Source organism: Miscanthus floridulus, chromosome 8, assembly GCF_019320115.1.
Source record: "Miscanthus floridulus cultivar M001 chromosome 8, ASM1932011v1, whole genome shotgun sequence".
In the NCBI taxonomy this organism is placed as follows: domain Eukaryota; kingdom Viridiplantae; phylum Streptophyta; class Magnoliopsida; order Poales; family Poaceae; genus Miscanthus; species Miscanthus floridulus.
In genome coordinates, this window is record NC_089587.1 from 115,967,581 (window position 1) to 116,031,517 (window position 63,937).

At 47.4% G+C, this 63,937-nt stretch overlaps 1 protein-coding gene, 1 long non-coding RNA gene and 1 pseudogene across 2 annotated transcripts; 2 read left to right on the forward strand and 1 right to left on the reverse strand.

Moving 5' to 3' along the window:
* The first annotated feature begins 10,027 nt into the window (after positions 1-10,027).
* On the forward strand, positions 10,028-20,440 carry LOC136473336 (disease resistance protein RGA2-like; annotated as a pseudogene).
* A 15,212-nt stretch (positions 20,441-35,652) lies between these two features.
* LOC136473338 (uncharacterized) lies at positions 35,653-38,154 on the forward strand. The gene is made up of 4 exons (XR_010762586.1): positions 35,653-36,683; positions 37,299-37,613; positions 37,836-37,994; positions 38,072-38,154. It is a non-coding gene; the product is annotated as an uncharacterized lncRNA (long non-coding RNA).
* An 809-nt stretch (positions 38,155-38,963) lies between these two features.
* LOC136473339 (uncharacterized) lies at positions 38,964-41,876 on the reverse strand. The gene is made up of 3 exons (XM_066470996.1): positions 41,420-41,876; positions 40,653-40,939; positions 38,964-39,250 (listed from the first exon to the last, which is right to left on the reverse strand). Exons 1-2 carry the CDS (start codon positions 41,765-41,767, stop codon positions 40,694-40,696), a joined length of 594 nt encoding a protein of 197 aa, XP_066327093.1. The 5' UTR covers positions 41,768-41,876; the 3' UTR covers positions 38,964-39,250; positions 40,653-40,693.
* Between the last annotated feature and the right edge of the window lie 22,061 nt (positions 41,877-63,937).

Consider the following 63,937-nt stretch of genomic DNA (forward strand, 5'->3'; position numbering starts at 1 on the left):
TAGGTTGTTCTCCCATAAAGATCAAATCATTTCGAATTGCCCAAATGCTCCAGTGGGGTAAAATGATGCAGCCTGTTCGTTTCGGCTGAAACGATCGTGGATTATAAGTCAGAAGTACTGCTGGTTGGTTTGGTGTGAGAGAAAAATATTGTTACAGCTTATAATCCACGATCGTATAAGCCGAAACGAACAGGCTAATGATCTCCATAACATTGAGGACATATCAAAGTGCAATGAGCAGACCGCCAGGTCCTTTTCATTTTTGGTGATTTTTCGTTTTCGAAACCATTCCAAAGTTATAAACTTATGCACACAATTTGTATATGTAGTTTTTTAATATTTTGTCCAATTTAGTCATCGACAAAACTTCAATTTTTAAAGCTACAATCTATTGCAGACAAAATTTTCACTGTTAACAAGTTTAGAAGATTTTATATTTTTAGATATTTGTACGCACACTTATATGCATACTTACACAGGATTTATTGGTGGTTCGTACCTCTGAGAAAACTCATATCATACGAAATAAGTTTATAGAACAACTCGTTTGGCTATGTATATGTGCAAATCTTCTTTTCAGACACAACTTAGTATTTGGAAAAAAAAAACAGATTCAGGACAACTTTCGAATAAGTATTCCAAAGAAAAAGAACTAGAAAAAAGAGTTAAACATATTTTGTTTATAGCACGTAGGATTAAATAGGTGGCCCAAGTGCGGAGAAGAAGAGAAAAGGGAAAGGTAAAATTAAATAAGTAAAAGAAAAGGTAAAAAAAAAGAGTAAAAGAAAAGGAAAATTTACCTAGGCGCATGGACATTACGGGCGTCACTCCAGCTTGAGAATGAACGAGCGATGGTCAAAGAGCATGCCGTTTCATAGTATATACGTGCAAATTATTTTACAACTTTGGACAGCTAATCTATGCACAAATTCGTTTAAAAAACTAATATATACACAAATTTATTTATTTTAGTTAAAAATTTATGTGCTATAAATGATTTTGCAAGACTGTACGCTTTAATTAACCGAGACGGGTGGGTTTGGCGGTGTCGCGGGGTTGAAAGCATTATTGTTCGAGGTGATGTTAGAATACATGTCTCCGGTGGCTTGGGTGAACTCAAGAACACAAGAATCACATGGGAGACGCAACGGTTTATCCTGGTTTGGGCCAATCGGTGTCATACGTCCAGCAGCTGATCACCCTTCTACTCAAGAACACCCAAAAATAGGGGTTACAACAAAGTGTATAGGAGAAAGAGAGAGATTTGGTAGGAGGATTGCTCGGTGTGGATCCTAAGGTCGCCTTGCCGCCGGTGGAGCCTTCCCCTCGTCGGAGAGGAGGAAGATGATGGGTGCGGTGGAGGAGCTCTTGGTGCCTCTCTCTCGATTGCTCTGCTCTTGGTGCCGAGCTCGAGCGGATCGATGAGGAGTGGAATGATCTGTCTCCAATCGTCCTCCCCCATCCTAGGATCCGACCTATCCCTTATATTCCGAGATAGGTCGAGGTACATCGCGGTTTGGAGGTTGAACCTATGGTCTACATGCGCCGGAGTCTAGGAGGGTCTTGCTGCGGCGCTCTGTGGACCGTGGCGGTGTCGTGGAGCCGAAGAAGCCCTGGGCGTCGTCCGGTTGCTCTATTCTGACACGCTGAGTGTCAGGCTGTGTCGGCTTGGACCGGCCTCCCCAGGTGCGCCTTCTGGGAGGCTTCTTGGTGGTGAAGGAGGTTGGCTCGAGGGGCTGACGCGTGGGTCCGGGAGCCCTCGAGCCTCTAGAGGCTGCGAAGGAACTTGTCTTCTTGTGTCACGCCCCGTGCGTGACCCTGTTGGGGGAGCGGTTGGTAGGGCTGTGCCCAAGGGATAGCGCCGGGGAGCCCCCGAACCTTAGTAGCTCGGGACTTGGCTTCTTGTGCTCGGGCCTTGGCTGGCGCCTAAGGCCGGGAGGAGGCCAAGGATTGGGTCTAAGCCTTTGTCGATCGAGAGCGTAGGGCTTGGGCGAGCCCCTGGGCCTCGAGCAGAGGTGGCGGGCTTGCTCGAGCTCGGCCTGATCCCTTGACCTGAGGGTGTGCGCGAGCGTACCCGATGGGTGTAAGCCCCTGGGCGGTCCTAGAGGGATCGGTTAGGAACCCTTGATCCCGAGGCTTAACATACCCATAGTTAGGATCTTGTCAGGCGGCCACCTCCGTTAATCGGTGGTAGGGCCGCCGGTCGAGCGCCCGCATCCGTTAAGGATTAACAGAGGCAGGTGGCATTAGGCGTTTGCCTTGGTTAATGCTCGGTTATCCGACGGTTAATATACTATTAATGGAGGCGGTTGGTTTAAGCCATCCACTTCAGTTAATAACCGAGACGGCTGGGATAAGACGATCGCCTCCATTAATAGAGCGTTAACGGAGGTGGGCACCTCTAAGTTGCCTGCCTCGGTTAATTAGAGGCTATAAATACAGCAAGCGGCTGCCCTCGTCTTCTTCCTCACAGCTTCTCCATTTTTGACAGGTTTTGAGCTACAAAACCCCAAAAATTAACCACTTTTTAGGGGAGAAGTTTTGCTCTTGGATTTCTTGAAGGAGGGCACCACAGGAGGTTGCTACGCACTCCCCCATCCTTATTCTCCTCTCTTTTCATCATTTGGGGCTCTAGATCTAGATCGAGATCTCATTTTTCATGGAGGAGAGAGAAAATAGATCTAGGTCTTGATCTGCTGCAATTTTTTGTAATACTGTTGTGCTTATGTCTTTTTCGCTGCATGTGCAAGGTTCGTTGGTATGGACCAGGAAGAATGGATGTACCGCACATCGAGACTGGAACTGGCCTACCTAGGTTAGGTGAAAAGTTTGTTGCCGCTGCTCGAAAGCATAGGCTGAGCCTGAAGCGGTAGGCTCAACGTCGAGATAACTGATCGCTCCGAGCAGGTGCTCTGCGTCCATGCCGATGCTATTCATCGATGCTAAGGGCACCGCCAGGTGGTCGCGCTCGTGTTGTTAGGGCCACGGGGGGGGGGGGGGCATAACACCAGTACATCCACATCATTGTCATTTCATCACCGGCACTATGGCAAGTACATCAATCGATTCTCATGCAACCACGCTGGAGCTCTATGCTATTTTCGCAACAACCTTAATCGCATGTGCAGCGGTGGACTGAAAGCCCACCGAGGCCGCTACGCCCTTATCCCCGCAATGTACTTATTTGAGTTCCTCCCCAACCAGCCCGCCTATGTACAGCTTCTTGCGCCATAAGAACATGCTCGTTCCATTGACAAGCTCACTGACTACCTACGCATTAATAGCTATGTTGCCTCTTCTCCCACTTCTCTACTAACGCACAAAAGATGTACCCCCACTTTTTTTCCAAAATGCATGATTCAAAATCCCCGACAAATATAACTAGCTGCAGCCGGTCCTGTCCTATCTCATCCTATCCAGACTCACCCTTTCTAAATTTTACAAACCCGCTTTTCCTCCTCGCTAGCGCCTATGCCTGCCTTGCCACCATTTCGCTGCAAGCCTTGTCATCATGCCCGCCACCTCATGCTTCCCTTAGGCTTCAATATGGCGGCTCGCGCCATCGGTCGGGCGTAAGCTCTCTCGCTCTGTTCCTCTCCCAATCCCTCCACCCTGGTCGTGGGTATAAAGTTACGCGTCTACTTCACAGACTCTGCCAAAAGCGACCAAATTGATGACGATCAACTCCTCCGGAGTTGCTCGTCATTGAGTTGGTCGATTCTAGTGGAGTCGCCAAGGTTTATGATGATTTGCAAAACAATGATTTTTGCTAGTTGTTCGTAGTCGAGTTGTTGGTCTCACGCGCTCTATTTCTCGTGTTTGAGTTAGTCACTCATAATTTTTGGTAATTGATTGTTCAGGAAACTACGATTTCCCTAGTCGATTGATACATTCTCCCAAAAACAACAATTCATCACCTCAATTGATAAGCAGCGGCGTGGGTCAGCTGCTTCCTCATGTTTAAGTTGTCGGGTTGTGGCGAAGTGGGGGAGTTTTGATTGTCGATTCTTCGGGCCTGTGGTCGATTGACATGCAGCGGTGCGGATGGTTCGTCGAGTTCGCGACAACCAACAAATTCGAGGACGAGCAATTTCTGCCCAGTCGCTCACCAGTTTTGTGAATTTCATTATTGTTCGTTTTATGGGGTTAATGTGTCAAATTCAGTGAGTTCAGTTTTGTCATAATTGAGAGTTTAGTTTCAATAGAGTTCAGTTTCTTTCGGAATCATCAATTTTCACTAGTCAACGGATATGTAGCGCTGTGGCTAGTTGCTCGTAGTCGAGTTGTTGGTCGCTTTTGGTGAACTCGCGGGGATTTTGTTGGTTGAGATTCTTCGAGAAACAATGATGCCTCTTGTGGATTGATGCTTCTATGCTCGTGCTCTCTGCTTCTCGTGTTTGAGTTGGCATTATTGATTCTCCTACAAACAACAGTTTCTCTCCTCAATTGATAAGCTAAGTAGCGGCGCGGGTCTGCTTCCTCGTGTTTGAGTTGGATGCATGGTATGGCAAGGAGGGGTGTCTCTATTTATAGCTCATGGGGGCTTATAGACAGATGACATGTGCCCCCTCCTAGAAGCTTCTAAGATAAATATCTACATTCTACATTGTTCTAATATTTTCATGGTGCTAACATCTAGTAGCTTCATACAAAACATCAAGCATCATGAGTTATGTGTAAGGTTCTAGAAGGTTTGCATTGTTATCTTCAACACCCATCATTCCCAGATGTGTGTCTATCGTCAAGACTGGAGCTCCAGACATATACACCACAATGATGCTGCAGATGTGAAGATGCTTACTCCTCTGCAACAATTCCTCTGCAACAAATCTAGAGAGTTTCTCTTACAGAATTGTCTGTCTGTCTGTTTTCATATGTGTCTATCTGTCTCAGTCATTGCATTGCCACTACAATTGAAACAGGCGCACTTGCTACTATATCATTCTTCAGCAGCACCCCCGTTACACACGTGGAGATAGTTTGTGCTCTTATGCCACTTCCCCTGTGCCTCAAAGATTTTTTTTCATCCATTCATTTGTTGATGTTTGAGCAATGGCCATATAAATACCTTGTGTAGCTAAACATGGTTGTGGGTTGAAGTAGCTGCGCCTACACCTGCATAATTGTGGATACGAAAAACTCTAGTTAAGTAGCTGTGGAGTTTGCGACTTGCATTGAACGCCCAAGCTAGTGTTGCTCTGTTCGTTTGGGCTTGTTTGGCTTATAAGCTGTACTTTTTCAGCCAATGAACAATATTTTTCTCTCACACCAAATCAGCCAACAGTACTTTCAGCCATGGCTTATCAGCCAAACAAGCCCAAACGAACAGGGCGACCGTTCCTAAGTCCACATACGGTGCTGCGGAAACCATTGTTGCCCAAGTTCGCTATATATATTTTGGCACGCCTGACCTGATCGATGTTGAGGGATACGCGGTGCAGGATATGAGATGTGATATGCTACAACACTCCATACTCAACCCAGCCCATTGCTTGCTGATATATACGACTAGGAGGGGTTGAGAGAAGATAGATGTGCAGCGTCTGCATTCAGCAAACCTTGCAACCATGCTTTGAGAACTGCAAGCACAAATCAAGTCTCAAAGCCGATAAAGGATGGTCTTAGCGCCATTTTGAGGAAGGTGATATGGTATATCTGAAACTACAACCTCATGTTCAGACTTCTATTGCCACTAAACCCTCATCAGGAACTTGCATTTCGGTTCTATGGTCCATTTCGTATTTTGAAGAAAGTGGGAACAGTGGCTTACAAACTGGAGTTGCCATCATTATCGCACATACTCCCTCCGTCCCAGAATATCTATCGTTTTCGCTTCCCGAGAAACAACTTTAACAAAATATATATTAAAAAATATTATTATTTATGATACATAATTAGCATCATTGGAAAGATCTTTGAATCTAGTTTTTTAACAAATTTATTTGGAGACACAAATGTTGCACATATTTTGTACAAATTGAGTCAAAGTCGTGGCACGGACACCGAAAACGATAGATAAATTGGGACAGAGGGAGTACATCCAGTGTCATGTGTCGCAATTGAAGCAGCATGTGCCTCCACAAACTCCTATATTTAGGGGGTGTTTGGTTCCATGGACTAAATTTTAGTCCATGTCACATCGGACATTCGGATGCTATTTAGGAGAACTAAATACGAGTTAATTATAAAACTAATTACATAGATGGAGACTAATTTACGAGACCAATTTATTAAGCCTAATTAATCCACCATTAGCACATATTTACTGTAGCACAACATTGTCAAATCATGGACTAATTAGGCTTAAAAAATTCGTCTCGCAAATTAGCCACAATATGTGCAATTAGTTATTTTTTTCGTCTATATTTAATACTTCATGCATGTGTCCAAACATCCGATGGGACAGGGACTAAAATTTTCCTGTAGAAACCAAACACCCCCTTACTGATTTGTCAACGGTCAGCTCTGACCCAGACATCATTATATGTCCAACACATGTGTTGATTCGTGTTTTCAGACCATGTGCAGGGCGACAGCGTTGAAACTGAAGGTGCTTTGGGCGATGTGCAGACTTCTTTGGTCACTCTCGAAGATGAGCCAGACCTGCAGTGTCGTTATCCACATGCACCAGCTTGGGGTCAAGCTGTGTTTCAAGAGGGGAGGTATGTCATGACTCCGCAGGATATTCGAAGACGACGACGAAAGCATGGAAGCGGAGGTGTTTGGGATCCGACAAGAGGGAGCAACACAATGGCGGACTAGTGGACCCTAAAGCCGGTGGGAATGATAGGTGGAACCAAACAGAGCCTGGAGTCAGCGTTGCGTCATCTTAAAGGGCTGAAAATGGCATGTAACCGACAATCGATTATGAACTGTGATCCAAACTCTAAAAACAGGGTTCCTTCTTGCGGTCGCCGCGCTGAAATTCCTCAGATTCCTACTCGTTACTTGTTAAATCCACCTTCAATTCTTCCTTAGCTATCCTAGTTTGTCACACTATGGATTATGAATGTTTTTATATGATAAAATTTAGAAACTTTTATACATACTCTATTATAGTAAACACATACTCTCTCTGTCCCATAACGAAAGATGTCGTAGCAAATGTAGTATTTACTAAGGTTACGAATAAAAGATCTGGCTAGAGTTGACATGCTCATTTAATGCTATGGTCCAGTTTAGTTCCGGAAAATTTTGCAAAATTTTTCAAGATTCCCCATCACATCGAATCTTTGGACACATGCATGAAGCATTAAATATAGATAAAAAATAAAACTAATTACACAGTTTAGACGAAATTCACGAGACGAATCTTTTAAGCCTAATTAGTCTATGATTAGACACTAATTATCGAATAACAATGAAAAGTGCTACGGTAGCATTTTGCAAAAATTTTCGCCATCTAAACACTACATATGCTTGCTCTCACGCCACACACAGCAAACCATCCACTGGACTACCACATCTCGCAATGCACCTCCCATGCATGTCTTCCACCAGAGGACAACGATTTGACAGATGAGTGATGGAGTAGGGTGTATGGCCTATGTGCAAAGCTATAACGTCAAATATTTTGAGACATCATTCGAATGCTAAAACATCCTGTATTGTAGGACCGAGGGAGTACTCTCTCTATCCCAAAATGCTAGACGATATATGATTCAAAATATGTCCAAAATAGATGATGTTGTAGCCCAACATCTTATATCTTGACCTTGTTTAGATTGCAAGTTTTTTCACTCTCTTCGTCACATCAAAACTTTGGACACATGCATGTAGTATTAAATGTAGATAAAAAAAATAACTAATTACACAGTTTGATTGTAAATTACGAGACGAATCTTTTGAGCCTAGTTAGACCATAATTGGACAATAATTATTAAATACAAACGAAAATGCTACAATACCAAATACTGATTCCTAACCCCAATCTAAACAAGTCTGATCCAACTATCACTTCGTTCTCGTCCACTAGCCTAAAGATAAATGAAGAAAGAAAAGTAAATCTACCGATGGTGTCCTCTAATATTGACATTGACAGTTGAATAAAAAATATTTCCTGGCCGGAGCGCTGCTCCCATGCTCCATCTGCCGGTACGGTGGAACGATTCCCTTCTAAGGGCATGTTTGGTAATTTCTATCACATCGAATGTTTAATACATGCATAGAGTATTAAATATAAACTAATTACAAAACTAATTGCACAACTTATGACTAATTTACGAGACGAATCTTTTAAGCCTAATTAGTCCATGATTTGACAACGTGGTGCTACAGCAAACATGTGCTAATAACGGATTAGTTAGGCTTAAAAAATTCGTCTCGCAAATTAGCCTTCATCTATGTAATTGGTTTTATAATTAATCTATATTTAATGCTCCTTATTAGTATCTAAACATTCGATGTGACATGAATTTTAGGAGCGACTAAAAAACCAAACACCCCCTAAAAGTCCGCACGGAAGCGTAGGCTAAACTTTGACCTGTCACGTCGGATCTTTGATAACAATTAGTAGTATTAAACATAGGCTAATTATAAAACTATTTACATATATAGAGGTTAATTTGCGAGACGAATCTATTAGGCCTAATTAGTCCAAAATTTGACAATGTGGTGCTATAGTAAACATGTGCTAATCATGGATTAATTATGCTTAATAGATTCATCACGCTAATTATTCCACTCCTGTGTAATTAGTTTTTAGGTTTTTTTATTGGTACCATTACAATTTTTGAAGTTTGGAGAAACACCGTTACTATTCATCTATTTTGAAGCATACCATCGCAATTCTTTCTTCCTCACAAAACTACCATAGAATACATATGAGGACGATATGGGCCCAGCTGCAGGCGTACACAACGAAGTGTATTCTCGTATGGACTCAAATGCCCTCGGCTCCAAGTAGACAGGGTCCATGGAAGTCCCTCTCTATCACTGACGTATGGACCCCACATGTCATCTTCTTCCTCCTCTTCCCATCTTCTCCAAGACGGCCACCATGGTGGCGGCAGGGGAAACCAAGAAGAAGTTGCTCGCCGGCGACTCCCTCGCCCACTGTCAGGCTCGCGCGCGTGTGCTGCCGCGGCTGCGCCATGGCCAGCGCGCGCGCGAGCAGGCCGCCACGCTGCTGCCGGGCAAGAGTGCGAGAGCTTCTGCGTTGGGCCAGCCGAGCTGTTGCCTGGCTCGCGCGCGGGGGGCTACTGTGGCGCCACCGGATGAGGAGGTGGCCACGCCATCGCCGGCGAGCGCGCAACGACGCGCTGTTAGGTGTCACATCCGGCCCAATTTAGATTTTGGCCTATAATGATATATTGTGGAGAGTTTAGTCCCACCTTGGTTATTAAAGGTAGGATAGACCAACATATAAGGCTTCTAGAGTCCATCCTCACCATCCTCGGGTTAATCCTTTTACGCGAAGCGAGGACGAAAGCGTAAGTGGAATGGTGGTAAGTGTGGTTAACTTAGCGTGTAGAGTGGATCTGAACCGTTTGCACTCTGGGACGTTACACCAGGCGGGCGAGCACGCCCTCGCTGCCCCGCCCTCGCTGCCAGATGACCGGAGACGAAGAAGAAAACACAGAGAGGGAGGAGTGGCGGGTGCGGGAGAGACGAGCAATATCGTCCAGACGACAATACCGGTATGTCCCGTACGCCTGCAGGTGGGTCAAGTCAATTATAATGGCATGCTTTAAAATAGATGAATAGTAATATTATTTTTTCTAAACTTCAAAAATCGTAACGCTACCGATCAAAAAACACTAGTTTTTAGGCGACTAAAACTTTAGCCCGGGGTCAACCCCCAAAATTTGACTTCGGGAATGTGGCGAGCAAGGCTGGCGATAAACAGCATGTTCGGCTGGGGATGAAACGATCGTATACGATCGTAGATTATTATTGCTGGCTGGTTTGATGTAAGAGAAAAATACTATTTTGGCTGGAAATTTAGGATCGCTTAACCCAGCGAACGGGGCGAAAAGCGTTGGGTCAAAGAAAAGGGCTCGCGTTGTCATTTGTCAAACAGAACACAAGCTCGCCCGTGCTCCAAGTCTCCAACTGTACACAGGCTTCACATCTTGGATCCCGTCGCCGGCGGCCGCCCATGGACGCGGTGGGCGCGGCATCCTGGATTGTCCAGGTGGTTCTGGAGAAGCTCGTCGGCGATGGCATCGCCGCCGCCTGGGCCGCCGCCGCGAGCGGCTCGGACGCCGACCCCAGCAGCGACGTGCGCCGCCTCCGTTCCCGCCTCCAGAGCCTGCACCTCGTCCTCTCCGCGGCACAAGAACGCGTGCCCAGGGCTCGCGGCGAGGCACTTCTCAGCTCCCTGCGGCGTCTACGCAGCCTCGCTGGCGATGCCGACAACCTGCTCGACGAAATGCTCTATTACCAGATCCACCGCCAGCTCCATCCGGACCAGGCTAGTGACTCTTGTTCTTCAATATCAGCTGTCCAATCAGCCATCTCCAAGATTCGGGGTGCCACTGCCAAGAGGGCACGCCTAGGAGATAACGATACTACTGGTAGAATAAAGGAAATTTTGGAGCAGATGTGTGAGGCTGGGAATGATGTCCGCGAAGCAATCAAGCTGGAAAAGTTGGATGCTTTTGTTGATTTGGGATGCCATGATGCTTATGTGCATCCACGGGGGCAGACAACATCTTTCATCACGGAGCTGAAGGTGTTTGGGAGGGACACCGTGAAGAAGCGCATTGTGGCGATGCTGACAAGCAAGGAGGCCTGTGATGTACATTTATCGGTTCTTCCAATCGTGGGGAATGGTGGCATTGGGAAAACTACGTTAGCACAGCTAGTGTATAATGATGCAGTAGTGCAGGATCACTTCAGCAAGCGGATATGGATATCAGTCTCCATCCATTTTGATGAAGTAAGACTCACTCGTGAGATGCTGGAATGTCTGTCGGATGGTGTGAGCAAGCATGATGAAATTATCAACCTGAATAAGCTTCAAGAGATTCTTGAGCAGAGTGTGAAGTCTAAGCGACTGCTACTTGTTTTGGATGATATGTGGGAAGACAATGATAAAAGCCGGTGGGAGAAGCTTTTAGCACCCCTGAGGTGTAGTTTTGTTATGACCGGCATGCATTATGGCCGGCGAAAAGGTATTAGTGGCTAAGTCTAGATAATTTCTATAGAATCAGGGGGTTATTTTCATATTTCAATAGACGAGATAAATACTTGTGATCAGGGACTAATTTGGTAAGCAGAAACATATTATTGTTTCCGGCTTCCTGAAGGGAGCCGGGAGAAACCCTAGCCGCCGAGTTCTCTTTCTCTCCCGTGAACAGTACTGCGATACTGTAGCGCCTTCGTCGCGTTCCTCGCTCTTCCTCGCGACCAGCTGCAAGGACGGCACCCTAGAGCCGTCGCCGAGCTCGTCCCCCGATCTCTCACCCTTACAACCTCCGACCAATCGCCGGTAGGATCCGAAATCCTATCAACCTGGTATCAGAGCTGTCAGGTCCCCAGCCCTCGGCCTCGCTTTACCCACCCGCGCCCTCTCCTCCGCTGTCCGCGCCGCCACGCCCATCATCGCCGCCGCCCTCCACCTCGCTCGTTGCCCCCATGACCTCTGGGGCGATCGTCGCCCACTCAGCGGGCGCGAGCGCTCCCGTCATTCTCCTGTCCCAGGAACAGACCTCGGTGGCCATTGCCGGGCTGAGCCAGAACATGGCGGCCATGCAGGCCTCCATGGAGGAGGTGCGGGGCGTCCTCCAGGAACTGCTCCACGCCCAGCGATCACCACCACAGCCGCCGCTTCCGCACCTTTTCCCCATGCCGCCGCCACCCCCGTCCCTGGCCGCGCCAACGCCCACCCTCGCAATCACGTACCCGTATGGCATGCCGCCGCCGTCGTCCCACCAACCCCCACCCCGCACGTCATCTGTTCCCATCCACCAAATCCAATTCCCTCACTCGCCGTCCCCGATCCCGACGTGGGCGATGGCCACGTCGGCCCCGATCTATACGTCCACGACGCCGCAGCCGTCCTTTCCATACTCGGCCAGCACAGCTGCGCCGGCGTTCCACGCCGCCCCGTCGGTCTCCGGCGTCCTCTACGGCGGCATGGACGGCACTCTCATCCTGGAGGCGTCCCTGGCAGCAACCGACGCTGGAGTGTCTGCCTCGGCCGACGCAGCAGCGGCAGCTGCGGCCGCTGCCGGTGCTGACGCCGTTTCCGACCGGCTACCGCCGAAGTTCTACAAGCTGGAGTTCGCCACATATGACGGCTCTGAGGACCCGCTGAACTGGCTCAATCAGTGTGAGCAGTTTTTTCGCGGGCAGCGCACCTTGGCGTCCGACCGGACGTGGCTCGCGTCCTACCATCTTAAGGGCGCAGCACAGACGTGGTATTACACCCTGGAACAAGATGAGGGCATGCCGCCGTGGGATCGCTTCAGGTCCTTGTGCAACCTCCAGTTCGGGCCGGCCGTGCGGAATACTTGTATCTCCGAGCTGGCGCGGCTGCCCTTCCTGTCGACGGTTCAGGAGTACTCGCAGCGCTTCAACGCGGTACTCTGCCACTCTCGGAACATCTCCGGACCTCAGAAGGCGGAGCTGTTCGTGGGTGGTCTCCCCGAGCACATCAAGGTGGATGTCGAGCTCCGCGATCCGCAGAATCTCCAGACGGCTATGTACCTCGCCCGGGCATTTGAACGTCGCGCCGCGGCGGTCGCTCCTCCGGTCCCTTCCCGGGGACCACGGCCGCAGCAGCGGCAGGTGCTGCTGCCACCGCCGCGCGCCCCTGGAGGAGGCCACGGGCAGGCCGGGGCTGCCGCGTAGGCCGCGCCCAACACCCAGCAGGCGCCCGCGGCTGGCGCTCGCCCTTTCCGTCGTCTCTCCCCGGCGGAGATGGCTGAACGTCGCTGGCAGGGCCTTTGCTTCAACTGTGACGAACCCTACGTCCGTGGCCATGTGTGCCCACGGCTCTTCTACTTGGAGGCTGCTGATTACATTGACGAGGACCTCCTGGCAGCCGACGCGGCGGCTGATGAGCCTCATCCGACGGAGGAGGAACAGGCCGTCGAACCTACAGCAGCTAATGCCTTGGTGGTGTCCCTCCATGCAGTGGCCGGCATCCGCACGGAAAACACTATGCTGCTGCCGGTCTCCATCAAGGGCGTGCGCTTGCTAGCGCTTCTTGACACAGGCTCCACCCACAACTACCTTCAGAGTGCCACCATGCGCCGCCTGGGTCTTTGTGCCTCGGGGGGTGCTCAGCTCCGCGTAACCGTCGCCAACGGAGATCGACTTCCGTGTGTGGGCATCGCGCGCAACGTACCCCTCGTCGTCGGGTCCGAGTCCTTCGCCATCACGTGCGTCGGCCTCGACTTGGGGTGCTTCGACTTCATCCTCGGCGTCGACTTCCTGAAGACCTTGGGTCCTCTCCTGTGGGACTTCGAGGCGATGACGCTATCGTTCTAGCGCCAGGGCAGGCACATCTTCTGGAGCGGTGAGGGTGGCGCCACCGACGCGGCGTCGCAGGCGCCCACTGCGGCAGCGGCGGCTGTCTCCGAGCAGCCCCTGCTAGACCGCCTCCTACAGCAGCACGCCGCCATCTTCGCCGAGCCTCAGGGCCTTCCGCCTCCCCGCTCATACGACCACCGCATCCTTCTCCTTCCGGGGATGACGCCTGTGGCAGTGCGCCCGTACCGGTACCCACAGCTCCAGAAGGATGAGCTGGAGCGCCAGTGTCGCGATATGCTGGCTCAGGGGATTATTCGGCCCAGCACGTCGCCATTTTCAGCCCTGGTGCTGTTGGTCCGCAAGGCGGACAATTCGTGGCGTTTCTGCATCGACTATCGCGCCCTCAACGCCAAGACGTCCAAGGACAAGTTTCCGATCCCGGTGGTGGACGAGCTGCTTGACGAGCTCCATGGGGCTCAATTCTTCACTAAGCTCGATCTGCGCTCGGGCTACCACCAGGTGCGCATGCACCCGGACGACATCGCCAAGACGGCGTTCCGCACCCACCACGGGCACTACGAGTTCCTGGTGATGCCCTTTGGCCTCTCCAATGCTCCGGCGACATTCCAGGCCCTGATGAATGACGTTCTCCGACCGCTCCTGCGAAGGTTTGTGCTCGTCTTCTTTGACGACATTCTGATCTATAGCTCATCATGGGCGGAGCATCTGCAGCACATCGCCATCGTCCTCAACGCGCTGCGTGCTCACCGCCTGCACCTTAAGCGCTCGAAGTGCTCCTTCGACGCGACGTTGGTGGCCTACCTTGGCCACGTCATCTCTGCTGCGGGCGTCGCTATGGACGCCGACAAGGTGGCTGCCGTCGCGGCGTGGCCCCCTCCGCGTGGCGCCCGGGCCCTCCGGGGGTTCCTGGGCCTCGCCGGCTACTACCGGAAATTCATCCGGGACTTCGGCCTCATCGCTGCCCCGCTTACGCGTCTCTTGCGGCGAGACGTGTTTGTGTGGGACACTGAGGCGGCGGAGGCGTTCCAGGCGCTCAAGCGCGCCCTCACTACCGGACCGGTCCTCCAAATGCCGGATTTCGACCAGTTGTTCATGGTGGACTGCGATGCTTCGGGCGTGGGGTTTGGTGCCGTCCTGCATCAGGGCGCCGGGCCCCTCGCTTTCTTCAGCCGTCCCTTCGCGGCTCGTCACTTGAAGCTGGCGGCGTATGAGCGCGAATTGATTGGTTTGGTGCAAGCGGTGCGCCGTTGGCGGCCGTACCTCTGGGGTCGTCATTTTCTCATCCGCACTGACCATTACAGTTTGAAGTTTTTGTTGGACCAGCGCCTGTCGATGGTACCCCAGCACCAATGGATCAGCAAGCTGTTTGGGTTCGACTTCACCGTCGAATACCGCCCTGGCCGGCTGAACACGGTGGCTGACGCCCTGTCCCGCCGCGACACCGAGTCAGTGGCCGACTCGGGCGGGGAAGGGGGCGCTAGTGCGTGCGCCATCTCGGGCCCCTCCTTCGCCTTCATCGATGACATCCGCCGCGCGACTGTGACGGCGGCTGATGCGCAGCTGCTGCAACAGCAGTTGGCGGCCGGCGAGCTGCAGGCGCCCTGGCGCTCGGACGCCGGGCTGCTTCTCCACGGGCGCCGCATCTTCGTGCCCGACCACGGTGATCTGCGCCACCAGGTGCTCTCGCTGGCCCACTCCGCTAGCCACGAGGGCGTCCAGAAGACTCTCCACCGCCTTCGCTCCGACTTCTTCGTTCCCGGCGATCGCACCCTGGTGCAAGACTGGGTGCGGTCCTGTGAGGTGTGCCAGCGCAACAAGACGGAGTCTCTACGGCCTGCTGGGCTGCTGCAGCCCTTGGAGGTGCCGTCCCAAGTGTGGGCGGACGTCTCCATGGATTTCATCGAGGGCCTCCCCAAGGTGGGCGGCAAGTCGGTCATCTTGACGGTGGTGGATCGCTTCTCGAAGTATGCGCATTTCATTGCGCTGGGCCACCCATATACGGCCACCTCCGTCGCTCGGGCATTCTTCGACGGCATCGTCTGGTTGCACGGGTTTCCCACATCCATCGTCAGTGATCGGGATCCGGTGTTTACCGGGCATGTCTGGCGTGATCTCTTCCGGATGGCGGGCGTCAAGTTGCGCCTCAGCACGGCGTTCCACCCGCAGACCGACGGCCAGTCCGAGGTGGTTAACAAGGTGATTGCTATGTACTTGCGCTGTGTTACAGGTGATCGTCCTCGCGCATGGGTGGACTGGCTCTCGTGGGCGGAGTATTGTTATAATACTTCCTTCCACACCGCCCTTCGCGCGTCGCCGTTCGAGGTCGTCTACGGCCGCCCGCCATCGCCCATGGTGCCGTACCAGCCGGGGACGGCGCGCACGGAGGTTGCTGACGCCCTCCTCCGTGGCCGCGACGAGATTCTCGCGGAGGTTCGTCAACGTCTACTACAGGCCCAGCAGCTCGCCAAGCGGTACTACGACGCTGGCCACCGCGATATCGAGTTCGCCGTCGACGATTGGGTCTGGCTGCGCCTACTTCACCGCACTACGCAGTCGCTGGACCCCCGCGCCAAGCACAAGCTCGGGCCGCGTTACGCCGGGCCGTTCTGGGTCCTGGAACGCGTGGGCGCTGTTGCGTACCGCCTGGAGCTTCCTGAGGGTGCCCGGCTCCACAATGTCTTTCATGTGAGCCTCCTAAAGCGCCATCGGGGGGAGCCGCCAGCACTGCCAGGCGCGCTGCCGCCGACCGTCGATGGCCGGCTGTCTCCGGAGCCGGCTCGGGCGTTACGGGCGCAGCAGCGCCGTGGAGTCTGGCATGTGTTGATCAAGTGGCGTGGGCTTCCGAACGACGACGCTACTTGGGAGCCCTTGGAGGATTTCCGTGTTCACTTCCCCGACTTTCAGCTCGAGGACGAGCTGTTTGCGCAGGCGGGGAGAGATGTTATGACCGGCATGCATTATGGCCGGCGAAAGGGTATTAGTGGCTAAGTCTAGATAATTTCTATAGAATCAGGGGGTTATTTTCATATTTCAATAGACGAGATAAATACTTGTGATCAGGGACTAATTTGGTAAGCAGAAACATATTATTGTTTCCGGCTTCCTGAAGGGAGCCGGGAGAAACCCTAGCCGCCGAGTTCTCTTTCTCTCCCGTGAACAGTACTGCGATACTGTAGCGCCTTCGTCGCGTTCCTCGCTCTTCCTCGCGACCAGCTGCAAGGACGGCGCCCTAGAGCCGTCGCCGAGCTCGTCCCCCGATCTCTCACCCTTACAACCTCCGACCAATCGCCGGTAGGATCCGAAATCCTATCAAGTTTACTGAAGGGTAGTGTGATCTTGGTCACAACAAGAAATCACTCTGTGGTGAAAATGATTGCTACGATGGATCCCATCCATTTGGATGGCTTGGAAGATGATGACTTTTGGCTTCTGTTCAAGTCATGTGTATTTGGTGATGAGAAATATGAAGGACACTGGAATTTGCAGATTATTGGGCAGAACATAGCTAAAAGGTTGAAGGGATACCCCTTAGCAGCAAAAAGTGTTGGTGCACTTTTGAAAAGAAGCCTTGATGGTGGACAGTGGATGGAAATATTACAAAGTGATGAATGGAAACTGCAGCAGGGGCCAGATGATATCATCCCAGCACTCAAAGTTAGTTATATACACTTGCCTTTTCATCTCCAAAGATGTTTTTCATATTGTGCATTGTTTCCCAAGGGTCACAGTTTTGATGCACTGGAGTTAGTTCGCATTTGGACATCACAAGGTTTGGTTTCTTCTAAAAACTTGAGAATGGAGGAGACTGGGCATCAATATTTGAATGATTTGGTGGATAGGGTTTTTTTTTAAAGAAGTGTTTATTACTCTATGCATGATCTAATGCATGACCTTGCATTGATAGTTTCATCAGATGAGTGTCTTGTAATTGACAGTTTTGGTTCAACAAATACAACATTCTTTCCAACTATTCAACATTTATCTATAAATGTGAGATATGCTTATAAGTGGAACGCAGATGATCGAAGATTTTATCCTAATGATACATTTCAGAGGAAGCTGGCTTACATTGGAGATTCGGTGCAAACAAGAAATTTGAGCACTTTAATGCTATTTGGAAAGTATGATGCTGCGTTTTCTGAAACCTTTTCCCATGTATTCAAAGATGTGCATCATCTACGTGTTCTGAGATTACCCACACTAACTTATAACATAGACTTTCTCCTTAGAAACTTCAGTAAGTTGATCCATCTACGCTACCTTGAACTAATATCCAGTGGTCCTACTGAGCCTTTTCCAGAGGTTATATGTCAACTTTATCATCTACAGGTCCTTGATGTAGAGTTTTGGGTTCACCTTTCTGCTTTACCAGGATGCATGAATAACCTTGTCAACTTGAGACATTTTGTTGCTCGAGGTGAATTGCATGCAATGATTGCTGGGGTTGGTAGATTAAAGTTTCTCCAGGAATTAAAGGTCATCCGAGTAGGAAAGACTACTGATTTTGAAATAGGACAGTTAAATGGGTTAAGAGAATTGGGTGGGTCACTCGAAATTTATAATCTAGAGAATGTGGGAAGCAAGGATGAGTCTCAAAGTGCTGGATTAAAGGATAAAACATACCTACAGGATTTGCTCCTGTCATGGTCCAGTAATCGGTGTGTGGTGAGGTGCATAACTGAGGCTGATGTGCTTGAGGGCCTTCATCCACATTCCAGGCTCAAGCGGTTTCATATAACAGGGTATGGAGGTATTTCTTCTCCGACATGGTTGTGTTCCAATCTTTCTTTCATCTGCTTAGAGTCTATCAGTCTTGAGAATTGCACAAAATGGGAGATCCTTCCACCACTTGGACAATTTCCATTTCTTAGAAAACTGTATTTGATTCAGTTGCCTGCATCAAGGGAAGTACCTACGGTATCCTGTAACTACTGGAGTACTGGACTGGTTCTGAAAAGCAGGTCCTGTTTCCATGTCTAGAGGGACTGTCCTGAACTAATGGCATTTCCATTGTCACAATGTTCATCTAAAAATGAATGCTTCTGTTCATTTGGCTATCTCCGCGAAGTTACGATCTACAACTGTCCTCGGCTAATGAATTTACCCCCATTTGGTCAGGTGAAGTCTCTATCCACAATATCTATAGAGGGAGTAGGATCATTTCCTTACATCAGATTATTCATGAAAGCATTGTTTATCAAGGGATGTATCGCCCAAAGAACCTTGGATGATATATTATTATTGACTGAATGTAGTCTGAGTATTCTTGAGAAATTAACGATTGAGAGCTGCTTGGATCTTGCATATTTATCATGTGAAAGTTTTAAAAAACTTGTCTCGTTAGAGAGATTGGTAATTGTGGATTGCACAAGGCTATCCTTGCCATTGTATTCATATAGCCAATATGAAGTCAGGTTTTGTTTCCCATCATTACTTAAGAAGCTTGTAATCCGAGCATGTGGCATCACAGGGAAGATGTTAACTCGCGTGTTGTCACAACTGCACTTTATGGTTTGCTTGACAATTACGAAGTGCCCAAACATAACATCTATAGCAGTTGGTGGTCTGATTACTGGGACTGCCAGCTCCTCAACATCTAACTGCCATAAGCAGACAACTGATGGCTTGTTACAGATCCCATCAGATACCTCACATCGGCTTCAATATTTGTGCATAGAAGACTTCTCGGATCTGGTTCTCTGCAAAGAAATTTTTCATGAATTTCTCTCTCTCACTACGCTACGCATAACAGGATGCCCACAGCTTATGGTCACAATGACCATTGAGAAAGAGAGATCCAAGCACAACCATTCTCTTCTACCACCATCACTAAAGGACCTTATGGTTTCTCGTATGCATGACAAATTATGGCCCTTCATGCTCTCTAATCTCGCCTCATTGTCCAACTTGGAAATATCTAAGAGTCCAGAGCTGACCTCTCTTGACCTTCATTCATGCAAATCTTTAAAAACGTTGATTATTGATAAATGCGTCCGGTTGTCCGTTCTAGAGGGCTTGCAGTCCCTCGCCAGTTTAAAGCGGCATCTGCGGATTTTTGAATGTCCCAGTTTGTCTAAGCCTTGGGAACCTTCAGCTAATGGGGAGAGCCAGGGCCTTGATTTCCCATTGCATCTGGAGAAGCTTGAGATTGACAACACCTCATTCTTTAAAACATGTATTTGCAAGAAGCTCCCGTTTCTTCAACATGTTGTGTTTTTCATGGTAATGACCAACAGTTGTTGCATTAAAGTATTGAATTGACGAACTTGCACAATATGTAATGGTTTTTACTTTCTCGTCACTATTATGCAGGCCAATAATGTGAGAGCCTTCACAGAAGAACAGGAGAAAGCACTTGGTCACCTTACATCTCTCCAAGTACTTGACTTCTGCTATTGCCCTGATCTTCAATCGCTGCCCAATGAGTTGTATTGCTTTCAATCCCTTAAGAAGTTGTCAATCAAGGCTTGTCCAGGACTACAATCACTACCAGAAAAGGGCCTTCCAGCTTCACTGCAGGAGCTTTATGTGAGCAACTGCAGTGTTGAACTAAAGGAACAGTGCAGGAAAATAAAAAATGTCAGGTGTGTCTATGTTGATAGACGTCCAAGCAAATTCATAACTGTGTGCAAGATGTTGCGTCTCTATTTCAGGTGCCTGTTTTGTGTTTCCTTACTCTAAAATGTCCATCACTCGATTCTTGTGCTTGACATTCCATAGTTCCATACTATATAATTTAGGGAAGGTACTAAATACATTTTTATACATTTCTATTCTTTTGTGCATTGTAATTATATATACAGATTGAATAAGCAGTAGTTTACCAAACTAATATAGATTGTGGTTGGCTTGCCCATTAACAGGAATAGGAGAAGATGAGACTGGAGCGTAGCAGATTGAATAAGCCTATGGAGTTGAGGTTGGTGCAGAGTTCGAAATTAGGATTTTGCTCAACCACTGTAACTCTTGTTTGCTGTTTCTTCTAACTTGACATTACTACACAAAAGAGTCGTAGGCTAATATGGCCAAAAAACTTGCTCAGGTAGTGCTGCTGTTTGAGTCTACGCCACAGAGTGATTCTGAATCACACCTGCCATGGAGCTTTTCATGCTCAGATAGTCAGATGGAATCTTGGGAAGGAATTTGTGCACTTGATGGCAGGTTTCTAGGAGCTTGGGTTCAGTCACGAGAACTCTCAAGGTGCGTAATGATATGTAATTATGTGTGATCCATATTTAGTTATAATACTACTCCATAATCTGCTAGCTTGAACGCCCTTTGCAGTGAGATGCCTGGTTATGCAATCCTTTTTGGATATTGCATTGGAACGCTAAAGTTTGGGCTCGGATAATTCCTCTGATACACGGTTTGATTGTTTGAAACATGTGGTTCAGTCATAAGGATTTTTGTTAGTTTTATTTGTTTTACACTAATTTAATAGAACGTATCTGACTCTGCTCTGAATGAAGCATTATTTTGTTTTATTGTTGGATATAATTTTACCCGAGAAGCTTGCTTTTCTTCATTGATATTCCCAGCAAATATGATTTAAATTTCTGCTCACATTTCACACTGAACTTGGGCATGGGGGGAGACTTGTTTTTGTTTATGAAAATCCTTCCTGTCTGAGTTATTGATTTTATCCCTGATAGACATTTCGTTTTATGCGCTTGTTATTTGAATTTAAGACAAGAGAACTCATCGAGCAACTTTGGTAAGGGACGGGGGAAAACTCGTGTTGAGAAAATTGGTTAGGCTCAGCTCTTTTACACGCAAATTACAAAAGTTGATTTGGCCATTGCATACATCTCTACCCCTAAAAAATATCCAGAGTTTCGGTCTCTCTTTTATTTGCTAGCCCGCACTCCTCTGCTGGGCTGATTCCAGCCCACTTCTCTCACTAACGGACCGGCTCATCCCTGTTAGTTTCCTCATCACAATAAAAAATGTATCGGGAACTATCTAAGTAATACTCCCTCTGGCGAGATTAAAAAAAAAACTCCTCTAGTGGTGATAAGCATATTTGATTAGAGAAAAAAGATTTTAATCCTAAGTGTTTCTTACAGTATATTGTCATTTGCTAAAGAATTAGTATAATCTCATAGACACTTTAAATAAAAACCTATTCATGTAAGTTTTATGTCTTAAACTAATGTATAATTTAAATAATTGTTTGTTAAAGTTAGTAAAATTTGACCAATATAATTATCATTCCAAGACGGAATGAGTACTAAGTATTTTTTTCTTCCAGAAGAGGCAAAGCCCCATTTCCATTCATATCAAACGGAAATACAGGCGAATGTTAAGAAAAGGCATAGACAGGGGGATATAAGGGAGGGGCAGGTTCCCAGATGTTCTGAGCTCTGTCTCAGAGCCAGGCCACAGCCGCTACAGAAACCAAACTAGAGTTTAAGCTCCTCGAAATGACAGCAGAAGATAGACACCAGTTATTACAGACCAGCTAGAAAATGACCACACTTCGGGGCCAAGCAAAAGACAGTTCAGAAGCAGTTTGCAAGCGGAACCACTATCCCAACAACTTTCCCATATAGCAGCAGAGTTTTCCTTTTCACTGATGCTGGTCTTCCTCGTCCTGACCACCGTCTTGCTTCAAGCGCTTGCATTGCTCCTTATGTTGACGCTGGGAGAGAAGTAGATCCGACGCCACCTTGAGCATTGTATTCACTCCATTGATAAGCAGCTTCCTGTCAACTTCAGCGTAGAGACCTGTCCAAAAACGCATTAAGGCCCCCGCATGACAGATTATCTCAATTGGATTCTTAATGATCTTCCCATCATGAGTACTAAGTTTGGGTGGTCGATTTACTACCGTGTCTATGTGCTTCATAATCAAACTGAGTTTTTCATTTGATTTACTGAAACATAAAAGGCATCAACATGATATACTTAAAAAATTACTGCCCTTTATGTATTTCTATTTCACGAAGTCAAACCGAGTTTTTATACCTTTTACCAACCCAAATATAAAGGCATTAATAATACAATAAATCGTAAAACATACAGAATAGAATACACAAACTGTGTATGTTTGGCGGGCTTTTGATTTCCGGTGGAGAAGCTAAAAAAACAGGCTAAAGAGGGTCTTTATCTTAACAGGATGGCTTAACATCCTTGAGTTTTATACCAAACTGAACCTAAGTTGGAGGAATGATTCATGCAGTCTTCTACGAGAAGGCCATTAGGAATAAAATTGCATAGCGGAATAAAATTGCATGGACCCAGGGTCCAGTTCTCTTATGGACCTCTATCCTTGATTGACGACATTGTGTACCTAAAATTAATCGCACAACTGATCTACTGATCTAGAAAAGGTAATATTTTGTGGGACCATATATGTGCTTACATTGATATATTTGTTGACCGCATATTTTTTTTTTAAGATGTATGTGTCTTCCATCACGAATAGAGGTCCATTTGAGAAAATTGGACTCTGGGTCCATTGTTATGGTAGGCAACGTCTACACAAGGAAGAAGAGGGCTAGTGGCTGAGCTGGGGAACAGGCCAAGGGCGGGCCAAGGCACCGAGCCAGGCCAGGGCGCGGTCACCAGCCAGGTCAGTTGCTAGATCCTAAAGTTTAGGAGATTTTCTGGCTTTGAGTCATTTGGTTGTTATCCCTTTGTATTAGCTGAAAGTTGTTAGGATTGGAGTATAAGTAGTGAACTATTGTGCTTAATAAAGTTTAGCCAGAGAATTGAGATTACCTCTCTCGCTCTTTGGCATTGCCCTGTTCGCGTTACTGTTCATCGTCCGACAATCCAGGCGCCGAGCACGGCGCCGCTGATCCGTCGCCGGGACTCCAGGCCTTAGCTTCCCCCTTCGCACCCCTACGCCCTGAGGTCCCGAGGCTGTAACATCCTGGTATCATCGACCATGTCTTCCTCGGCCCCCGTCGCTCCCACCGCCGCCGCTTCCTCCGCGCCCCTCGCCGCCACCACCACCGCCACGCCCGCCTCCACCGCACTAGTGCCTACTGCGCCGCCTGCCTATTCTCAGCCGCCGGCCTCTCCCGCGGAGGCATTCAATGCTTTGACAGCAGCCATCTATGGCATGCAGCGCCAGCTCGGCGATTTGTTGCTGCGTGTGACGGCGCTCGAGGGTCGTCCATCGTCCTCGTCACAGCCGTTCCAGTATGGTCTGCCCGGGTATGGAGGCATCCCTCCATTACCACCGTCTGGGCCGACCGCCTCGGACTTCGTCTCCATGCAACCCTACCAGCCGCCGTTCCCGCCGGCTCTGCCATCCGCCACCACCCGGTCGGCACCAGCGGGGGCAGTGTTGTCCCCGCCACCGCCATCCTCCATGGGTATCCCGATTACCCACATCTCGTTTCCTCCCTCACCTTCACCCGTGCCGTCCCTGTCGTCAATCATGCAGGGTGCTCCGTTTCCGTCGCCACCCGCGGCCATGTCCACTGCACCCATGCACCTTGCACCCACGCTGCCGCACATACCGCCTGAGCCAGCAGGCTCGGCCGTCCCCCACTTCCATAAACTCTCGTTCCCCACATACGACGTCAAAGATGACCCGCTCGGCTGGCTGAACAAATGTGAACAGTTCTTCTATGGTCAGCAGACGCGCCACGCCGACCGAGTCTGGCTGGCATCCTATCACCTCACCGGCACAGCCCAACAGTGGTACCTTGTCCTCGAGAACGATGCCGGTCGACCGTCGTGGGTGGAGTTCAGGCTGCTGTGCCAGCAGCGCTTTGGGCCGCCGCTCAGCACCAACCATCTGGCGGACCTGGCGCGGCTGCCTTTCACGTCCACGGTGGACACCTACATGGAGGCGTTCCAGGCCCGTGCGGCGCACGCGGGCCATCTGTCGCCACTCCAGAAAACTCAGCTCTTCATCGGTGGGCTGCCAGACCACATCCGCGTCGATGTCGAGCTTCATGATCCGCAGGACCTTCAGCGCACCATGCGACTGGCGCGCGCTTACGAGCGACGTAACGCGCCTGCCCTACCCGCTCTGTCGGCGCCGCCGCTGCGCGCGCCGCGACGCTCCCCTGGTGGCCAACACACGCTGACTGGCCCGGCGCTTTCTCAGGGATCAGCGCTCTCTGCATCCTCTTCCTCGGCACAGCAACCTCACGCCTTCAAACGCCTATCGCCGGACGAGATGGTGGAGCACCGCAAACAAGGGCTTTGTTATAATTGTGACGAGCCCTATGTCCGCGGTCACAAATGCGCCCGGCTCTTCTATCTTGAGGTGTCCGACTACACCGTCGAGGAACCAGAGGAAGACGAAGTGGTCCCGGCAGCGGCCGTGTCGTCCCAGCAGTCGTTCGATCCAGAAGAGCCCCTGATTTCTCTCTCCGCGATCATGGGCATCCGAACGGAGGACACCATGCAGCTTCGTGTCCAAATCAGCGAGCATGAGTTCACGGCGCTGCTGGACTCCGGCTCGACCCACTATTTCATCAGCACTGCAACTGCTCGACGCGCCGGCATCCAATTCTAGGACAGCCGCGGCGCCCACGTTGTGGTGGCAAACGGTGACCGCGTGGCATGTCGCGGTCTCGCGCGCGACGTGGCCATCCGGATCGGCCAGGAGTACTTCACGGTGGACTGCTACTCCATCCCCCTTGACTGCCACGACATGGTTCTCGGGGTCGCATGGCTGCGCACCCTGGGGCCTATCCTCTGGGACTTCGACGACCTCTGCATGGCCTTCACACACCACAGCCGGCGCGTGCTCTGGAAGGGCGTGGGCTCCACCCGCACTAACATCCCTCCGATGGGCCGCTTGCACGCCGCCCACGTCCACGCTGCGCGCGGGATTGAGCTGGCACTCCTGGAGCGCTTACTGGACGCCTACGACGACATCTTCGCCTCGTCGTCGGGTCTGCCCCCGGCGCGTCCGTGTGATCATCGAATCCATCTCAAGCCGGCGACCGAGCCTGTGGCTGTACGTCCCTACAGATACCCGCAGTTGCAAAAGGATGAGCTAGAGGCCCAGTGTGAGCAGATGCTTCAGCAGGGCATCATCCGCCCTAGCACATCCCCCTTCTCGGTGCCAGTTCTGCTGGTCAAAAAATAGGATGCCACCTGGAGGTTTTGTGTCGACTATCGGGCGCTCAACACAGCCACAGTCAAGGATAAGTTTCCCATTTCGGTTGTGGAAGAACTACTGGACGAGCTGCACGGTGCCCGCTTCACGAAGCTGGACCTTCGGTCCAGGTGCCATCAGGTCCGCGTCCACCCTGAAGATGTGGCCAAGACGGCGTTCCACACTCACCATGGCCATTTTGAGTTTTTGGTCATGCCGTTCGGCTTGTCCAACGCGCCCTCGATGTTCTAGGCATTGATGAACTTCGTCCTCAAGCCTTTCTTGCGCCGCTGCGTCCTCGTCTTCTTCGACGACATTCTCATCTACAACGCCTCCTGGATCGAACACTTGTAGCACCTCCGTACAGTCCTCGACGTCCTGCGAGACCACCAGTTGCACCTCAAGCGCTCCAAGTGCGCCTTCGCCGCCTCTTCAGTCCACTACCTGGGCCACGTGATTTCTGCCGACGGTGTGGCCATGGACGAGGCCAAGGTGGAGGCAGTCTAGACCTGGCCACAGCCACGATCAGCGCGTGGCCTGCGCGGCTTCCTAGGCTTAGCAGGCTATTACCGGCGCTTTATACAAAACTTCGGCACCATTGCGGGCCCGCTCACCCAGCTTCTTAAGAAAGATGCATTCTGGTGGTCCGAGGCGGCTACCGCGGCGTTTGCCGCCCTAAAGAGTGCCCTGTCTGCTGCCCCTGTCCTGCACCTGCCAGATTTCAGCAAGGACTTTGTGGTGGACTGTGATGCTTCAGGTTTAGGGTTCGGTGCTGTATTATATCAAGGAGCCGGACCGCTGGCCTTTTTTAGCAAGCCGTTCGCCGCGCGTCACCTCAAAGTGGCCGCCTACGAGCGTGAGCTCATCGGACTCGTGCAAGCTGTGCGTCACTGGCGCCCATATCTATGGGGGCACGCTTTCGTAGTGCGCACCGATCACTACGCATTGAAATACATGCTGGATCAGCGGCTGTCAACGATCTCACAACATCAGTGGATCAGCAAGCTTTTTTGGCTTTGATTTCAGGGTCGAATATCATCCCGGTCGGCTCAACACCGTGGCAGACGCTCTGTCATGACGCGACGGCGACGAGCCTCTCCTGGCGCCACTCCTAGAGGCCATTTCGTTACCGGCTTTCAGCCTCTACGACGAGCCACGCCAGGAGCTCACCATCGACGACGCGCTACGTGCTCGGTGTGACGCCGTCGCTGCAGGTGACCACGGGGACAACTGGAGCGTCCGCAACGGCCTCATCATCTACAAAGGCCGTGTCTTTGTCCCCAGCACCTCGGCTGTCCTTCCCGACGTCCTGCAGCTTGCCCACACGGCTGGCCACGAGGGCGTCCAGAAAACGCTCCAACGTCTCCGCGCCAACTTCGCCCTCGATCATGACCGCCGCACCATCAGCGACTTCGTCCGCTCCTATGCCACTTGTCAGCGGAACAAAATGTCGGCGCTGCACCCAGCCGGCCTTCTCCAGCCATTGTCGGTACCATCCCGCGTCTGGGCGGACATTGCGATGGACTTCGTGGAGGCACTGCCCAAGGTACACGGCAAGAGCGTCATTCTAACCGTGGTTGACAGGTTCTCGAAGTACGCCCATTTCATTCCGCTCGGCCACCCCTACACGGCATCATCGGTCGCACGCGCATTCTTCCACGACATTGTGTGCCTGCACGGGTTCCCCGAGTCCATTGTCAGCGACCGGGATCCGGTGTTCACCGGTCACGTTTGGCGTGATCTCTTCAAGCGGGCAGGCGTCTAGTTACGGATGAGCACCGCCTTCCACCAGTAGACAGACGGCCAGTCCGAGGCCGTGAACAAAACCATCACCATGTACCTTCGCTGCATCACCGGGGACCGGCCTTGGGACTGGCTCGACTGGCTTCCATGGGCAGAGTACTGCTACAACACGGCGTTCCACTCGGCACTCCGCACAACGCCGTTCACGGTGGTCTATGGCCGGTCCCCTCCAGCGCTGCTGCCCTATGAGCTGGGATCCGCGCGCATGGACACCGTCGATGCCCTCTTGTCCAGCCGCGATGAATTCCTTCAGGAGGTACGTGCTCGCTTGCTCCAGGCACAGGAGTATGCCCGTCATCACTACGACGCTCACCATCGGCCACTGGAGTTCACCGTGGGTGACTGGGTGTGGCTTCGGATGCTGCATCGCCATACCCAGTCACTTGTTCCTGGTAGCCGCAGCAAGCTTGGACCCAAGTATGATGGGCCCTATCGAGTGTTGGAGCGCATCGGCGCGGTGGCATATCGGCTCCAGTTGCCGGAGGCTGCCCGTGTACATGATGTGTTCCATGTCGGTGTCCTAAAGCCGTTCTGTGGAGATCCTCCGGCGTCCACACCACCTCTGCCACCTCTTCAGCATGGTCGTCTTTTGCAGCAACTAGAACGGGTCTTGCGCTCCAGCCTCCGGCGTGGTGTTTGGCACATTCTGGTCCAGTGGGCGAACATGCCGGCCTCCGAAGCTACTTGGGAATTAGTGGACGCATTCCGCGCCGCGCACCCCACCTTCCAGCTCAAGGACGAGCTGTTTCCCGAGGGGGGAGATGTTATGGTAGGCAACGTCTACACAAGGAAGAAGAGGGCTAGTGGCTGAGCTGGGGACCAGGCCAAGGGTGGGCCAAGGCACTGAGCCAGGCCAGGGCGTGGTCACCAGCTAGGTCAGTTGCTAGATCCTAAAGTTTAGGAGATTTTCTGGCTTTGAGTCATTTGGCCTCCTGTAGTGCTAGCAAGTGGCCTAGAGATGCAAGTGAGTTTGTCCGGGAATCCACAAATAGATTTGTAAACCTATTTGCAGGTTCACAGACAACTCGCTTCTAAACCATGCCCAGTCGTTATGCCACCAGAACATCATAGTGAGCACCAGCGTATTAGTGTTCCTGAAAAATCTAAGGGGATGTTTGCTTCAAGACATGAAATTACACTTGGACCAAGCAGTTCACCTAGACTATCGATTTCGAACACCTGGAGCTGGATCGACATGCCTAGATGAGGGTTCCCTGGTCAGGTAATGATCCAAACGTCCCCTAAATGCTGCTTGAAAACGTGCTGAGTGGTTGGATCTTAGTTGGATGGTCAATGTGGAGCCTAAAGTCATGTCATCCTAGATCTGTGGAGGTGGATCCAGCCATGCAGGTGCGGAGCGATAGAGGCCGGTATTGGTGTGGGTGTGGGTTATACAGCACACGGGATCTTCAGTCCCACATTGATGGAAAATACAAATACTAGCATTATTGTAACACGTCGCTGGGGTGGTGGGGAGGGGCGACGGTTATGGAGGCGGCTAGGGTTGGTGGCGCAAGGGAGAGGAGACAGCGACGGCAGGAGAAGGGAGAGAGCGAGGTAGAGGGAAGAGCAATTGCTCTATTCTTGCTTCATTAGATTGATTACATCCTCCCTATATTTATAGTCCCTATAGGACTGGTATTCCAAGCAACTAAGAGAGATATCCTTATAGATTGGATTCTCTTTCCTAACAAACCCATTCTAATCCTTTCTTTATTCTAACTAATCTTTCCTTTATTCTAACTTCCTCAGATACGGTGGCGGCGTAGAAAGCAGAGGGCGTCGGCACCCTCCCCTGGCGCGCGCGACCCCCCCTAGGGGGCGCGGTGGAACCGGCCAGGGTCAGTCATCGCCTTTCCCTAGGCCTCGCTTGGCCCATTAGCTTGGGGATGAGGCCCTCTCATTAGGCGTGTGACATCACCCCCATCTCCATTTAGCGCGTCTTCGCGCTGAAACGAAGTCCAGTTGGTGACGCCGTCGGAGGGAAGGTCTTGGCCCTGTAGAATGGCCTCGATGTGGATATGGAGGCTGCCCTGAGTTGGATCGGCGAGGATGACATTGTCCCTCATGCGGTGGATGGCGAACTCGAAGCAGTAGAGGAGGTTGCCGACGTAGCCATAGAAGTAGTAGCTGTGTGGTCTGGCACCTCCCGTGGTGCCTAGAACCCTCATGCATGCTACCATGAGGAGGTGGCGGCCGACCGTGCTGTCGATGCTGAAGCGAAGTGTGTCACGGGTGGAGCGATGAAGTTGTTGGTGTGGTTGTCGACGTTGGGCGTGATGTAGACTGAAACACGGCGCCAAATCGTAGCGTTGGCATGCGTTGGGGTGACATCGTCAGGTCTAGCATCGTGCCAAACATGAAGTGCCCGAGGTCAAACTCGTTTGGTGAGAGACGTTGGCGGTTGGAGCCGGGGTGAAGGGTGATGAAGACATTGTCAACGCGGAGTAGCTGGCAGCCAAGGTCATCGAGGAAGACCACGGTGACCAAAGGAATAGCCCCTCTTGGGCACAGGTGGCCCAGTAGGATGCCTGTTGGAGTCGTGTTGTAGTCGGCTGCTATCAAGGTGGAATGGTACCCCAGAGCTAGGAGCTCTAAGCAGGCTGGTCCTTCTTGCCGTTTGACTTGCAGAAGATCCAGCAGGAGTGGCGAGACTATGGGGACGTAGAGGCGTCCGTCGAAGAGGAGCAATCCTTGGTCCAACGACCAAGCTGGTGCTGCGGAGCCGTTGTCGATGGCGATGGTGATGCGGCGTAGAGCCCGCTGCTATAGAACGTCTTGACGAAGGTCGGTGAAGACAGTGTCGCTGGCGGAGCTTAGCTGGTCGAGGGCAGTGGGGTGCCTGGACCTGCTTGCGTAAAGGATGATGTCGCGAGGAGGTGATGGCGGCGCTTGATGCTTCTGGGTCGCCCGTCTGATTGGTGCAGGCGCTGGAAGGGCGAGGACCGTTGTTGGTCGGCGTTGAGGCTGCACGGTAGTAAAGGTGACGGGGCGGCCGAGGCTGTAGTACTGAAGCTCCATGGTGGTGAAGACTGAAGTCCCATGTCAAGCGCCCTAGGCTCGCCAACCAAGGCGTGCCGAGGATGATGCCGATATCGTTGCTGATGTCGCTGCTGATGTCGAGGAGGAAGGCGTCAATGTGGAAGACCTCTGCATCGGCACATAGAGGTACACTGAAGGAGGCTGCTCCGCAGGAGACCTCGTTGCCGCTACCAACGAGGATGGTGGTGTCGATGCGCTGCTCGCGGAGGCCGATGAGGCGCGCAACGTTGATGTCGATGACGTTGTGCGTAGCGCCCGTGTCGACCAAGATGTAGACGCTCGTGCCCGCGATGACACCTGTGAGGTACATAGGGGGGCACCCGCGAACCACGGATTGTGTAGTACCTATCATCATCATGAGAGTGTCGTCGGTGTCGTAGTTGTTGACGGCCGTGATGTCGAATAGGTGCTTGCATTTGTGGCCGCGGGAGAAGGGCTCGTCGCAGTTGAAGCAGAGTCCCGCTTGTCGTCGTGCCGTCATCTCCTCTGGGGTGAGGCACTTGAAGGGGTGGGCTGGGGTAGCTGGAGGCGCGCCGGTGGTGGATGTTAGTTTCGGTGTTGGTGTAGGCGCCTTTAGAGTCAACGATCGGTTTGTTGACTTGTTGGCGGTGGACTTGTTGGAGTCGGCGACCACCGCAAGTCGTCGTTTGTATGCCCGAGCGAGGGACATAGCCATCTCCATGTCCTACGGGTTCTGTAGCTCGACATCGATCTTCAACGGTTCAAGGAGCCCGGCGATGTAGATGTTCACTTGTTGCTGCTCGTCGAGGATGCCTACACGCGCTACATGTGCCGGGAAGCGCTACGTGTAGTTGTCGACGCTGCTGGTCTTGCGCAGGGATGCAAGCTCTCCCAAGGGGTTGCGCCGTGTCGGTGGTCCGAAGTGCTTGTTGACGCAGCGGGTGAAGTATGCCCAGGCCGTCACTGCCTTGTCCTGCGTGAGGCGCATGTACCATTGTTGTGCAGTACCTGTCAGATGGTAAGATGCATACCAGACTTCGTCGTTCTCTGGAGTCTTTTGACCCCTGAAGAACTGTTCGCAGCGGTTGATCCACGTCAGCAGATCCTCCTTGCCGTCATACGTGGGGAAGCAGAGCTTGTGGATGCGGGGCGTCAGCACAGGGAAGGAGTCTGGTTGTGCTCCTTGGTACGCGTACGGGGGTGGGCTTAGGTGCCCCCTTGAAGACGTCGAAGAGCTTGACCTCCAAGACATCGACGATCTCGGGGATCGATTGGGACGATGCCTTCTCCTTCTGTTCCTTGAGGAAGGCACGACCAGCTGTCTCCATGGCCAACTTGGCCGCGACCTCCAGCTTGTTGGCGGTGATCTCCCGATCACGCTGAAGTTGGGCTGCTACTACGACTTCGTCCGTCGGCCGTCCTTGCTCAATGTTCGTGAGACGGGTGCTGACGGAGTCGATCTGTTCCTTGAGGGAGTCGAACTTGGCGTGGATGTCTTTGGCGAAGCTGTCGAATAGCTTCTGCAAGTCGGAGGAGTTGCCGTTGTTACCCATGGCAGCGGTGTGGGGATCGAAGTGGTCTTCGGATGCCAGGTGTAACATGTCGCTGGGGTGGTGGGGAGGGGCGACGGCTATGGAGGAGGTGGCTAGGGTTGGTGGCGCAGGGGAGAGGAGAGGGCAGCGGTAGGAGAAGGGAGAGAGGTAGAGGGAAGAGCAATTGCTCTATTCTTGCTTGATTAGATTGATTACATCCTCCCTATATTTATAGTCCCTATAGGACTTGTATTCCAAGCAACTAAAAGAGATATCCTTATAGATTGGATTCTCTTTCCTAACAAACCAATTCTAATCCTTTCTTTATTCTAACTAATCTTTCGTTTATTCTAACTTCCTCGAATACAGTGGCGGCGTAGAAGGAAGAGGGCGTCGGCGCCCTCCCTTGGCGCGCGTGACCCCCCTAGGGGGTGCGGTGGAACCCCCCTTCCCTGGGCCTCGCTTGGATCCCATTAATTGAAACTTAGATAAATTGCCTGACAATTGCCTCGAGGACAATTTTCTTAGGGCCTGTTTGGATCCCATTAATTGAAACTAATATCTAGAAAGTGCTTCTCATTTCATCACTAGATCACTTTCTAATTCCTCTTAGTTCCTAGAACCAGACAGGGCCTTAGTATTGTTTTTTTTTGCTATATCAAATAAAATAGGTGTTGTCTAGTGCTTGTTCATTCATATGTATGTTGATGTTGTTTCCACGCAAACTTAGATAAATTGATTGATATGGATGGCATAGTATTGTGTTTATCATTGTTGTCTGAATTTACATGTTCTCGAAGTCCCTGAGAGACACAACAACAACAACAACAAAGCCTTTAAGTCCCAAACAAATTGGGGTAGGCTAGAGTTGAAACCCAGCAAAAGCAATCAAGGTTCAGACACGTGAATAGCTATTTTTCAAGCACTCCTATCTAAGGCTAAGTCTTTGGGTATATTCCATCATTTCAAGTCTCCTTTTATTGCCTCTACACAAGTCAACTTCGGTCTTCCTCTGCCTTTCCTCACGTTATTATCCTGGCTTAGGATTCCACTATGCACCGGTGCCTCTGGAGGTCTCCGTTGGACATGTCCAAACCATCTCAACCGGTGTTGGACAAGATTTTTTTCAATTGGTGCTACCTTAATCTATCACGTATATCATCGTTCCGAACTCGATCCCTTCTTGTATGACCGCAAATCCAACGCAATATACGCATTTCCGCGACACTTATCTGTTGAACATGTCGTCTTTTTGTAGGCTAACATTCTGCACCATACAACATAGCAGGTCTAATCGCCGTCTTATAAAACTTGTCTTTTAGCTTCTATGGTACCCTTTTGTCACATAGGACATCAGATGCTTGGCGCCACTTCATCCACCCTGCTTTGATTCTATGGCTAACATCTTCATCAATATCCCCGTCTCTCTGTAGCATTGATCATAAATATCGAAAGGTATCCTTCCTAGGCACTACTTGACCTTCCAAACTAATATCTTCCTCCTCCCGAGTAGTAGTGCCGAAGTCACATCTCATATACTCACTTTTAGTTCTACTGAGTCTAAAACCTTTGGACTCCAAAGTCTCCTGCCATAACTCCAGTTTCTGATTCACTCCTGTCCGACTTTCATCAACTAGCACTACATCGTCCGCGAAAAGCATACATCAAGGGATGTCCCCTTGTATGTCCCTTGTGACCTCATCCATCACTAAGGCAAACAGATAAGGGCTCAAAGCTGACCCTTGATGTAGTCCTATCCTAATCGGGAAGTCATCCGTGTCTCCATCACTTGTTTGAACACTAGTCACAACATTGTTGTACATGTCCTTAATGAGCCCGACGTACTTCGTTGGGACTTTATGTTTGTCCAAAGCCAACCACATAACATTCCTTGGTATTTTATCATAAGCCTTCTCCAAGTCAATAAAAACCATGTGTAAGTCCTTCTTCTTCTCCATATATCGCTCCATAACTTGTCTTATTAAGAAAATGGCATCCATGGTTGACCTTCCGGGCATGAAACCGAATTGGTTCATAGAGACCCGCGTTATTGCTCTCAAGCGATGCTCGATAACTCTCTCCCATAGCTTCATAGTATGGCTTGTTTAATTTTTCAGCCATGATCTAATTTCGCAGCGTGAATAAAAAAACAAAAGGAAATGTCAAAGATGATACTTGCCCTCCTTTTACTGAATCATCATGTCACAGTTTTGGCATTGTCAATATAGTTCTCTTGCGCAATACTGTATGCATCAGGATAGTTTGATATTTCTAATTGTTCTCCTTTCGTGAACTTATTGAAGAGGAGAGGAAGCAGAGGAGAGGAAGGGGCGGAAGCAGTGTGCGGAAGCAGAGGAGAGGAAGGGGCGGAAGCAGAGGAGAGGTGGGCGGGAGAGGAAGGGTCGGCACAGGACCCGAATTAGGCGTCCGATACCATGAAGGCAGAATGCCAATCCGACTTAGATTATGTTTACACAGGGATTACAAATATATAGAGCCTTAGCCTGGGAAGGCCGGGGGCTAAGTCCACATAGGGTGGCGCATAGCAGAGTAATTAGGAGTAACTAACACAATAACCAAGGAGACACTATGGTAATCTAACACTTATTATTTCAGACTGCTCAGAGAAGTTCAATGTTCACCATGCATGATCTAGTGTAGGACCTTGCAAGATCAGTCATGGATGAAGAGTTGATTGTCTATAACGCTGACAGTGAGAAGTTTGGTGGACTCAAAGTATCGCCTCTATGCATCGGTCACAAATTGTTGCAAGCCATTGAGGATATCGACTATTTTACCAACCAAGTTAAGGGCCTTGCTTTTCCAGAATTGCAGCAATCTGGGCATCACTGGCGGTTCCTTTTCATTTGCCAAGTGTTTGCGTGTACTGGACTTGACCGAGTCCTCCATCAGTAGGTTTCCATCATCTATTGGCCAGCTGAAGCATCTGAGGTTTCTTGTTGCTCCAGGGATGAAAAATCCGAGTTTCCCCAATTGTATTGCTGGGCTCTCAAAACTACAATACCTGAACATTCATGGATCTTCTCAGGTTTCACCAAGACCAGCATCACTTGGCAAACTTAGACATCTTATGTACCTTGACTTGTCAGGCTGTTCCGAGATAGTGGAACTGCCAAAAAGATCTCTTGAAAATCTCAAAAACCTGGTGCACCTTGAATTATCTACCTGCTCTGGATTTGTAAGGATATCAGAAGCCTTACCTCACCAAACTACAGTACTTAAATTTGTCAAGCTGCTCCAATCTTGAAAGGCTACCACAAGATGTAGGCAACCTGACAGAACTCCAGTACTTGTACTTGTCCAGTTGCCATAAAATTGATGCATTGCCAGAGTCTATTGGGAAGCTCATAAATTTGGTGCATCTAGATTTGTCAGGATGCTCCTTTGTGATGCCAGAAGCATTAGGTGACCTCACCAAACTTAAGTATTTGAGCTTATCAGGGGTCCTTGATTATGACAGAAAAGCTGAGGAAACTATTGATAATATCAGCACCCTTGCAAACCTTGAGCATCTTGACTTGTCTTGGAATTATTTCAGATCTCTACCCAAAAGTATCGGTGATCTCAAGTGCCTACATACATTGGATCTCTCAGGCTGCAGAGAACTATCCTATCTACCTGACAGTATAGGCTCAATTGATAGTCTGGAGCTGCTGCTGGTGGACCAGTGCTCAGTGCAGTTGAAGGAGCACATCAGGAGATGGAGATCTGAGCTCAAATGTAACCCGTTAGTTCATTTTGTGGTTCGCCACAATGAAGATGGTTCTGGCAGCAATCTTCATCAGCTTGAGGATAAAAATCCTTCTGAGCTTGAAATAAGCTGCCTCGAGGCATTAACTGTTCGAGGAGAAGCAAGCGCAATTCAATTGCGCAATAAAGAAAACCTCTCGAGATTGGAACTTAAGTGGTCCTTTACGGCCCCTCATGGTTTAGAGGGCAAACATGTCCTAGGAGAGCTAGCTCCACCAATTGGTCTTAAGCACTTGGTGCTGATTGGATATGGCAGCATAAGCTTTCCAAACTGGCTCATGAACATTCCTCATTATCTCCCGAATCTTGTTTCTATTGTGTTCTGGGTACTACTGAGCTGTACAAGTCTGCCACCACTCGGGCAGTTACCAAACCTCAAAGATTTGTATCTTGGAAATTTGGAAAGCCTCACAAAAATCAGTGGTGATGATCTTTGTGCTGGCAAACGAGCATTCCCTCTGATGTCAAGACTCACCTTGAGTGGCATGAGTTCGTTGCAGGAGTGGAACACGACATACTGTGGCGAGGATGGTAGAGAGGAGTTCATGTTCCCTTTGCTTCATGATCTGGTTATACAAAATTGCCCGAGGTTGAGGTTGAAGCCATGCCCACCTCTATTCCACAGGTGGCGAATCTTCCACAGCGATGAAGTGCTTAATTTCAGGGAAGAATGCGACAGATCAGCAGCACCAAGAACCAGTTTGGTGGTCTCCAGCCTTGGTTATTGTGGGAGCTGGTCGCTGCTGAGCCACTTATCTACCCTGGAAGAGCTGGATATCAAATATCTGACTGTGACCAGCTTGCCTGAGAGCATGAGACAGCTGGTCTCCCTTCGTCTGCTGGTGTTATTCTACTGTGAGAACATCATGTTACCTGAATGGCTTGGGGACCTAAAATCTCTCCAAAGCCTCCACATTAAGGGTTGCCTGACGATCAAGTCAATGCCATCATCTATACAACAACTCACCAAGCTCCAACTGCTACATATTAGGAGCAACGCTGAACTAAAAAAATGGTGTCAATCGCAGAGGAAATGGAAGCTCGCCCACATCAAGGATATTGTAAGTGTTCTAACAAAACTCTCTTATGTTCGTTTATGGCATTTGAATGGCTAATAATAGTACGGTCTACTACCAAGGATTCACATTTTTCATGTAGGAGACAAAAGGAGTTTCTGGATAGAAGTTATAATCAACGGATTAAAATATTGCAAAACTAATAAGGTTATAAATTAAAAATAAAAATTCAAAATCTAGATTCACTTGGAAGTCACGAAACATATACTGTAACAATTAAGAGCTAGCATATGTTAAGGTATCAACTAAACAACATATTTTTGGACTAAAAACTTGTTATTAGTTGATGAATCCAAAATCTAGATTCACTTCAGAGTCACAAAACTAATAAGGTACAATATGAACTAAGGGGGTGTTTGGATAGACTAGACTTTAGTCCATGTTTTGGATGCCAAATAGAAGACCTAAATATGAACTAATCATGGTCTAACAAAAACTAATACAGGCTAATTGATGAGTAGAACTCATTAGAAAAAAAGAACATTTTTAATTAGTCCACATTTAGCCTATTATCCAACGACGGACTAAGTTTTAGTCTAGTGATCCAAACAGGCCCTAAACTATATGGTTACTTAGTTGATGAATTTGTTGACTCTGCAGACGTACATCGATTTCGCTGATCCTGAGCCACATCACCTGTGATGGGCCCCACAGCGTCTGCCGTTGCGGCTGTCAACCGCAACCCAAGTGATCTATATGATTTTACAAATTTATAACTTGTTATTATTAGTTGAAGTCCAAGCCTTACCTTATTCCTCAAACAATTAGTCAAATCCTACAAGTCCGGCCAAGATTGTTCTCGTAAAGTTCACGATTGCCCACTATCAGTGAGGAAACATAACTCTAGCTCTGAGGAGCGGCGGCGGGTGAACGGTACTCGGACGAGAGTGGCAGCCGTCCCGATCGGGTGTGTAGGTAAGCATCTGTTCCTCACTTTCACTGCCAGATACTCCTATCTTTTTCTACACCATTGTTGCCTCCTCCAACTTGTTTGGGACGCTTTGTTGTTGTTGTATTGTTGCCTCCTCCACCAATTAGATTTGATTTGAGCTGCTCCCGTATTCCTAATTTCTACCTGGTTTGCCTGGCTTGATATATATATTTTTAATTTTATTCATATTCATGTTTTCACTCAAGGCTTATAGAATTTCTTCACAAAACCGGAGAGTGGATCCATGGTAATTGCGCTGGTCTTGTACAAAAGAGATTACGGCTGTGGGGGGACACTGCAGAGAGCGGGCATCAGGTTATGTGTGGTTACTTGGCGTGGTAACTCTGTTGAAACAGGGGCAAATTGTGAGTACTTCTGCTGATTTAGATTTTGCACTTCTCCAAGCTGGGGATAATCTCATGAACTCTTGCATTGTGATTAGGTCGAAAAACATTGCTATGAGGTTATGACTGCAGAAAGGAAGCAAAGGTCTGCTGGTCTATTGTTCCTGCGTGGCTTTGGCGCGCCATTCCGCTTTGATTGGCTTGTCCTGTAGTTCATATCGCTTGTCACTTGTTTGGCATGTGGGTGATCTCGTTCGTTTGTCCAGATTAAAGGCTTAGATTTAGGCGTAATGGTGTTGTTGGGACTATGGGTGATATTTGGACCGTTTTGGTGTTTTGGGTTGACATGAGATTGTCTCAGCCTGTTATAGCTCAAAATGCTTTTCTTTTCTTTTTCATTGTTATGTTATGGTTAATAACGCATTTTGTTTCATTTTATTTATGTATTGCATGGTTACAATCATGATTATTGCTTAAATTTAAGCCACTGTCCACTGCAACCTTAATTTACCTTTTATAATTAAACTTTAACCAAATGGATGAATGTTAACTCCTTTTGCTTTTAACTTTTTCACTCAGTGCAATTTGAAGATTATTAACACAATACGATTTCTCTCGTTGCATATATACAAGAGAAGCGCCCCTATCTTAATCAGGCCGGCCCGTGCAGTCAATCCAGCCCACGATAACAGTGTCACACAAGGTCAATAAAAGGTCCGCCTCAAAACGCTCTTTGAGGGCCACTCACCTGGTCTAGGTTAAAAATTACCCATCTCCATCTGTTAGCCCATCACCTGCTCAATGAAAAGAAACTCTAAGTAGATCATGTAATGTTAGTCACAACAAACACCAACATTGCTCTAAAAAAAACCTCCAACGTTGTTATGTACTCGCAAGCTAGGAGACAGATATCATCCACGAGTCCATACTAGCGTTGATATATATACTCCTACCACAAATAGCTGTATTCATAATAATGACAACCACAAATCCAGTCACAATGATGAATCAACTATATTCATTTGACGGCACAGATGTCCAACGGGGTACTTATATGTTCTGCGAGGGCTTAGGGTAGCGATACCCACAGTGACCAGACCACATTACACACACATCACCAGGTATTGAGGTATAATAACAGCAAGTCTGCAAGAGAGAATTATTTCTCTAAAACATTAATTAGCGGGCTTCACCACAGACATCAGCAGAGTTCAGGGTCTGTACTATAAGCCTGTAACTACTAGTTGATCTTTTGTGCCTTCTCCAACTGTCCTTGCCTGTCAAAGAAACAGGACAACCTTTGGTTAGATTAGTAAGTGACATCAAGAACTCAGTATTCAACAATTCTGCAGGTGCAGCACCCACATATTCAGCAATACAACAAGCCTATCTTCTATCCTTTATACTAGCTGTATCACTTAAAACTAATAACATGGACCTTTGATACAACAGGTTACCAGCAACCACATTTATTTATCCATTTCACAACAATCATCGTATGGAACTATCAACATGTTTACTTATACATAAAAGCTAGTGGTGCAGTAAGTTATTATCAACATATCATTGAAAAAATAAGAGCAACAGGGACAAAACTTGTGCACCATGAAAGGATCTCTTACCACAACCAAATATATTTCCCAAAGAACTACTGCACAAATGCTGTAGAAACTAGATAAAAGTACTAAACATGGGCCTGAAATACTACCATGTAAATCAAACTAAGTTTTCCAACGATTTACTCAAACATAAAAGGCATCAATATGATATAGATAAAAAATTAATGCCCTTTATGTATTTGACAAAGGCAAACCAAGTTTTATTTCTGTTACCAACCAAATATAAAAGCATTATTACCACAATAATGTACAATAAACAGAACAGGATAGATACACAAAGGCCACGTGAAAATGCATGCAGATAAGTGGATTACACATGGCCCTTTTTTTCTTAGTAGACTTGCGTATCATCGCACTGGGAAAAAAATTAGCAACCCGCCCTTTCCTACGCCACCCCTCAGCTAGGAACATAATGCATGTGTGCATTTAAAAGAATAAACAAACGGCCGAACCAAACACTAAATGGGCCAGCCAATTATCTTGAAGTAATCTCCATATGGGTTAAATCTCTAACGTCAGCAAGACACCAGAGGTGTGCCTCCTCCAAAATTAGTCCAAGAACAAGCTGAATGCGAGGGATAGTCCCATTGAACACATAGTCATTGTGGCGATTCCACAAAGTAAATGCCCCCAAGGTTAGCAAGGAGTTGAGACATCTTTATTATTTCCCTGGGCACCAAGGCAAACAATCCCCAACCACCAGCCATAGCTCCTTGTCTTCAGGGATAGATGAAAATTTCGGCAAAGCATATCAATGGATTTGGATTTACACGTGGCCTACGACTGGGTTCAACTACACATAATTTCCAAAAAAAAAGTACTTTCAAATACTTTTCAACCTCTAGCAGATTTTATGCTAATGTTCACATTAAATCTATTGTTCAATAACTGCCTATTCAAGCAGGTTTCACAATCATCAGATACTGATTTATGCCACTAAAGGAGCTGTTAACATACTAATAAGAGGCGAAGAAAACACAACTATGTACAGAACAGCATCTTCGTTATAGAAAAGTTAATATGACACATGAACACAAGATGGCCAGAGAAAGTTGTGTACCTCAGATATCGCAGTGTTGTGCCTTGCGCGGCATCACCACCCTACTTGCTCCCCCAGAGCTTCAGCGCAAAACTGGGTATAATGATAAAGCAATACATTGACATGGCACCCAATACCGCCACATCAGAGAGCGCATAACCAATCCTTTCCCTGTGAGATTCCTCCACTGGTAAAAGCCCCACAAACACCAGAACACTTGCTCCAAGCAGCAGGATGAAAAGGAAAGATGCGAGCCACGCAAGCAAGATAGGGTCCTGAAGCGCCTTCCACGTTAACGCTCCAAACATCTGACAAGGGTGACCAAGAGCAAGTCAGCAAGAGCAAGCAAACCCAGTCAGTTTTCCTCGAGTGAAATTATCATATGGATTGGATTTGTATACATGTTTCAATATGAAACTGGAAAGATGCAAATGCACTGACAAAAATATAGCGCACAGATTGAATTTTCTCTAGAGAAACTAATACAGCGTAACTGAAAGCAACTCCGGCATCCACACCCCATATAGAGACCTGATGAGGACGACTTGGAGCAAACTAAAGTAATGGTTTCATTTTTAGTTCACACGACCATATTGAGAGGATATGTATGATTATTCTCTGAAATTGGACAGATTCAGATTAATTCTCCTTTGAGGAAATAACAACACAGTCTAAAATCGAAGGCGCGGGCGTGTATACAGTATCTGATTCCATCAACACAGAGAATTAGAGCCTAGCGAGCCACTAGTATATACATCTACTCGTAAAACCAAAACTCAATCGAATACCTTCCTGGCTTGGATCTGAATCTCCCTGGCGTGGATGCGGAGCGACCGTCTGAACCCCGCCGCAAGCATGGCGCGCAAGACCCGCACGGCGAAGACGAGGATGAGCAGCGCGGGGAACACGAGGGCTCCGATCGAGACCTTGAGGAACGCCCAGACCACCGGCGAAGAGTCGCCCAAGGCCCGGCGCGCGACGGTCGCGGCGGCCACGCCCGCGCAGGCGACCCACGCGCTCGCGAGGTACAGGTACTGGAGCACTCTCGGCACCACCGCCGGCTCCCGCGTCGCCGCCGGCGGCGGCGGCGGCTGCTGCTGCGGGGGAACCTCAATCGCCACTTCGGCGACGGCCATCGGAGCGGCGAGCGGGGGAGGAAATGGAAACCGTAGGTTGTTGAAGCTCCAGTCGCTGTGGTTTGAGGACTGGGCTCTGGAGTCTGGAGCGAGGGGAAAGTGGGATGGGAAGGGGATAGCGACGAACACGGAAGGGGATTTAACACGTGTCGGGTTCTGGTTCGTTCCGAGCGACCGAATGAATTTGGGGGCAGTTTGCTAGTGGGAAACCACTGTGAACGAGCCTTTCGGACTTTGACCAACAACATTTTATTGTAAAAAGTATTTATTATAATGTGTTATTGCATTTATAATTTAAAAAATTACTCATTTATGATTTTAATTTGTATTATGTAATGATATACTAATATAATAGTTCGGTTAAAGCATTGTCTAGAAACTAAATAAGCCTATTATACAAATATTATATTTGCCATGTCAAGGAAAGCGCTTCAATATATTTGTCTAGAAACAGAGAAATGCAAGAAGCCCAAGCACTAAAAGAGAAACCAATCAAACCTGGTTAGTTTTGGTGCCTGAACAAAAAGCACTAAAAGAAACAGAGAAATGCATGCTTCAATGTGAAACAGAAAATGTGCAAATGCACTCATATATATAGCCCATAAATTAAATATTCTCCGGAACATAGCGCGACTGAAAATCAAAGCAACTCCCAACTCGATAGCACATACAACTGATGCGGCGAGCCAAATCAACCCCTGAATTGACGCTCGCCCCATAACACAACTGAAAGTATGCTCAATCACACGTGGACATTCTCAGATGACATGAGCATATGGTTAGGATAGGTATGATTTAATTTGAAGTTGTACCAATACAGATGCCCATGCCCTAACAAATTTTATACCAATTGGATCAAATGGACCGAAATTGGTTGGAGATGATTCAATATACAACTGGCTACTTTGGCCTCGTTCGCTTGGAGGAATTTTGAAGAAATTTGGAGGAATCTGGAGGAATTGGTGAGAGGAAAACACTATTTCGGATGAAAAAAGAAGCGGATCAAGCTAGGTTTAAGGGCACGCGAACGCTACAGATCGGTGTACCTATATATATGGGGGGGGGGCATGTTAAAGGCTAGACCCTAGAATAAAAAACCTCATGTTCACACCTTAATGTTTTGAGAAATTAACCAAAATTAGTTGAGGATGATTCAGTATGACAACCGGCTCCTTTGTGAAGATTGGTGCTGCTATATATATACATGTGGCGCCCATGAGAAAAGCTAGATGTTATGTTCACACCATAAAATCTTAATGAAATTGATTAAAATTTGTTGAAGTTGATTTAGTATGACATATGTCTACTCTGTGTATATTGGGGTGGCTATATATACTAAAATTTGAGATTCCTTTGGAGTACTTAAATATCAATATCGTGTTGAGGTTAACCACTACCCGATCCTAGATCTCAATTCAAGATCTACCACTGATCTTAAACGATATGGTGCATGTCTTAAATGATTGTTTATATCATTGTCGAGGTTTGACCACCGATAGCCTGCCGCGGGGGTACCCGGGGCAGTATGTTCGGGCTTCAGCGTATGCAAAACTCGACGGTTAGCGCAAGAGACAGTCGATTTATCCTGGTTCAGGCCCTCGATCGTGGATCGAGTAGTAGCCCTATGTCCAGTCGGTGTTAGCCTTTGCGTTGGATTGATCGTAAAGTGTTGTACAATTGTTGTCTTGAACTCCCGATCTAAGGAGCCCTGCCCTCCTTTATATAGTCAGGAGACCAGAGTCCTAATTGGTTACAATAAGAGTTTCTAGTAGGATTACAGAGTAATACTACTACTAAGATTACAGGAGAAGAGACCTAATTAGACTAGGTCTTCTCTCTTCCTTGTGGGGTATCCCGTGGGTCCCGCACCGATAAGCCTCCGAGCACTTCATGGTTGAGTTCTGGAAGCCTCTTCTTGTTCCTTCAAGTCTCGTCGAGTAGGGACAAGCGTTGTCTGAGTGCTTTCTTGAATGAAACCGTGTAGCGCTTCATGAGATCTTTGCGTGGTGTGTACCTTTTTGAAGAAAAAGTACTCCCATTTGTATATAGCCCCTGAGCCTCTTGCTGTTTGGCACAAGGAGCTTTGAGGGTCTTTTATTGAAATCTCTCTGACTCTTCGTCGAAAGGTTCCTGAGCATATACCCGTTTTCTTTGTTGAGAAGAGTTTGGATTTAGCTATGTTCGGGTTTTTTTTTATCTTGTGGCCTTGAAGTCATTTGTCCTGAAGAAGTCTTCCGAGTGACATGCGCTTTTTTTTGAAAAAAGTGCACTCACCGAGTGTAGCCCCCGAGCCTCTTGCTATTTGGAACAAAAAGTTGGAGGGTCTTGAATCTGAGTTGTCCGAAAAAACTGTATACCTTTCCTTTTGCAGCCCCCGAGCGTTTATTCGGGTTGTTTTGTTCAGGAAGAACTCGGATGCAGAATCTTGGTGTATTCTCTGGTAGTCTGCTGTTTGTCAGATGTAGTTGTGTGGTGGTTGAGTGTAAATGCCTTTTATTCACGGGTTATACTGTGTTGGTATATTCTTCCGAATATGCTCGTCTTCGAGTACTGTTCCCTCTCGCCTGAGTCTTCCATTATTGAATCCTGTCTTTTTACTGTGTCCCTTGTTAGGCTTATTCCGTTGGTACTCCTAGTCCATGTGCACTGCTCCTTTGATCTATAAATACCCTCCCGGAGTGCTTGTTTTCATCCATTGAACATTCTGTTGAAACCTTCGTGGTCATGAACATGGTAGTTTATGAAGTAAAGCAGCCCCGGGCATGTTTTGTAGTTCCTGTGCGTCTTGTCGTAGCTGGAGGAAGTCTTGTGATAGGGATTAGAGGTAGGCTAATCCCGCAACAGCATTGTACCAGGATGTACGTGGCGGTAGTTGGAGGAAGTCTTGTGATGTGGGCTTCGTTCCTTCATCTGGAAGTTCTAGGCTGATCCTCGTCGCCTGTCCTGAGACTGTCCGGTGCAGATCAACACCATATCCAGCATCACATCGGTCTTGGGTAGATAGATGCCTGTCGGCCTTCCCTACTCCGTGTTGTCCTGCCGTGCTGCTGATTTTTGCCTTGGATGCACTGTGTCCGTCCTTTGAAGAAAACAGTGTAGCTGATGGCGGTTTGTCCTTCCGAGTAGCAATTTGGGACACGTAGTCGTTCCAGAGCCTAGTCGTGTCCGGGTTCCTCTTTACTACTTCGCTTTTCATGGTACCGAGTTCGTTGGGTCTTGTAAGATTTGTAATCTTCTATTTTTAAAGTTGCTTGTAATAGAGAGAGTCTTGTCTTCTGAGTTGTCCTTTACTTTTCTGCTGTAATCCCTGTCGTACATGAGATTACCGAGTTCTTTCCGTAATAACCGACTTCTTATGTTCTTTGTGAGGTAGCCCTTCTTTTCTTCGTGGTTGATGGGTTGTTTTTTGCAGTATCTGATAACTCTGCCGAAGTGCTAGATGGATAAGTCTAAAATCTGCCCATTGAATTGTACCATTGTGTGGATTTATGCCCTCCATCATTTTAGCTGTGTCAGTAAATGGACCGTTGCATTCTCACACGGTGCTTTAACGGGCCTGGTGGGCCATTTTTATCGCTGTAAAATCTATTTAAAGACCCTTCATCTTCTTTTTCTTTACTGCCCTTCTCTTGCCTTAAAACCCTAGCTCTCAGACCTCCACCGTCGCCATTGCTGCCGCTATCTAAGCTTTCTCTTCCCCCAGTTGCTTTTTTGCCTCCATTAGTACATGGGTAAGAAGAAAAGCGTGAGCAAGTCCTAGTCTGACTTCGTGGACGAGGAATCATCTCTTTCTTTGATCGAGAACCAGGAGTTTGTGGCCATGAGGGCTGCTCAGAAGGTTTGGCTAGCTCCGACAACAATAGAAGAGCAGCTTCATGAGCTTGTTAGCGACGGCTTGATCCAGAGCAAGGACTTTGCTGAATGGAGAGCTCTAGGCGAGCATCGGGTCCCTGCTCCTGGTCCTGGTGAGATCGTCCTCTTTGTCTCCTTTGTCCATGCGGGACTCTGCCTTCCCGCTTCTGCCTTCCTTCATCGATTCCTTAATTATTTTGGGGTTACTTTGAACCATCTTACCCCCAATGCTGTCCTCCATCTTTCTGTCTTTGTTCATCTTTGCGAAACCTTTCTTGGAATTCCTCCTTCTCTTTCCCTCTTCTGTTTCTTCTTTCGTCTGAAACCACAACCCTACCATGATGACACTTTTGTTCTTGGTGGGTGTGGGATTCAGTTCCGTCAGGGTCTCAAAATTAATTTTTTTGATTATGACTTAGTTGACTCTGTGAAGGATTGGCGTTCCGAGTGGTTTTATTCCGCCAACATGATTCCTCCTCTTTCCGTTCATTCTTCTTCTAGTCACACGGTTAACGATCGATGGGAAAAGAAACTCTTGACGGATTATGAGAACTAGGCGATCAAGCCGCTTGTTGAGAGGATAAGTACTCTGAAACAGCAAGGTTTGACCGGCCTGGTATTATTTCCAGTTTTCTTCGCCGTTGAGTCCAACCTCTTAAGGAGCAAGAAAACTTTGGTTTTGAGTACTTTGGGGCAGAGGATCCTTCTCGTATGGTCCCTGCCCTTGAGTTGACCGACGAGGAGGTGCTCGAGCGTCTTCGGAAGATGCTGAAAGGGGTGAACGTCGTTCCTTACGCTGTTGTTGAGTATTGCGCTAAGAATCCTCCTCCTGCTGTGAGTTGTTTTTCTTTATTCGAGTACTTTTTGAATTTCCTTTGTGGTCTCCACCTTTGTTTAATCTTTATCATCTGGTTGTTTTACTCTTCTTTGTAGGAATTGGGGCACAACTTTGTTGACCCAATCCCCCTTGATGTCCTCCCTGCCGTGGTGAATACTGGGGAGGATCCTGCTGGGGCTTCTATAATTAGTAAGCTCCAAATCACCGCATCGTTTCCTGGAGTTTCTTCCGGAGTTGTTGATGTATATGAAGAATATGTTCCTCGTCCAGTCCCTCGAGGTCCTCATAGTGTCCTGAAGAGAGGGCGAACAGATGGCTCTTCATCTGGTCTGCCTGCTTCCAAGAAGTCTCGCAAACCAAGTACTCGTCCAGGTACTCCAGTTGTAGCTAGCATGCTCTTAGGTGAGCATATTAATACTCTCTATCCCTTTGTTTTCTTATTTTTATCTTGAACTGAGTACTTTTGTTCTTTTTTCAGCGGGTGCCCTGGTGGCCTTGGTCGAGACCGAGGAGGAAGAGGATGATGAAGTACCCCTTATCATGCGGCGGTGAGTTGCTTTCATATTCTCCTGCCGTTGAATTCCTCCTCTTTGCTTTGACTTTAGTCTTGATCTTTTTGTAGTAATCGGACGTCGGGTATGGGTTCTTCTGAGGCTCCTGCGCCGGTTTCTTCGGTCGCTCCGGTGTTGAGTTCTTCGGTAGCTCTGGTACTGAGTTCTTCCAGAGCTCCGGTGCCTAGTTCTTCCGGGGCCCCGGTGCCGGCTTCTTCTGGGGCTCCGGTACCGGCTATACCGCTGCTGCTGCCAAGTGGCGGGGACGTTTTTGCCACCGTGGTTCCCCCTGTGAGGTCCTCTTTTTGTTTTGCGAAGAAGAAGATAGCTGGGTGAGTGGATTCTGGTTTCGTCTCTTTGCTTCTGTTTTCTTTTTCTCTTGTTCTCATCGGCGAGTTCTTTTATCAACTTTTAGGCCTTCGTCTTCTCTGGTCCCCCTGTCGACTTCTTCTCAGCCCTCTGTTGTGCCACCAAGTACTGAGCCTTAGGACTCGCAGCACACTATTGGTGAAGTGGTTGTGGGGGCGACAAGGCTTTCTGGCGATGATGCCGCTGCTGACTCGGTTGCCTCGGAGGTGACCGTGGCCATTGCGACGGGTCCTTCTGAAGGATTGGCCTCGGCTTCATGGGAGATTGCTCTGGTTGTGCCTTCTTCGCCTCGGCCGGCTTCTCCTTCTCCTTCTCTTGCCTCTGGTGGTCCGCCTTTTGCCGATGATGTGGTGCAGCAGTTTGATGCTACACATCGGCTATCGGAGTTAACTGCTGCCTAGGGAAGCTTATCGTCCCTTGCGACTTCTTTTGGAGAAAAGCTCCAGGTAAGTTTTTCCGTTGTTCCTTCTTTGGATGTTCACTTTTCTTCTGTCCTTATGTTTTGTTTTTCTTTGTCTCTTTCTGCTCAGTCCTTTTCTCACGATCATACCGGCTTCTTTTTCTCGTCCAAAAACGAGAAAAAGTTGTCTTCCGAAGTGAGCGCCCTGAAAGCTGATCTTGACCTCCTCCGGGCCGAGATGGAGGCTGAGCGTCAAACACATTAGGATGAGGAAAAATCTCTTCGTGCCCGGGTTGTTGAGACCAAGAAGCAGAGGGATGCCGCTTTTCAGGAGGCTCAAAAGAACTCGAAGGCCGTGAAGAATTTGGAGGCCGTGAAGGAGTGCAACGGTATTGAGGGTTCTTTTTGTTTCTTTCTGCATTCAAATTCTCCTTTCTACTGACTTGTTTGCTGTCTTGTCTAGATCTCTAGGTTGAAAAGCAGAAGCTCTCGGAGGGCGTTGAAGAAATGAAGACTCTTGTTCGTACAAGTCACAACAAGGCTGAGGAGGTAATTACTCATGCTGAGGAGGAACTCGCGCTTGCTAAGTTGATTAGGCGTGGAGCTGATAGAGATCTTGTGCAGGCTCAAAAAACTATTGAAGACTTGTCTGGCAAGTTGGCGACGGCTACTGAAAACTAGAAGGCTTTGTGGAAATCCTTTCGTTCAGTAGCCGACGTTCTTTGAACTCCAGCGGATGATGGGTAATCTTGGGCTTAGTTGATTCCTCGAATTCCGACTCGTTTCCAAGAGCTTGTGAAGAGATGCGCTCAACTGTGTACCAAGAATGTCCTGGCCCAAGTCCGGGTTCTTTCTCTAGTGGCACCTTTGTCCAAGATAGCAGAGGAAGCTGATAGTCAAGAATACATTGATGCCGTTGAGAGGATGGAGCCTGAGATTGAAGACTTAGCTAGTAGAATAGTAGATAATCTTAATATTGTTCTCTCTCCTCCTGATGATGAGGCTTGATGTATTTGATCTTTACGTCCGTGCCTTGTAATATGACATTATGCTTCTTTTGAATGAAGATTTTTGTTGATGTCTTCTTTGCCAGGATTCCTTGTCTATTCCTTGGATGATTTGTCCAATTGGTCAGAGTTACTTGACTTGTCGAGTACTTTGTCTTGCTTTCGTCTTCGCCTTTGTAAACAACTCTGTGCGCTATTTTGACAAACTTTCTTGATTTGTCGAGTACTTTTCTGTCCCATGTAAACAACTCGTTATATATATAGATCTTTGTACTGACAACCTTTCTTGATCTGTCGAGTGCTTCTTCTGTGCCATGTAAACAACTCGTTATATATATAGATCTTTGTGCTGACAACCTTTCTTGATCTGTCGAGTGCTTCTTCTGTGCCATGTAAACAACTCATTATATGTAGGTCTTTGTGTATGTAGGTCTTTGTGTTCTTGGGTATTTCCAGTGTAGCCCCCGAGCCTCTTGCTATTTGGGACAAGTAGCCGGAGGGTCTTGTCTTGAAATTGCTCTGGTCTATGCCCAGGCTTAGTTTCAGTTGTTTTTCTTTTTTGTTTCGGGTGTTAGCTTGTTAGCTACCCTCATCGGCGGGCTCAAGCGTCTTTTCAGCTATTTTGCTCTCGGCCGGGATGCTCAGGCATCTTTTCAGCCATTTTGCATTTTATTTCGGGTGTTAGCTTGTTAGCTACCCTCATCGGCAGGCTCAAGCGTCTTTTCAGCTATTTTGCTCTTGGCCGGGATGCTCAGGCGTCTTTTTAGCCATTTTGTGTTTTATTTCGGGTGTTAGCTTGTTAGCTACCCTCATCGGCGGGCTCAAGCGTCTTTTCAGCTATTTTGCTCTCGGCCGGGATGCTCAGGCGTCTTTTCAGCCATTTTGCGTTTTTATTTCGGGTGTTAGCTTGTTAGCTACCCTCGTCGGCGGGCTCAAGCATCTTTTCAGCTATTTTGCTCTCGGCCGGGATGCTCAGGCATCTTTTCAGCCATTTTGTATTTTATTTTGGGTGTTAGCTTGTTTAGCTACCCTCATCGGCGGGCTCAAGCGTCTTTTCAGCTATTTTGCTCTCGGTCAGGATGCTTAGGCGTCTTTTCAGTCATTTTGCGTTTTATTTCGGGCGTTAGCTTGTTAGCTACCCTCATCGGCGGGCTCAAGCATCTTTTCAGCTATTTTGCTTTTGGCCGGGATGCTCAGGCGTCTTTTCAGCCATTTTGCATTTAAGAAATAACTCGGAGGGATCCATGAGACATATGTTTGTCGAGAGATAATCATCTTTATTGATCATGAATATTGATGTGTTACAATGATACATAGCGCTATCTTTGTTGATCATGAACCTTAATCTCTTGTGTCTTGTAAACATATTTTCCCTTGATTTGTTTTTGTGTAGAATCTTCGTAGTTGACTAATGTGCCATGTATTGTTGACTTCTTTTCCGTCTTCAGTTATGAGCTTGTATGTGCCTGGTCCGATGACTTTTGTGACTATAAAAGGACCTTCCCATGGATTGAGTAGTTTGTGACGTCCGTCGGTTTTTTGTACTCTTCTTAGTACTAGGTCTCCGACTTATAATGATCGAGACTGAGTATTCTTGTTGTAGTGGCGCCTTAGTCCTTGGAGGTATCTTGCTGATTGCAGGGTAGCATTTACTCTGACTTCTTCTGTACTGTCGAGTTCTAATATTCGTGTGTGTTCTGCTTCTCTTTCATCGTATTGCTCTATCCTTGGTGATGTCCAAATCAAGTCTACGGGTAGTACGACTTCTGATCCATACACCAGGAAGAAAGGTGAGTATCTGGTGGCTCTGCTTATTTGAGTCTGTAGCCCCCATACAACCTTGGGTAATTCTTCAATCCATTTTGATCCATAGTCTACTAGTTCTTCATACAGTCTTGGTTTCAATCCAGCTAGTATGAGTCCATTAGCCCTTTCTACCTGTCCGTTGGCTTCTGGATGTGCGACTGATGCGTAATCAATGCTGAAGCCACAATCCTGTGCCCAACTTTTGAATTCAGTAGATGTGAAGGGAGAACCTAAGTCTGTGATGATTCGATTGGGCATGCCGAAGCGGTGCATAATGTCTTGGATGAACTCGACTGCTTTGGCTGTGCTGTATTTTGCGAGTGGTTTGTATTCGATCCACTTGGTGAACTTGTCAATTGCTACAAAGATGTACTCAAAACCGCCCTTTGCTTTCTTGAGAGGTCCTACTTGATCTAGCCCCCAGTAGGAGAAAGGCCAAGCGGGTGGGATGCAGATGAGGTTGTGGGCTGGCACATGAGCCTGTCTTGCGAACATCTGACAACTTTTGCATCTTCTGACGAGTTCTTCTGCGTCTTTCAAAGCGGTTGGCTAGTAGAAACCAGTGCGAAATGCTTTGCCGACTAGTGTTCTTGAAGCGGTGTGATTTCCACAGCAACCTGAGTGTATTTCGTCTAGGATTTGTTTGCCTTCTTCAAATGAGACGCATTTTAGGAGTACTCCTGATGATGCGGCTCTTCTGTATAGCTTGTCTCCTACTAGAACGTAATTCTTGCTTCTGCGAACGACTCGTGTGGCTTCCTGTTTTTCCGCTGGCAACTTATTCTCTTTGATGTAATCAATAAAAACCTAGGTCCATGAAGTGGTGATTACCAAGATCTGGGTGCCTTTTGCTGAGAATTGAGGGGTTATTTCTCCAGGTTGTTTGATAGAGGGGGCTGATAACTCCTCTATGAAAACACCGGGTGGGACCTCTGCCCTGTCTGATCCAAGCTTGGCAAGGACATCTGCTGCAATATTGGAATCCCATAGGACATGTAGAATTTCTAATCCTTAGAAATGTTTTTCGAGTTTTTGGATTTCAGCATAGTAAGCACCCATGTTTTCTTTGGTGCAATCCCAATCTTTGTTGACTTGGTTGATGACTACTGCCGAGTTGCCGTATATGAGTAATCGCTTGATTCCGAGGGTAATAGCCACTCTTAGCCCATGTATGAGAGCTTTGTATTCTGCTTCATTGTTGGTAGCTTGCCATAATATCTAAAGGACATACTTTAGTTGTTTTATGTCTGGAGAGATTAGGAGGACGCTTGCACCGGCTCCGCCTAGCTTGAGTGATCCATCAAAGTACATCTTTCAATAATCAAGGATGGCGCTTAACACGAGTTGTTGAATTTCTATCCATTCGGCAACAAAATCAGCAAGGGCTTAAGATTTAATTGCTTTTCGCGGGGTGAAATCGATGTTGAGAGCACCGAGTTCAACTGCCCACTTGGATATGCGCCCTGTTGCGTCTTTGTTGTGTAAGATGTCTCCTAGTGGGAAATCTGTCACCATGGTAATCTTGTGGCTTTCAAAATAGTGACGAAGCTTGCGTGAAGTGATCAGTAGGGCATAGAGTAGTTTTTGCACATGCGGGTACCTGATTTTTTATTTTGATAGTACTTCACTAATGTAGTATACTGGGCCTTGTACTTTATACATGCACCCTTCTTCTTCCCTTTCCACTACTATCACCGTGCTGACTACAGTAGAAGTTGCTGCAATGTATAGCATCATGTCTTCGTCTTTCTTTGGAGGTGTGAGGACTGGTGAGGAGGTGAGGTATGCCTTAAGTTTCTTGAAAGCTTCATTGGCTTCTTCCGTCCACTCGAACTTGTCTGTCTTCTTTAGTAGTTTAAAGAAAGGCAACCCTTTTTCGCTGAGTCTTGATATAAAACGGTTGAGTGCCGCCATGCAGCCTATTAGTTTTTGTATATCTTTGACGCTTCGAGGAGGGCCCATCTCTGTTATGGCTCGAATTTGCTTGGCGCTTGCTTCTATTCCGCGATGACTGACCAAGAATCCGAGTAGTTGTCCTGAAGGAACTCCAAATACACACTTGTTTTGGTTTAATTTCCACCTCCACCTTTTCAGATTCTTAAAGGTTTGTTTTAAGTCTTCAATCAGTGTATCCGGGTTCTTTGTTTTTACAACCACATCATCCACATATGCTTCTACGTTTTCGTCGATTTGATCACCAAGGCATGTTTGGATGGCTCTTTGGTAAGTGGCTCTAGCATTCTTAAGTCCAAACAACATGGTCCTATAGCAATAGGCGCCGAACGGAGTGATGAAAGATGTCTTGCTTTGATCCTGTTCTTTTAATGCGATCTGGTGATATCCGGAATAACAATCAAGAAAGGATAATAGGGCAGATCCCGCTATTGAATCAACTATCTGATCAATGCGTGGTAGCCCAAACGGATCCTTTGGGCAGTGTTTGTTGAGATCTGTGTAGTCAACACACATGCGCCACTCGTCCATGTTCTTTTTCTGTACTAGAACTGGATTTGCTAGCTAATCTGGATGGAGAATTTCCCTAATGAATCCAGCTACCATTAGTTTTGTAATTTCTTTTTTAATTGCTGCCTTCTTGTCGGGAGAGAATCATCGTAGTCGTTGCTTCATAGGCTTGGAGCCTTCATTGACATCAATTCCGTGCTCAACCAACTCTCTTGGGACCCCTGGCATGTCGGCTGGCTTCCAAGCGAAGATATCCTTGTTGTCCCGAAGAAAGTTGGTGAGCGCGAGTTCCTATTTTGCTGATAGGTGGGCACTGATGGTTGCCGTTTTTGAGGGATCACCAGTGCCTAGGTCAATTTGCTTGATGTCGGCTTCTTTTGGTGGTGCTAGGATACTTGGTCTTTTAGCCGGTATCTCTAGTTCTTTTTGGCTTATTTCTACGGCGATAGTGGCTATTTCTTTTCTTCCATCATTTGCCTGTGCCTTTGCTGCAATTTGGATTGCCTGTATGTCATAGTCAAATGCGTGTTTTAAATCACTCCGAAGAGAAAGAACACCGTTAGGCCCCGGCATCTTGAGCAACAGGTACGGATAATGCGGTATTGCCATGAATTTTGCTAGTGCTGGGCGCCCAAGGATTGCGTGATATGATGAATCAAAATCCGCGACTTCAAACTTGATGAACTCTGTGCGGTAGTTCGAGGGAGTCCCAAAAGTAACCGGTAGAGTGATTTGTCCGAGTGGCATTGCTGCCTTGCCGGGTACTATGCCATAAAAAGGTGTGCTTGTTGGTGTGATCATCCCGGCGAGTTGTAGTCCCATCTTCCTTAGAGTTTCTGAAAAAATGATGTTGAGTCCGGCTCCTTCGTCGATTAGTACTTTCGTAACAGTCATACCGGCAATGGTTGGATCTAGAACCAATGGGTAATGGCCTGCGTTTCCTACGCTGGTCCATTGGTCTTCTCTTGAAAATTGGATTAGATATTCTGACCAGCTGAGATATCTTGGTGTAGTAGGTTCTGCTGCCATGATGGTTCGTAACGCTAGTTTTTCTTGATGTTTGCTTTTGGAGTCTGGAACTCTGGCAAAGATTACTGCCACTGTCCCTCTGGATTTTTGGAATCCCTTATCTTCATGGTTGTCTCCTTCTTTTTTCTAATTGTCTTCTTTATTGTTTCCCTTGCTATCTTTTCTAGTGTATCTTTCGTTGAAGGTGTAGCAATTTCCGATGGTGTGCTTTCCGTTAGGGTGCAAGGGGCAACGTATGTTCTTAATGTCGTCATATCTTCTGGGCTTGGTAAATTTCTTTGATTTGTCAGCCATTGCTACTATGTTGTCTGGACCTCGCTTTCTCTCCTGATGTCTGTTGCTTCGAGGATTTTGCCTGTCCGGGTTTTCTCTGTTGTTTCTATCCGGGAATCTTTCTCTTGTTTTTTCCTCTGTGGTAATCATCTTTTCTACTGTCCGTCTAAATTCTTCATTGTTTCTTGGGTTTTCTTTGCAGAAATCTTGAAATTGCCACCTAGCCACGATTCCATGAGAGAAAGCTTTGATTACTTCTCATTGTGTGATGTCATGTACTTGAGCTCGTAGTTCGCCAAATCGTCGGTAGTAATTTCTGAGACTTTCACCTCCTTCCTGCTTGAGTCCTTTGAATTCTGCGTGGGTGATTGGATGTGTAATGATTCCCATGAAATTTTCGCAGAAAGCTCTTTGCAAATCTTCCTAATTTCTGATTGATCCTGGATTTAATTTGTCAAACTATTGAAGCGGCATGGTTTCTAGGGCCATGGGAAAGAATAAGGTTTTGATGTCATCGTCCCCTCCGGCTAATTCAATCAATTGTGAGTAAATCCTGAGCCATTGCTTTGGTTCGGTCTTACCATCGTACTTGGAGTGGTTGGACGGTTTGAACTTGTGAGGTAGTCATATTGAAGCAAGTCTATTTGCAAAACAGGGGAATCTATCGTACGTTCTGGCTTCTGTATATTCTGATTCTGCGCCCCCTTCTTGCCAACTGTCGTCTTGGTGAGAGTAGTTCTGTGTGGCTATCTGAGTAGGTGCTCTGCTTCTGGCCTTTCTCGGTTGCTCGACTCGGTTGTTTTGACTGTGATTTCTTTGGCTCTCTCCGTTGTGACTTCCACTTGGTCCAAGTCTTTCGAAAGCGGACTTCCTTTGATTTTGATCTTCCTATTTATGAGATGTTGCCCTTCCATCATGCGTTTTAAGGACTGTTGGTCAGAGAAAATCTCAGAGCTGTTCTTGTTTTTCATTGGGATATGAGGTCGCCCTGAGTTCTTCTAGCGCTTCTCGGATCTTATCGTAGGGTGTATTCGCTGCTCGTCCTTTTTCGACCTCTCGTTCTGATTTCCTTCTATTGTACTTGGCTAGGTCTGATTCATATTTAATCCAAGTGTCCTTTCGCTGTTTAGCACGGCGTTGACGTCCTTATTTCAATTTATTCTTTCTTTCTCTCGCTTGCCTCTGACTCTCAGTCTCACTATCGTGCCCCTGAATGAATGGTGATATGTTGGATTCGGACTCATCTGAAGACCTCACATCGGGTACTTCTAGGGGGATCAATGGTGATCGAGGACGGTGAATCATGAATACTTCTCTAGTGTGAGTTGTTCTGTCATTGTCGTTGGTTTCCGTACTTTCAGAGCTGTTGATGATTTCAGTAGAGTTTTCGAGGTCATAGATCGAATCTCCTTCTTGGTATGGTAGAGTTGCTGTTATCATATCGTCGACTAGTTGAGTGATGTTATCCCCAGGAACGGTGCCTGGCCAGTGAACGATGCAGTCTTGAGATGTTATGGTTAAAACGAGACCTTCCTAGGCTTCTTTTAGTGGCATTCTAAGCACTGGATAGGTGGATCCTTCGCACCATGTCTGATAGGATGTTGCCATGTTGTGTAGTCCGAACGGAAGAGGACCCGACTTCTTTGAAGTACTTTCAGTGAACTCCGAGTAGTATTCTTGATATGTCAACGTCATGTTCTGGAGTCTTGTCGGAAAAGAACTCGGTTTTTCAAAAGAACACGGATAAGACTTCGTCTCGAAAGCGGAACTTGAGTTCGAATCGGATGCGTGAAGTCGCGGAATCCGAGTTGGATTGGAAATCGCGAGCTGCGCGAATCTTCCAACAAGTTAACCTGTCATTGTCGTCGAACTAAAAGAGTCATGATGATGATCTGAATCTTTGAGGAGACGACCTTGGAGCTTGCCATCGTTGCCTGCCTCGTAGATCCATGAACCGAAGATGAAGATTGATCCCTTTGAGAAGATCATGTTGTCGAGGTCCATCGAGCTCTTGGATGCAAAGTCGCCGAAAGCCCCTACCTAGCACGCCAGCTATCGATGTTTGACCACCGATAGCCTGCCGTGGGGGTACCCGGGGCAGTATGTTCGGGCTTCAGCGTATGCAGAACTCGACGGTTAACGCAAGAGACAGTCGATTTATCCTGGTTCAGGCCCTCGATCGTGGATCGAGTAATAGCCCTACGTCCAGTCGGTGTTAGCCTTTGCGTTGGATTGATCGTCAAGTGTTGTACAATTGTTGTCTTGAACTCCTGATCTAAGGAGCCCTGCCCTCCTTTATATAGTCAGGAGACCAGAGTCCTAATCGGTTTACAATGAGAGTTCCTAGTAGGATTACAGAGTAATACTACTACTAAGATTACAGGAGAAGAGACCTAATTAGACTAGGTCTTCTCTCTTCCTTGTGGGGTATTCCGTGGGTCCCGCATCGACAATCATCATAGTACTTAAGAGTGCATAGTACAATCTATGACCTAAAATCCTCATTTTTGAAAGGGAGAAGTGTGGCAGAACCACCCAAATTATGCTGGCCCACATATACCCGTTGTAACACCCTAGGTGTTTGGCTTCCACTAATTGCATTTCATTTCATAAACATGTGCATCATCTATCTCATCATGCCTTTGATTACTGAAACATGCATATGCAACATTTTCCAATTGTGTATGTTTCAGACTTGAGTGTTGTGAATAGTAATGGTGTAACATGTGAATGCAACCTGAGTTTCTCATCTCTTGAAGCATGGCAACATGGTAGTAATGTGACAAGTATAGGATAACAACAAGGTCATGCAACATGTGAAACGTTGTACTGAAACATATGAATGAATTGCTTGTTTTAATTTCTGTATCACATGTGATCATTAGAAGTGGTATAACAATTTTTGTAAAATGGTTGATCATGGTCTATTACACCTTAACTACACTTAGGTTACTTGTTGGGACATTGTTCATGTAGATCAAAATGACCAAAATGCCCTCAAGTGGAGGTTTGACTTGAATTAACCCTTGGAGTGTCACAGTTTGACTGTTTAAAAAGTGCAACTTAGAGTCTATGCATGTCTAAGCAACCTAAAGCAAAGTTGTAGTAAATTTTACAAGGAACAAAAGTTGTTTTATGACCAACTCATGAAAATATGTGGAACATGCTCAAACATGGCCCACAAGTCAGAATGCCATGCTGATTTCACACTTAGAAAAATATTCTAAGTCATGGTACATTTCAGTTGCATCGAGCCCACTTTGGCTTCATGTAACTTTGGATCCACGGCGTTTAGGTGTTGGTCATTGAAAAGAATTTGTAGAGGGAAGGTAGGTCTACAACTTTGATGTTAAATTCCTCCACTAACTCGTCACGGATTAGGAGCAAATCATCGTCGAATACTCGCTGTCAGGCGGTTCAAGTCGACTCAATCGAAGCTACAGTACCACCGTTTTCAGAAAACGCCAGACGCGTGTGTGCCGCGCGTCGACGGCCGGCTGACCGCGCTGGCCACGCGCCGTGCTCATTCTAGCGTCGCAGCCGTGTCTTGAAGCCACCCCGCGCCTGCCGACGCACTCGCTGCTCTCTTTTTCTCATTTCTCGCCTTCCCCGCGCGCAGCGCTGTGTTCACAGCAGCCGCCTGCCATTGCCGACCGAGCATCGCCGCCGCTGTGCGCACACGCCACCGTGAAAACGCGTTGCCCCATCCGCCTGTAGCCTCGCCGTGATCCCCTCTGCCACCCCCACCCCTTAGCCAGGTCGATTGTGCCGTGGTAAGGACGAATTCGTCATTCCTTTCCACCGTCGCCGTGACTGTTCTCGCCGGAGATGACGCTCCGCGCGGCCAGCTCTCCTCGCGTCCTTGCCATCCCTCCTTCGTCTCGCGCTAGGGTCTAGGCATGCTGCCGTACCTCGTAGGGTCGCCCTATTGGGCTGCGACGCCGTATCGTCGTCGGAGCCGGCCGTGCCATGGCCGAGCGCCGCCGTGGCCATCGCCACCCCCGCTAGCGGCGTCAGTAGCTGCAATAGAAGGTTCCCCTGGGTCTGCTCGGGTGAGGCGAACATGTTGGCGCCGTTGCCGTCACCGGAGAAGCCACCGGCGACGAGCTTCGCCGCCGTCTCCACCTCCTCCCCTGCCTGTCTCGCTGTCACGCAGGACTCGGCTGTCAGCCGCCGAGGCTGAGGCGGGAGCCCAGCGTGGGCCGCGCCACGTCTTGGGCCGCGCCTGTATGTTTCGCGGGCCGCTGTTCCTTCGGGCCGGCCCAACTGTGGCTGAGTTTTGTTTCCTTATTTGTTTTGTTTTATTATTTCACAGATTTGTATTGATATTCAAAAATCTGTATTTCTTAGTATATAGATCCAAATGCTATGGTTCTAATTTTGTTGAGCTCCTAGTATTGTCTAGTATTTAATAAAAATATTATATGAGCACATATTTTAGAAATTCTGGATGAATTAAATAGGACTTTGAAATGTGTTTTTGGATACATGCAAACTTGTTTGAATTTTATCTTGAGTTTCTGTGGTCCAAAAATTATGAAATTTTGTGGGTAATCTGTTATTGCTTAGTAGAAGCTCTGGTTAAAATTTCAGAGCTAGTGCATGTGTAGTTTTTAAGTTATAGAAATTCCTTTTATTAATGGATGGATCTTGTGTGAATTTTTATAATTTTTCTATAGATCCAGTATAGGTAAAATTTGGTGAGTAAGGTTCTTATGCTAGAATGATGCTAGGAAAAATGTGAAATCTGTTGCTTGACACTTTTCATTAGGGTTTCCTAATTATGCTCAAATTAGACATGTCATCTGTTATTTTGGGTACAGCAAGTTATGTTTGCCCAATGGCTTTGAAATTTTTATGGTAGTCTATGTGCAGCATGGGATAGCTACTGTAATTTTTGTAGATTTTTATGAATAGTTTTACTATATATTGCTTAAATCACCTAATTAACTAAATAAATTGGAAAAGGATATTAAATAATTTATTTAGAAGTTGGCACTATACTTTCTGATGTTTCTTAGGTATGAAAAACAAGTTGGTAAACTTGGTTTGATCAAGTTATGCTTTTGCACAATCATTAAATAATTAAGTTAGTAACCCTGTCATACTGGATAGATTCTAGGTTTGCTGGAAATTGATTTGGTTAACATCAGAATCAGGCTTTGCTGTTTACCATTGATTTGTAGAACATTTCATAAGCTTTCTAGAATGTCCTCGTACAAGTCATTTGGATTTGTATAACTCTTGTTGTGATTTAATTACGGGAATACTTGTATACATATGAAACTTTAAATGTTAAATTATGTATACCGTTACTATTTCTAAGTTGTGGTAATGTTCATAGGTGTTAGGCCTTTAACCGAAGATGAGCATCTTTATCTTAGGTTATGCAAGTTAGGTAAGTTGATCTTGTTCTTTAAGTTAAGTTAGATACATGCTTAAAGTGATTTGAATAGGGCTAGTCTTACTCGGTAAACGAGTGTCCAGTGATATTTTCGGTAAACACTTACTGTGATTCATTCATCATGAGCATCATGTCATTCCTTATGCATCCATGGTATTTATCTTTTGCATCGGCATGCAATAGGTGTACCGGAAGGAGTGACCCTGCTGGAATTCGAGGAACCGAGCGAGCAGCAGCAGCCGACACCGGAGATTCAGGAGGAGCAGCCTTCAGGAGAAGTGTCAGACGAGGTCGCCGTTGAGTGCCCGGATCACCGTCCTTGCAACTTTGTGAAAGGCAAGCCCCGGAGCATATTAAGCCTCCTAATTTCCGAAATGCAGTTAAATTATTATTGTTACATATATATATATTGTTGCATTAAGTTTAGGTGTTGGATGCAAATACTTGCTGCATTGGTTATCCAATCCTTGTCCAGATATTGATACCCTGAATCCTATATAGCTCAGGCTCGTGTAGTACTTAGCCCTGCTCAAACACGGTAGAAGTCAGGTGATTTCCTGTCACCTGCGAGATATAGGAAGAGACATGTGGCACGGTTGGCTATATTGCTATCGTGGAAAAGAACCAGTCTTAATTTAAAATGAAGACCGGACGGAGGCTTGTCGGTTTGCAGTGACTCCGTCTGTGTCACTTAAGGACTGATTCTTGGAGCCTTTCCTGTTCATGTTGAACGCATGCCTCTCTCTTAGTTGGCCGTGTCCGATGACCGACCGCGAAGCCGAGTAGCTCAACTCAGGCTGGGAGTCGATAAGTATAAAGTACGCCTCGGAAGGGAAGCCGTAGGCGTGAGTCCAAGGGTAGGTGATTTAAAAGTCCTGATCGTCCTGGCAGAAGGGTAATCCCTGAGAGCGCTGGCGCTGATCGAACCCACGAATTTGGTTCCTGAGTTGTCCCAAAGGTAACCCACGGCTACCCTTGCTAAGTATGCCAGGGTGAGAGTTAGGAATACCCCCTCAGCTGAGTTGTAATTCGATTCGAGTCGCCGTCTCTCCCGGTTAGTGAGAACTTGACGGGCTTATCTCCAATGTAGATACACTTAATAACATAATGGTTTGGAAATGATGATATGATGATGATAGCCTTATTATACCTGCTATGGTTAATATTGTTTGCTCCTAATAAGTGAGTGCTCTAGTACAGGTGCTAATCTAGTGGATAGGTAAATAACGATAAGTTTGATGCTAAGTTTAAATTGGTTACTATAATCATAAGCTCTTTTATGCAACTGTGTCGAGCTAGCCCACCTGAAAAGCCTTGCATGATCCTTGGTGTCCTTTATTTTTGATTTTGTCGGGTAAGTCTAGCTGAGTACCTTCTCGTACTCAGGGTTTATCTCTCACCTGTTGCAGATGACCAGTTCTACTTTGGTTGCTGCAAGTACTGCCTTCTCCCAGCTGGGGATGAAGACTAGACCGTTGGGCACGGTCTCTACTAGTTCTCGTACCTGATAATGCTTTTATGGGACATGACTCAGACTTGGCAATGTAATTGAAAACTACGATGTTTGTACCAAACTATGTTGCTTCCGCACACTCAAACTTGGTTTGTAATATTCTATTTCAACTCTGATGGATGTAACCCGAATGCTACTTGTGAAATGTTGTAACGGATGATGTGTTGTGTTGAATCACTACGATCTTGGTTTGTATGTCGAGAGTTGGTTGAAATCCTTCGTGATTTCCGGACTACCGGGATTATGGGAGCTTAAGTACAGGAATTTGATCGCTTCGGTGATTGTTTTTGTACTTACGTTCTTATGATTTGGTCGGTTCTGTTACACCCGTCATTGTCCTAAAGACCTCTGACTGTTGTACGCGAAAGCCAGATAATCCGGTAGTCTGTCGGGTGTCCTCCAAGAACCCCGAATCATCTATATTTTACAACTCATATAGGATCAACAATGGAGTTACCACAACATTACAACATTTAGTATAAAAATAATATACATCGGAGTGTGGAAGACTTATAACATTAGTTTACAAAACATGTTTAAGTAAAACTTAACTTTAGATCCAAAAGTTGAATAGGACAGCGGAAGCAAATTAGAAGAAGCACCTAAGGTAGAAGGGACATCCAGATCATGTCGAGCCCACCGACATGACCTTGATTAGCAGCACAAGTCAGAACCTACAACAGGAATTTAACAAACCCTGAGTACTCAATTGTACTCTGCAAGACTTACCCATCAAAAATAAAAAGACTCCAAGGATATGCAAGCTTAAGGTAGTTTGGCAAGATGCAAAATACTTTATGGAAAAGCTTACTACAGCTGGATCCTTACTTTCAACTTTTAGTTTCAAACTTAAGTCATTATTAGTATTTGGTTTGCACCTGATTTAAATCAATCACTTCTTAAAGCATCCCACCTCATTTCATCTCATATCCATAAGTAACTATGTTCCATTGACTTACTACGATGCAGAGCAGTGATCAAGTATCTCGCTATCTAGGAGAGACAACGATTTGAATCGATGTACATCTAGCTGGAGTAAACCTTAACCAGCACGATATATGCAGGTCCTGGACCTACATATATTAACCATTCCCTCGGATCCTCCAAAACATAAACGAGTTCACGCCACCCGAGAGCACAGTACTCCACCGCCCTGCTCCATCCCGGACGGTTATCTCGCAGGGTGGGTACACGCTACTCCCGCCATCTCTCCACTTCCAGTGCACGATTGTCCTTTCGCATAATGGAATAGCCAAGGTACTTAGGCTTACCGAGGGCATGCAGTTAAGTACTTTCAATCTTGATCAGCAAGTCTATAATTGGAACGGTCCTTAATCGACATAGGTGGAGCACTACATCAAGACTCCATTCTTGATGCAAGCTAACGCCCGTCCGGTCTCATATTAACCATGTCTCATGTTCCATTAATTTATTTCTGAGAAAAGAAAATATTGGTTCGAACGATGAACTCATTGTCCGACTTCTAGAAGCTAAGCAGGGCTAAGCATCTCTAGCCTATAACTACTAAAGGGTAACAAAAAAAGTATTAAAATATCAAGGTAGGCATGCAGCAATTGGTACGTCAACCAATTCCTACATCACTTAATGCACATATTATAGGACTCGAATTATAAAAGTATTTGTAAATACAAGGAACGGTTTGGATGCTCCGGGGCTTGCCTGTGTTGCAGGGAAAGTCAAGATCGTAGAAGGATCGCCGAAGTCAAACTTGGCACCAACACCATTGGTAGATGAATCTTCTCCGAAGCTTGTCCACGAGAACCTTCTCACTCTCGTTTACTATATGTAAATAAAGGATGCATGCTTAACATGATGGAATGCATGACATGAACTCAAACATAGTTAATAAATTTGAGTACAACTTTCCTTCAATAAAAACTAGGGTTCATTTTTATTAAAAGGCACTTAATTATTATTTAAACAAGTTGGTTATAAAACACATCAAGAAAGTACTTAAGTTGTCAAGGAACAGCAGGGGTGTGTGTTCCAAGGCTTACAATCAAAGTATAAAACACACCAAAGTCAATTAAGTATTTATATAAATCATTTTGATATTTATAAATCATGGAAAAAACATACACTTAAATTAATCAATAAAATCAACTAATTCAAAATAGTACCATATTTTTTTAAGACAGGTATTAACATTTTAAGCATACTCAAAAAGTTTCATTATCACAGGATTAATATTTTTGCTTACAAAAATTATGCAACAAGCATTTTTCCATTAATTGAGTAATTTTTTAAGCATAAAAATTACTGTTTTTGACCAAATCATATTTTTCCTAGGTAGATCACATCATGACAAGACCACACAAAAAATTTCATAATTTTATCGTACTTTTATAATTATTTATGAAATTCACAAGTTTCAGCTGAAAAGATAAAAAGGAAATAAAACCTTGTAGCGCACTGTTTATCTGAGTCATAGCTTCTGCCGGAAACCCTGGAAGAGCTTCTATTGTTGCGCGAGGTCCCTGGTCGCGATTTGAACAGAGGAGGCGCACGGCGAGGCTTGGTTCCGGCCGGTTGATGCTCGTCGGCGGCTATGGAGAGGTGCCGGGGCATCTCCATGCCCGGCCGCACCCGCAGGTGCCCACAGCCTGACCGGAGGTGGCCCGTGGCCATCTTTCCACGCGTGAGT

Coding starts and splice junctions, on each gene's coding strand:
- LOC136473339 (XM_066470996.1), bottom strand. CDS start 41,767: ATGGCCGTCGCCGAAGTGGCGATTGAGGTTCCCCCGCAGCAGCAGCCG. Junction 40,940..41,419: donor TTCAGATCCAAGCCAGGAAG/GTATTCGATTGA, acceptor CACCCTTGTCAG/ATGTTTGGAGCGTTAACGTG.